This window comes from Somniosus microcephalus, chromosome 5 (genome assembly GCF_052327205.1).
Source record: "Somniosus microcephalus isolate GS21.2 chromosome 5, FLI_Smic_1.0, whole genome shotgun sequence".
NCBI lineage: Eukaryota > Metazoa > Chordata > Chondrichthyes > Squaliformes > Somniosidae > Somniosus > Somniosus microcephalus.
This window is the reverse complement of record NC_140991.1, coordinates 297,244,811-297,316,899: the sequence shown is the minus strand read 5'-3', so window position 1 is coordinate 297,316,899 and position 72,089 is coordinate 297,244,811.

Below are 72,089 nucleotides of genomic sequence, written 5' to 3'. Positions count from 1 at the left end.
CCAGAAGATGTCAGAACTCTTACACTAATTACCAATATGGGCATAGAAGCACTGAAAATGCCTTGGTGTTGTGTTTAAGATAGACAAAGACAAAGCTGATGTAAAGGTTATTCTGAGCAAGACACGACAATATTGCATTCAAAAGTCTAATGAACTCTATAAGAAAACTTTGGAAGCTCCTGAAATAGACTCCAAATACTGTGGAAAACACCATGTTAGAAAGAAAGAAACTTGTCCTACTTGGGGTCGGAAGTGTAATATTTGCAGAGAATGGTATCATTTCTCTGTCCAGTATCCAAAATCCAGAAATTGGAACAAAGGCTAAGGGCAGCTGTATAACGTAAATGAAGCAAATTGTGATCCAGAGGAAAATGAAAAGATGAAGATGAAAACTCTCATTGGCAGTTGTTGAATATACTAACACATTGACCCCGATATCTACGGGGAGGCAGGGAGGGTGCGGGGGAGGCCAAAAACGGCCGAAGAACCCGGCAAGGACAGGGACGCGGCGGTCCTGCCTAACTTAATGGCTTTAGATAGAATTACTGGGAATGGTTGAGGCATCTAGTATCTAGTAAGGAAAAGCTGGATAAATGTTTAAAGCAGAGATAAGTTATAGGGAGAGAGCAGAGTGGTGGGATTAGTTTTGTTTTGCTCTAACAAAGAACTGGTACAGACATGATGGGCCACGTGGACTCCTGAGCTGTAAACCCATGGTGCTATTTCTCTGAAATAGACAGGCTGATTATAAAGTGATGAAGGGTCCCAGACCGGAATCGTTAACTCTGTTTCTCTCTCCACGGATGTTGCCTGGTCTGCTGAGTATTTCCAGCATTTTCTGTTGTTATTTCAGATTTCCAGCATCCGCAGTATTTTGCTATTATATGATTATAAAGTGAAATAGGTCATAGCTGAGAGGCTAATTTTTGCATAGCGTGCATTCCAAATTCGGACATATAAAACAATGGATCACCATGGAATTCGAGCAAATTCCAGCACGTGCAAGAATCTGCTGCCCTAGAGCTGTCACGCACTCCAGAATGGACTGCAGTTCTGCAAAATGGTCAAATGTTAAGGGGAAGCTAGATAAACACATGAAGGAGAAAGGAATGGAAGGTTATGCTGATGGGGTGAGATGAAGAGGATGGGAGGAGGCTCGTGTGCAGCATAAACACCGGCATAGATCAGTTTGGCTGAATGGCCTGTTTCTGTGCTGTAAACGCTATGTAAAATATCACTGCGTCGACATGGGGAATAAACTCCTCTGTACTGGCTATCACACCTTGCAGGGTACTTTGCACTCTTAAAGGACTCAGTAACCAGAGAGAAGCATTGCTTTGCATACAGGCCTTGATAAACGATTTGGACTTGGGAATTGGATGTACAATATTAAAATTTGTGGTTGTCACCAAATTGGGCGGTATAATTAATACTGAGGAGGATTGCGATAAAATACAAGAAGACATTAATAAACTTGCAGGATGGGTGACGTAAGAAAATTACTAGGCACTTGGTCTAAGCGTTAAACAAAGCTTTAATCAACTGTTTTACAACATGGAGATCTAGTTGTGTCCTTCACTAGTTCCTGTAAAAGAATGTCCTGAGCAAGCTGGGCCCATGCCCAAGTATTTATACTCTCCCTGGACAGCGCCACCAGCAGGCCGCCCAGTATTATTTCATAAGTCATTTCCACATGAATGACAAGATTCATGTCAATGGGCATGCAAATGAATTTCAATATAGATAAGTGTGAGAGGGTGCGTTTTGGTGGGAGGAATAAGGAGGCCACATACCCCTTGAAAATAAGAGTCTAAATAGGGTAGAGATGCAAAGGGATTGGAGGGTACAGATGCACAAATCATTAAAAGTAGCAATGCCACAAAAAGTGCAAACAAAGCACTGGGGTTCATTTCTAGAAGAAATTCAAAAGGAGAAAAGTTATATTAAACTTGTATAGAACCTTGGTTAGACCACATTGAAAGCAATGCGCACAGTTCTGGTCTTCAGATTACAATAAGGATATAGAAGGAGAAATCCTTCCATCAGAGCCACCAGTGGCTCTCTGACCACCCTGGCCACTGTCACGTGCCTTCCTCCATGGGGCCGCCACCCCTGGGCCCAGGGACATTCAGGTTGACATCCTTTGGTTCCACGGGCACCTCATCTGCCAAGTCCAGGGTGAGGCCTTGCCTGTCAGCCGTGGCTCAGTGGGCAGCACCCTTGCCTCTGAGTCAGAAGGTTGTGGGTTCAAGTCCCACTCCGGAGACTTGAGCACAAAAATCTAGGCTGACACTCCAGTGCAGTGCTGAGGGAGTGCTGCACTGTCGGAGGTGCCATCTATCGGATGATACCTTAAACCGAGGCCCTGTCTACCATCTCAGGAGGACGTAAAAGATCCTATGGCACTATTTCAAAGAAGAGGAGGGGAGTTATCCCAGGTGTCCTGGCCAATATTTATCCCTCCATCAACATCACTAAAAAAACAGATTATCTGGTGATTATCATATAGCTGTTTATGGGAGCTTGTTGTGCACAAATTGGCTGCCGCATTTCCTACATTACAACAGTGACTACACTTCAAAAAGTACTTCATTGGCTGTAAAGCGCTTTGAGACATCCTAAGAAAAGGACTGCAGAGAATGGTACAACAGGTGTTTACTCAACGTGGTTCAAACTGCAACTGAAACAACAGATTACTACTCAGCGTTATATACAGGTGTGGTCACTGCTGGTACTACAGTATACATGAGCTGTAGAAAGTAGTTCCCCCCTTAAAGGTACATACATTACAGTTCCTCCCCTTTTAGATTAACAGTACCATAACACTCATTTAACAATTAAATATCAAACTAATTAAAATTAACACTTTTAACATGCAACATTAGCTGAAAATAGTCTATTTATAAATTCAGTCTTTGGGGAGGCTATCTGATCCTTTCTGGATAGCGCCTTTCCTGAGTGTCTTGCTCTTGGTGCGGAGGCGATTCTGGCCCCCTGTCGTCGGTTGGTTCATCAGCTTCCGATGCTACTGTTTCTGGGGTAGATGCTACCTGTACATCGGGTTCATCACGAGGTACATATGAGCGAGGCATGGGGTTGACTTGTTCCTGTGACTCTAGGATCTGGTCAGCATGGCGTCTCACAATGCTCTCCCCAACGTCCACTGTGTACATTAGTGGGCCCTGCCATGTGCATATCGTTCCTGGCTGCCATTTTTCTGTTCGGTAGTCGCGGGCCAAGACTGGTTGCCCTACATTGAAGCTCCTTGTTGGCTTCTCATGGATGTGCTGGAATTGCTTACTCGCAACATCTCTTCGTACGTTTGGTCTGAGCAAATCCAGGCGAGGTCTTAAACTTCGGTTAAAGAACATCATGGCTGGGGCCTGGTTGGTGACTGCATGTGTCGCATTCCGGTAGGCGAACAGGAAATTGTCCACCTTGTGCTGCAGCGGAATGTTGTCATTGCACATAGCCTTGTACATAGGTTTGTACGAACCTCTCAGCCAATCCATTTGTGGCTGGATGATACGGGGCGGATGTGTAATGCCTTACCCCATTCTTTTTCAAGAACCTCCGGAACTCTTCGGACACAAACTGTGGTCCGTTGTCGGAGCAAATCTGTTCTGGCAAGCCATTCCTGGCAAAAATGGTCTGTAGGACTGCAATAGTTTTCTCCGTGGTGGTGGAGGACATTTTGATGACCTCAGGCCATTTCGAGTGCGCATCCACGGCTATTAAAAACATTGAGTCCATGAATGGACCAGCAAAATCAATATGCACCCATTGCCATGGAGATGAGGGCCACTCCCATGGGTGTAGAGGGGCCTGTGGTGGTGCATTTTGGACTTTCTGGCATCCTGAGCAGCTCTTGGTCAGGTCCTTGATTTGTTTATCGATTCCCGGCCACCACACATAAGCCCTGGCTAGGCTTTTCATTTTTACCCCTCCCAGATGACCCTCATGAAGCTCATTGAGCACTCTCTCCCTTAACTTGGGTGGAATTACCACTCGGGATCCACACATCAAGGTCCCCCGGCACACTGACAGCTGTTCTCTCATCGAGAATGCTGGCAACAGTGAGTCGCCATATGCTGGCCATCCCTTCACCGTCAAATCATATACCCGAGACAGTGTCGGGTCATTTCAGGTTTCCTTTTCGATACAAGCGTTAGTTACCGGTAGGTATTCAACTATAGTCGAATGGAATATTTCGACAGGATCCACTGCTGGTGCTTCCTCCGCAGTAGGCAGTGGCAGGCGTGATAGCCCATCAGCATTTCCATGCTGTTTCGTGCCCTTATATTCAATCTCATAGTGGTGCGCCCCTAGAAAAAGTGACCATCTTTGTAGTCGTTGCGCAGTCATCACCGGAACGCCCTTCTTCGGATTAAAAATGGAGACAAGAGGCTGGTGATCAGTCAGCAAGGTGAATTTCTGCCCGTGCAGATAGTGATTGAACTTTTTCACTCCCCACACTAGGCTGAGTGCCTCCCTCTCAATCTGGGCGTAGTTACGCTCGGCTGAGGTTAGTGATCGTGACGCAAAGGCTATTGGCCTCTCTGAGCCGTCCGAGAATTTGTGCGACAGCACCGCTCCAATGCCGTAGGGTGACGCATCACGAGCCAACCGAATTGGTAACGCTGGGTTGTAATGGGCCAATACATCTTTCGATGTGATTAGTGTTTTGCTCTTCTGCAAAGCTCGTCTACATTCGTCATTCCACTTCCATGGCACCCCAGTTTGCAGTAGGGTGTTCAGTGGGTGTAGTATTGTAGACAAATTTGGCAAGAACTTATGGTAGTAGTTTACCAGCCCGAGGAACGACCTCAGTTGTGACACATTTTCCGGTGCTGGAGCCTTGACTACTGCCTCAATCTTCTCTGGGGACTTATGTAACCCCTCTTTATCGATAACGTGGCCACAATACGAGATCTGTTTTCTAAAAAACTCGCATTTGGGGCGGTTAGCTCGGAGCTCATATTCCTGCAATCTAGTGAGCACCTGCTCCAGGTTGGCAAGGTGATCACTGCCATTTTCGCCCGTGACCAGGATGTCGTCCAAATAACACTGGGTCCCTGGGATCCCTTGCAGGACTTGTTCCATTGCCCTCTGCCAAATAGCCGGAGCTGATGCTACCCCGAATACCAGCCGGTTGTATTGGTAGAGACCTTTATGGGTGTTGATTGTGAGGTATTTTTTTGATGCTTCTTCTACCTCCATTTGCAGATACGCCTGGGCCAGATCAATCTTAGTGAAGCGTTTCCCTCCAGATAGCGAGGCGAAAATATCTTCATTCCGCGGAAGTGGATATTGTACGGTGTGAAGGACCGGGTTCACTGTTACCTTAAAGTCCCCACAGATGCGAACCTTCCTTGGTTCCCCAGGCGTGCTGCTCAACGACTTTTTCATCACAGGGACGATGGGTGTAGCCCACTCGCTCCAGTCTACCTTGGAAAGTACACCTGAACGTTCCAGACTCTCCAGCTCTGCTTCGACGGCTGGCTGGATCGCATAAGGTACCGGTCTGGCCTTAAAAAATTTTGGGCTTGCGTTTTCTTCAATTTTAATCATCGCTGTCATGCCTTTTAGTGTTCCGAGTCCTTGCTGGAACACTTCTTTCGCGTCAGTTAGGATCTTTGACAGTCGCCCAGGTGTGACGTCGCCATCCTTTTTGTCAGCCACAGTCAGTGCCTGTATGGAATGCCAATCCAGTTGTATTTTCCAGATTCATTCACGTCCCAGTAATGGTGGTCCTCCATCTTGCAATACATACAGGTCTAGTTTTGGTGTTTCCTTACCGTTATATATAACGGTCACCCTTATTTTTCCTTTGGGGTAGACTTTTTGCCCCGTGTACGTCTTCAAAATAATTTTTGTGTCTCTCAAGGGTATGTGTGAGAATAGCCGCTCATAGTCCCGTCGGTTTATGACTGTTAGAGCTGATCCTGTGTCCAATTCCATCTTTACCTGGACTCCTGCTATCTTGAGAGTGACCCAAATAGTTCGGTGATCCTCCGTTGTGATCACATTATGTAGTTTCAGACAACTCAGTTCCCTGCTTTCAGAGTCATTATCACTCTTTTGTTCGTCTGAACTATTCTCCGTTACCTTATGTACCTTCTTGTACTTCCCTTTGGTCGGTTTCTTATTGCTGGTTTTCTTTCCCGACCTGCAGACTCGTGCTATGTGTCCTACTTTTCCACACTGTCTGCACACTTTGTCTTTGAACCAGCAATTATTCTGGTCATGTGTTGTTCTGCCGCAGCGATAGCACTTCTCTGTTCCATATGACATTTCGTTTGTGCCATATTCTTGCGGTCTCTGTTGTATCTCTGCAGCGCCCCGTGCTGCTGCTTCATATGATACCGCAATGCTGAAAGCCTTGTCCAGCGTAAGATCCTTTTCTGATAGAAGCCGTTTCTGGGTTCATTCACTTTGAAGCCCACACACAAACTTGTCCCTTAAAGTATCTGCTAGTCCCGTTCCAAACTGGCAGTGTTTCGATAGCTTGCGCAGTTCCGTTAAATACTCAGCATTACTTTCATCTTTATGCTGGTTCCTTTTGTGAAACTTAAATCTTTCTGCTATCAGCAGCGGTGTGGGGTTTAAGTGGTCCTGTAGGATTGGCACTATGTTTTCAAAATCCTTTTGTACTGGCTTCTCTGGGGTTACTAGGTTTCGTAGTCAGCCATACGTTTTTGCACCCATTGAATTCAACAATACCAGCGCTTTCTTGTCATCTGGCACTTCATTCGCCTTGCAGTATACTTCTATGCGTTCGACATATGTCGTCCAATCTTTGACTTCATTGTCGAATGCTGTGATACTGCCACTCTTCGGCATTTTTGGGTGTGGTTAGACTGGCTTAAAATGGCGTCTCCCGCGCTTTCCTTTCTTCCCTGCTGCGACTTAAAATGGCGTCTCCCACGCTGCTGCCAATGCCGCTCTCTGCGGTCCTCGTGGCAATGGCAGCGCCTCGCGTTTTCCTGCGCGCCTCTCTCCCCCATTGACGCTGCTCGGCCCTTGAACACCGGCTGCGCTCTGCTCTCTCTCGCCTCTCTCCCCCGTTGAAGCTGCTCGGTCCTGAACACCGGCTGTGCCCTGTGCACTCTGCCCTCTCTCTCTCCCCTGTCGACGCTGCTCGACCTTTTTCTGTGCCGCTCGGTCGGGCTCTAGCCCGTCACTGTCCGAGAAGGGTCTGCGCAGTACCTGTTGCCAGCCCGTTTCGCTGGACCACCGTGACTGGAAAGCCAAGCCTGACTCTCGACAGCCTCCCCTGCGATGCTCAAATCTCCACTGGATGACTGGGCGGTTGCCCATGGTCGACGCCCGTGCTTCTGGACTCGACCTTCTTCCACTGTTCTCCAGGAGCGAATCCCTGGGAGGTGATGCAGAGTTGCAGGTAGGTTCGAACTTGCTCGTCGCCACTGTTACGTCCGTGTAATAATAAGAAAAGGACTGCAGAGAACGGTACAACAGGTGTTTACTCAACGTGGTTCAAACTGCAACTGTAACAACAGATTACTACTCAGCGTTATATACAGGTGTGGTCACTGCCGGTACTACAGTATACATGAGCTGTAGAAAGTAGTTCCCCCCTTAAAGGTACATACATTACAAAAGGCGCGATATAATTGTAAGTCTTTCTTTCTTTAAGAATATCCAGGTCCAAGCATTTCAAATCTGACATTGCCATTGTTTGAGTTGATGAAGAAATCTCAAATCGCATTTAGGAAAATAATTTCATGTACAATGACAAATAGATTTAGGATGTGAATCATTGTCTGAAACCTATAGTTATTATCTGAAAGCTAGAAGGCCTACATCAGCATATCTCTGCCCTTAGAGGATTAGGACCATTGCTTATATTGAAAGTACGGGTTAACCACCCATTTGTTTTGCTCTATCAAGTACTGCAGATAATCAGATGGTGATCAGATCCCAGCCACACTAAGGGTGTCATAGATACAGAAATACTGATTAAAGCAAGATAGAAGAAAACAAAAAACTAAAAAAATGCTGGCAATACGTACAATGACACATGTGAAAAAGAAAAACACTTCATTAATCCACTGGGTCCCTCTCTGTTTCTCCCTTTCAGATACTTACTCACCCGCTGTGAACTTCCAACAGTTTCTATTTTGAGTCAGGTTTCTAGTAAAGAGTAACAAATTATTGCAATGATAGTTAAAATTGTTGCATAATTTCTGCAGGATTAATAAGAAAAAAAAGTCATATATGTACTGTGTGTATTGTGATGCGATCTTGCACATCTCAGGAAATCAAGGGAGTGTAATCATTGATTTTTGAAAATGTGTTTCCTGTAAGTGCTACTCCCTACTGGAAAAGCCCTCCAGGGAACACCTGCGAGATTGTAGAGGAGGTCGATGCCAGAAGCTTAGATCCAAGGATGTGGCTGCAATACCGGAAAAAAATTCAATGACCTCACCAGAGCTAAGAAGGTAACAATGCTGCTCTTTTACCCTCTGCTCACACTTCCATCACCTCCAGCCTCACTACTCACAATACCCCCCTCCCTGCTTCCCTTCACTCTCCTACACTCACTTCACTACACTTTACTACACCTCCTTTTCCTCAGACTCACCACTATTACAACCCTCACTTCCCCACAACTCACATTTTGCGCAATACATAACAACTATTAGACCATGAAAGACACATTCGCTAAACACTTCACAAGACTGTCAGGAGACACACCCTTCTTTCTTGCAGGAGAAAATCATGCACAACTCCAGACGGGAGGCCGCCAGCAGAGGAGGCCGAGCCCGCCTGCAACCCCCTATCCCCTGTTGAAGAAAGCGTGCTGGCCATCAGGGGCAGAGGGAGAGTCATGGCTGTGGCGACGGGCAACACTGGAGGAGGCGTCGCGCAGGGTTCCTTCACACCTTACGCTCGTCTTCCCTTCTTGCTTCTATCTCACCCGGCACACTCTGCATGAGAAGCTGCAGATGCTTTCAGCAGCCATTCATCTCTCTTTACTCTCCCTTCGCCCTGAAAGCTAACCCACGTCCCTCTCTTTCGTTACAGGTGCTGAAGATGTGGAGATACCTCTGCCACTTGAGGAGGCCAGCCTTCAGGAAGATACACCGCCACTCGATCTGACCATAGCAAGCACCAGCTGGCACCATGCATGCGTAAGACGCTAGGCTAGAGGACGGATCTTTACCCGGTGAGTCACTGGCCACAAGTGTGCAGGAGTTAAGGCAGGGGGATAGGGCGCCACAGGTGCCAGTTTTAGCATACTAGCTCTGGTTCAGAGTACACAGATGCTGACTTCAAGGGCCCAGGCTACTGAAGAAGGGTAATGGGCATACACCGGGAAATGTTAGGTATCTAGGCTGCCTACCTGCGAGCTTGCACACAATGTTGCAGGGCATGCAGGAGACAAGCTTTAACTTGTGCCAAGGCTTCGCACAGAGCATGGAGACCATTCTGCCCACAAGGACCAAGCAGTCAGCTCCATGAACATGACAGAGGAGCCCACCATGATGGAGCCTCTCCTGATGGCTCTGACAGCTGTCATGGAAGTTCAGACGGCTGCCGTCTTAGCTTTGGGGTCTTCCAGAGCATCACATCACTCCTGCACTCTATTCTCCCACGCACCAGAGGAGTGCTGAGGCGTAGTCACAGGAGAGTGGCCATGGCTCCATGGGAGAGGCACCTGCTGTCCTCTTTCAGGACAACAGCATGCCTGCTCTCCCGTCACCCACTTCACCAACCCCTTTGATAATACAGTACCACAGAGCCAGCTGGCCCAGACTGCCCCGGCCCACATCGACATGTTACAGTCTGCAGCCGGGCCATCAAGGCCCAGAGCTGCTCGAGATTGTGCACCATGGCCTCAATGGAATCTCAGCAACCTTCCACCTCCCAAGTTGTAGCCACTGGGGAAATACCTTGTAGGAGCAGTAGAAAAGGGAAACCAGCACAGAAGACAGGCGCTAAGGGGTTGCACAAGGGTGAATCTTAATTATTTCTGTTACCTCTTAGATACAGATGGAATTGAGTTGTTTGATAAATTTGTTTTTTGTTCTGGACTTGCTGTTTAGATTGGTAGTGAATTGAGGGCAATATCCCCGAGGCTGGACTGAAGGAAGGCAATCGGATGGTGGTAGTAAGGATGGTGGTAAGGACTGAGGGACTGTTGGTCTATTGGGGATGGGAGGGATGGTTTAGGTGAAACGCATCTCGTGAGCTGCTCTCTGAGAGCTCGAGAAGCTCAGGTCATTGGTGGCCAATGCCTCTCCTCCTCTTCCTCCTTGTCCTGCTGCACTTCTTGGTGGTAGTAAAGGTGGTAAGGGTTGATCCCTCAAGACACCAAGCTCCTGGAGCATTCAGCATACCACCAACCTAGATTTTTTAATTTTTCATTAAATATATTCAAGAAGGAGTTAGATATATTTCTTAAGGCTAAAGGGATCAAGGGATATGGAGAGAAGGCAGGGACAGGGTACTGAATTTGGATGATCAGCCATGATCTCATTGAATGGCAGAACAGGCTCGAGGGGCCGAATGGCCTACTCCTGCTCCAATCTTCTATGTTTCTATGTTTCTATTTTCACTTTCATTTTACTCATAATTCTCAAATTATTTTTCTAAATTGAGAACTTTTCCCTTACAAAAACAAAATACTGCGGATGCTGGAAATCTGAATAAGAACAGAAAATGCTGGAAACACTCAGCAGGTCAGGCAGCATCTGTGGAGAGAGAGAAACAGAGTTAAAGTTTCAGGTTGATGACCCTTCGTCAGAATTGGAAAAAGTTAGAGATGTAACAGATTTTTAAGCAAATGTAGGGGCAGGGAGAGGGAGGAGGGGAGGCAAGAACACAAGGGAAGGTCTGTGATAGGCTGGAAGGCAGGAGAGATTAAAAGACAAAAGGAATGATGGTGCAAGGCAAAAGGAGATGGTAATGGGACAAGTAAAGAAACAAAAGATGACTCTAGATGAAATGTAAATGGCAACGGCAGAATCATCAACAGCTGCCATGTGAGAGAGAGGGAAAACATGAGAAAAAAAATAGGGGCCTTAACTTTGTCCTTCTTTCTCTTAGACCCCCACCCCCATTTTGAAGGGAGCAAATTCAAAAAAATCATGTTTTAAATTGACAGAAAACCGACAATATTCCATTCATCACTGCCTGTGACTGTGGTCGGTTTCAGTTTCATTTCCCTTCCCCCAGTTCCGTTTCCTCACCATTGTATTGTATATTGGAATGTGTTGTGTGTAGGGCTCCGCCCATACCTGGCCCCTATGTAAGCAAGCTCAGTCTGGCCTCATATCCAGTACTGCAGCCCTCCGGATGGAAGATACCTCTCTCCACTACGTGTTACCTTCTAAGTTAATAAAAGCCTTGTTTTCTTTCGCTAACATCGAGTCTCGGAATTATTGAGGCACATCAATTTTATTAACTTATTTTTCAACACAATGGATCAACTCCTGAAACCCAAACGTTTGGATTTGGATCAGCATGCTCCGGACGCATCAGCACGCTTCGGACACTGGTTTATGTGTATGGAATTCTTCCTGGACAATTCCGCAGCCGTCAAAGACGCTACGGACGCTGCGAGTATGAAACTCGGAATTCTGCGGAATTGGGTAAGCCACCGGGTTTACCCCCTCATCCAAGACGCCGACACGTACCTGGCCACCTGCGACATCTTAAAGGCGCATTACCAGCAGCCTACGAATGAGCTGTATGCTAGGCATCTGCTCGCTACTCGCGCACAGCGACCTGGGGAATCGGTGGAGGAGTTCCTAGGCACCCTGAAAATGCTTGGCAAAGACTGCAAGTGCCGAGATGTAAAAGCCGCAGTGTACACTGACGAGCTTGTTCGCGATGCCTTTATCACAGGCCTCAGCTCCACTTACATCCGGCAAAGACTGCTGGAAAAAATGGGATTGGACCTGAAACAGGCTGCGGACACCGCGCGATCCCTGGATGTGGCCCAGAGAAACTCGGACGCCTACTCTTCAGCCCGCGCCGTCCACGCCGCCACGTGTGCACCAAGGGCGCCGCCATCTTGGAAGGCATCTTCCCCGCCCGGCAGCCCGACACCGTCGGGGCCCCGCTCTCCCCCCAGAAGCCCTACGACAGCCGCGACGCGTCGGGGACCCAACTGCTACTTCTGCGGGCAGCCAAAGCACACCAGAAACCTGTGCCCGGCGAAAGGCACCACCTGCTTTAAGTGCGGTAAGAAGGGGCACTTCGGGAAGGTGTGCAGAGGGAACCCCGCCGGAAAACCAACCACCGGAATACCCGCCACCACCGCGTGCGCGCCGTGGGAGCGGCCATCTTGGACGCCATCTTGCCCGACCTCGTGGGGTCCGCCATCTTATGAGCAGACAGCGTGGACGCCATCTTGTCTCGATCAGGGCCCTACAGTGGCATCGGTCACAGTGGGCCAGACCAGGCCGCACCCGCTATCCAAATCAATGGTGGACATCGAGGTAAACGGGTGCAGGGTTAAATGTTTAATTGACAGTGGAAGCACGGAGAGTTTTATCCACCCTGAACTGGCACAACAACTCTCCCTAAAGGTGGTCCCTACTCAGGGTACCATCTCTATGGCTGATAAAACCCAGACATCGACCATTCTGGGTTACTGCACGGTACAATTGTCCGTTAACGGAACTGTATATGATAATTTTAAAGTATTAATCATGAAGAATCTATGTGCGAGCGTGATCTTGGGCCTGGATTTCCAGTGCAACCACCAAAGCATCACGCTCAACTACGGTGGGTCCCAGCCGCCCCTCACAGTGTGCGGTCTGGCTACCCTGAAGGTAAAGCCGCCTTCGCTATTCGCGAACCTTACCCCTAACTGCCGGCCAATAGCGACCAAAAGCAGGAGGTACAGCTGGGAGGACAGGCGCTTTATCGCGACCGAGGTAGACAGGCTCCTGAAAGAGCGCATTATTGAACGCAGCAACAGCCCGTGGCGCACCCAAGTGGTAGTGGTAAGGGGTAGCGAGAAGAAACGGATGGTGATCGACTATAGCCAAACGATCAACAGGTACACCCAACTAGACGCCTACCCGCTACCCCGCATATCAGAAATGGTGAACCAAATCGCCCAATACCGGGTGTTCTCCACCATCGACCTTAAGTCAGCGTACCACCAGCTCCCTATCAGACCAGAGGACCGCCCGTACACCGCCTTCGAGGCGAACGGATGCCTCTACCAATTTCTCAGAGTCCCCTTTGGGGTGACGAATGGGGTCTCGGTCTTCCAGAGGGAGATGGACCGCATGGTCGATGACCACCACTTGCAGGCAACCTTCCCCTACCTCGACAACGTCACCATCTGCAGTCACAACCAGCAGGATCATGACTCGAACCTCGAGAGGTTCCTGGAAACCGCACAAAAACTCAACCTCACCTACAACGAGGACAAGTGCGTTTTCAACACCACGCGCCTCTGCATACTAGGCAGCGTGGTGGAGAATGGGGAAATCGGACCAGACCCCGACCGATTGCGCCCCCTACGGGAGCTGCCCCTGCCCAACACTCCCAAAGCCCTGAAAAGGTGCCTGGGGTTATTTTCTTATTATTCCCAATGGGTCCCCAACTACTCCGACAAAGCCCGCCCCCTCTTGAAAGCATCCTCTTTTCCGCTCTCTGCTGAGGCCCACGCCGCCTTCAAAAGCATTAAGCAGGATATTGAGCGGGCCACGCTACAGGCAGTGGACGAGAACACTCCATTTCAAGTGGAAAGTGATGCGTCTGACTTCGCCTTGGCGGCCACCCTCAACCAGGCGGGGCGGCCCGTAGCTTTCTTCTCGAGGACCCTCCAAGGGCCCGAGATCAGACACTCCTCCGTGGAAAAGGAGGCCCAAGCCATCGTGGAGGCAGTGCGCCACTGGCGCCACTACCTAGCCGGCAAACGCTTCACCCTACTTACCGACCAGCGGTCGGTAGCGTTTATGTTCAATAATAAACAGAGGGGGAAGATTAAAAATGATAAGATTCTTAGGTGGCGGATCGAGCTCTCCACCTTCGAGTATGACATCATTTACCGGCCAGGGGCCCTTAATGAATCCCCTGACGCCCTCTCACGAGGGATGTGTGCCAGCGCCACCGGGGATCGGCTACAGACCCTCCACAACGACCTCTGCCACCCAGGGGTCACGCGGCTGTTCCACTTCATAAAGTCCCGTAACTTACCCTACTCGATTGAGGAAGTTCGGTCTCTGACCAGGAACTGCCGCACTTGCGCTGAGTGCAAGCCTCGGTTCTACCGCCCAGATAGAGCCCACTTAATCAAAGCTACGCGGCCCTTTGAGCGGCTCAGCTTAGATTTCAAGGGCCCCCTCCCGTCCGTCGACCGCAATGTTTACTTCCTGAACATTGTGGACGAATACTCCCGGTTCCCATTCGCCTTCCCCTGCCCAGACATGACCAGCGCCATGGTCATTAAATGCCTCAACAGCCTGTTCTGCCTGTTCGGTATGCCGAGCTACATCCATACGGATAGGGGGGCGTCCTTCATGAGTGAAGAGCTACGCCAGTACATGCTGTCCAGGGGGATCACCACGAGCCGTACCACCAGCTACAACCCCCGGGGTAACGGCCAAGTGGAGCGAGAGAACGGGACAGTATGGAAAGCAGTCACTCTAGCTCTAAGGACCAAGGGCCTCCCTATCTCCTGCTGGCAGGAAGTCCTCTCGGATGTGCTCCATTCGATACGGTTGCTATTGTGTACTGCCACTAATGCCACGCCTCATGAACAAATGTTTGTCTTTCCCCGGAAATCCACCTCAGGCGTATCCATGCCGTCATGGCTCTCCACCCCAGGTCCGGTATTCGTGCGAAGGCATGTGAGGGGCCACAAGACGGACCCTCTCGTGGAGCCAGTGTACCTACTCCACGCCAACCCCCAATACGCATATGTCCGGCACGCCGACGGAAGGGAGGACACCGTGTCCATAAAAGACGTCGCCCCAGCCGGTAACGACAACAACCACGGCGATAGCAGCGACAACGATCGCAGCAACTCTTACCCACCCACTACTCTTTCATCACCCCCGGAAGAACATCGACCAACGGCACCCCCACCAACTACCCCTTCAACAACCCTGGCGGCACCCCCGGCAGAGACCCAGGAGGCGACCGGGGACACCCAGCCGACACCCGCGGCACCGCAACAGCCACGTCGGTCGCAGAGGACTATCAAACCCCCGAACAGACTAAATCTATAGAAGTGGTGAATGTGATGAAATATTCCATTCATCACTGCCTGTGACTGTGGTCGGTTTCAGTTTCATTTCCCTTCCCCCAGTTCCGTTTCCTCACCATTGTATTGTATATTGGAATGTGTTGTGTGTAGGGCTCCGCCCATACCTGGCCCCTATGTAAGCAAGCTCAGTCTGGCCTCATATCCAGTACTGCAGCCCTCCGGATGGAAGATACCTCTCTCCACTACGTGTTACCTTCTAAGTTAATAAAAGCCTTGTTTTCTTTCGCTAACATCGAGTCTCGGAATTATTGAGGCACATCATTCTGACCTTTAAAAAGTGGTAAATCTTGAGAGGACCTGGTTGCATCAAGCCAGAAGTTACTGAATCTCAAGCCATGAACAGGCAACGAACCTCAGGCCATAAGCAATCATCAAGCTGGGAGGAGGGAGCTGGTTAAGGACATATCGGCAAGGCCTGTGGTAATTCTCAATTTTAAAGCAGGTGCAGGAACAGAGAGACCTGGCGGGGCGGGGGGTGTACGTACACAAATCTTTAAAGGTGACAGGACAAATTGAGAAATAAAAATGCTGGAAATACTCAGCAGGTCAGGCAGCATCTGTGACAAGAGAGAAACAGAGCTAACGTTCCAGGTCGATGACCTTTCGTCAGAACTGAGCCGAGAAGGTCTATTAAAAAGGCATACGGGTTCCGTGGCTTTATAAATAGAGGCAGAGAGTACAAAATCAAGGAAGTTCTGCTAAACCTTTATAAAACACTAGTTAGGCCCCACTGGAGTATTGTGGCCAACTCTGGGCACCACACTTTAGGAAGGATGTCAAGGCCTTAGAGAGGATGCAGAGGAGATTTACTAGAATGGTACTCGGGATGCGGCCTTCTGTTATGTGGAGAGACTAGAGAAGCTGGGATAATTCTCCTTATAGCAGAGAAGGTTTGATAGAGATGTTGAAAATCATGAAGGTTTTGATAGAATAAGCAGAAACTGTTTCCAGTGGCAGAAGGGTCGGTAACCAGAGGACACAGATTGAAGGTAATTGGCAAAAGAACCAGAGATGACATGAGTCTATAGTTCACATTTTGCATTAGGTTTTTACTACTGTTATTTAGTATTAATGGTACAAATCAGTAGAATACAATATATATAGAAATTACTTTTTGGGAAAATTTTGCCTGTCCTAGTGCTCCTACAAGGTGCTCCCCCAGTGGTTACAGCATGGATGGTGGAAGGCTGCTGACTTTCAATGGAGAGGACTACAGATGGCCTTGGAGGGCGACCTCGAGCAGCTCTGGGCCTAGAAGGTCGGGCTACAGGCTCCACCATCTTGGCCTGGGCTGTAGCAGTCTGGGCTGGGCTGGCTGACAGGCAACAGCAAGGGCACCGGTGGAGTGGCAGTGATGGGAGGACAAATGCTGTCATCTAGAGAGAGGAGAGCAGGGTCGTACTCCACGGAGCCACTGCCACTCCATCGGGGCGGTGCCTCAGCAATCCTAGTAATCTGATAGCAAAATACTGCAGATGCTGGAAATCTGAAATAACAAAAGAAAATGCTGGAAAAACTCAGCAGGCCAGGCAACATCCGTGGAGAGAGAAATAGAGTCAACATTTTGGGTCAAACCCTTTGTCAAGACTGAAAAAGCACAGGAAATGAAATAGATTAAAAGGCCAGGCTGGGAGAGAACAAAAGAGAAGTGAAGAGACATTAAGAGGTATTCAAAACGAGACGAGATGGTGATCGGACTAGTGGAGGCAAAAGACGGCTCTAGATTAGGTGTGAAATGTGCTGGCAGAATGGGAGACAGCTGCCATGTGGGAGAGAAAAAAAGGGGGTGGGGGGAAACCAAAACAAAGGTGTGGATAAAAAATAAGTAAAAATGTAATGGGGGCCGAGGTTATGATCTGAAATTATTGAACTCGATATTGAGTCCGGAAGTCTGTAAAGTGCCTAATCGGAAAATGAGGTGCTGTTCCTCGAGCTTATGCTGAGCTTCCCTGTAATCCTAGTAATCTGTTGGGGGACAGATTGCTGGACTGCTGTGACACACTGGAAGCCCCGTTGAGCAGAGGTTGCCAGAGCCATGATAGCTGCAGTCTGAGCTTCCAATGGCAGCAAGATGAGATTGCATGACATCAGTCTGACCTTCCACTGCAGCACTCAGATGTTGAGTGGAAGCTGCTTGTGCTGCAATGGAAGCTGAGAGATCGGCCATCAGACTCTGCATCATGGTCGGTTCCACAGGTGTGTTGATGGAAAAGATTGCGCTCCAAGCTCTGTGCAAAGCACTGTGCCACGTTGGCGCCGGACATAAGAACATAAGAAATAGGAGCAGGAGTCGGCCATTTGGCCCCTCGAGCCTGCTCCGCCATTCAATAAGATCATGGCTGATCTGATCTTGGCCTCAGCTCCATTACCCTTGACTCCCCTGTAGTTCAAAAATCTGTCTATTTCAGCCTTGAATATATTCAATGACTCCGCCTCCACAGCCCTCTGGGGTAGAGAATTCCAAAGATTCACGACCCTCTGAGAGAAGAAATTCCTCCTCATCTCCATCTTAAATGGGCGACCCCTTATTCTGAGACTATGCCCCCTAGTTCTAGATTCCCCCACGAGGGGAAACATCCTCTCAGCATCCACCCTGTCAATCCCCCTCAGAATCTTATATGTTTCAATAAGATCACCTCTCATTCTTCTAAACTCCAATGAGTATAGGCCCAACCTGCTCAACCTTTCCTCATAAGACAATCCCTTCATCCCAGGAATCAACCTTGTGGACCTTCTCTGAACTGCCTCCAATGCAAATATATCCCTCCTTAAATAAGGAGACCAAAACTCCAGGTGTGGTCTCACCAATGCCCTGCACAGCTGTAGCAAGACTTCCCTACTTTTATACTCCATTCCCCTTGCAATAAAGGCCAACATTCCATTTGCCTTCCTAATTACTTGCTGTACCTGCATGCTAACGTTTTGTGTTTCATGTACGAGGACCCGCAGATCCCTCTGTACCGCAGCATTCTGTAGTCTCTCTCCATTTAAATAGTATTTTGCTTTTCTATTCTTCCTACCTAAGTGGATAACCTCACATTTTCCCACATTGTACTCCATCTGCCAAATTTTTGGCCGCTCACTTAACCTATCTATATCCCTATGCAGACTCTTTGGGCTGGATTTTGTCAATGGGGAGTTTTTGGAGGCGGGACTCCCACTTGTTGGGTTTTAGTCCCGCCTCCATCGACTTGTGGCCAACCCAAGCTATTTTCCCTTGATTGACCTTGTTAAGCCCGCCCAGCGGGCTCAGCAGGCCAATTAAGGGAAAGCCAGTTACAGGTGACGTCAGCGAGTGCCGTTTCATCTGTCAAGAGCTTTTGACAGATGAAATGTCATCGTTTGACAGCTCTGTGAAGCTGTCAAACACTGACAATCTGTCTTCTAAGTTGTGTCTTTACTCAAGGCTCAATTAGAAAGCCTTCCTGACCAGAAAGCAGAGGGCTGCCGCTTTTGACAGTCCAGCGGCCATTCTGCTTTCTGTGCTGGTGAGCTGAGGGACTCCCGAGACCTGAAGGGAGGAAGCCTGCAGGAAGAAGTAAAGGTAAGTAAAACTTATTAAAACACTTTACATACACCTCACACACTTACCTCTGCACACATGCACCCATCACTCACCTGCACACCGGACATTTCGGCCCCTCCGACCCCTGCAGACAGACGGCCCACCTCGCTGACCCTGGTGAGGTTTGGAGCCGTCGGGAAGCCCACACTTCAGGGCTCAAAATAGGGATTAGCCAAAAAACTGCCTGTTAACTACCGGTTAACAGGCAGTTAATTGGCATTAATCCCCTTCCTGGAGGCGGGACCCGGCGCGTGTCGGCTACCCGCCTCCTGGCAAGATGGCATGGAGGCGGGTTGGGCACCCACCCCCAAATTCTGCCATTTTCCCGGCAGTCCTGCCTCCAAACCCGCCTCCCCAGGGCTTTCCCACCTATCTTTGTATCATCAGTAAATTTGGCTACATTACACTCGGTCCCTTCATCCAAGTCATTAATATAGATTGTAAATAGTTGAGGCCCCAGCACTGATCCCTGTGGCACCTCACTAGTTACAGTTTGCCAACCTGAAAATGACCCATTTATTCCAACTCTGTTTTCTGTTAGTTAGCCAATCCTCTATCCATGCTAATATATTACCCCCCAACCCCATGAGCTCTTATCTTGTGCAGTAATCTTTTATGTGGCACCATATCGAATGTCTTTTGGAAATCCAAATACATCACATCTACTGGTTCCCCTTTATCCACCATGGACTCCTCCATGCTCCTTTCTGGCAGGCTTTCCAGTGCACCAATCATTTGGGTGTGTACACCCATCAGCCTTCTTCTGTAGCCTGGCCCATCAACATACTCATCTGAGTCCTCTACAGCAGAACTAGTGTGTGACCTCACCCTCCAGCGAGCTGGCACCCACGCTATCCTTGCCCCCTGCCCTGGCTGCAGTGCGCTTGTGCCCGGTGTCTCACCACATGCAGATCCCGCCTCTATGCTGTCCTCTAAATTACGTGCAGTGTCAGTATCTGAGCTGGTGGCTGCGACTGTGAAATCGAGTATCCTGTGTGTCTTCATCTTCACTATCTTCTTGCTCTTCCTCCACTGCCTGGACAGGTTGCAGTTCTTGGGTATCTGAAAGGAAAAAGGGACAAGAGTTGGGTTGTGGTGAGGGGAGAGGAGAAAGTAAGAAGTGCATGCTTACACCATCAGCAGCTTCTCAGTCAGAAGAGATTGTGGGTTTGAGGGAAAAGCGGGATGTGAGAAGGAGGATCAGGTATGCAGATACCTTCATCTTCAATGGCTTCAGCCCCACCGGTGGTCACGGCCTCAACAATGGCCCTTCCCATAAATGACCAGCACCGTCTCCCCCATGGGGGTTAGAACATGCAGGTGCACCTCTCCCCCTCCAGTTAGTTCCTGCTGCCTCCAGTTGTGTGTCACCTTCTCCTGCAAGAGAGAGGGAAGTGTGTCAGTGTGTGTCGTGCAATATGTTTGGGTGATGTGGCTGTCATGGTTGAATAGCTGCCAGCATGTGCAAGCTGTGAGGTGCGGGTTTGAGGCTTGCAACAGTGCTAAGAGTGTGAGGGTGAGGTGAAGCTTATGAATGTTAGGTATGAGTCCTGATTGATAGAGATAGTTAGTAGATGAGTGATGGGGCTGTGGTGAATTGAACAGTAATTGAGGCTAGTGGTGCAGTTGGTAGATGCATTCACAGACTTTGACAACTCGTGTGAGATCATTAAACTTCTTCCTGCACTGCATCTATGTTCTTGGAGCTATACTGCGGGCATTGACCTCCTCCTCTCTCTTGTCACTGCCTTCTGAGCATGTGTCTGGAGGGCTTCCGGCTCCCCTGAGGGTACAGGACATCTCTCTTTCTTTCCACCTCTTCATCCAGGACCTCCAGTGCAGCGTCCAAAAACCTGGGTGCCCGCTTGCTCCCAAGGTCAGTCATTCTTCACTCTTTCCCAGGTCAGATTCAGTTGCAGAACGACTCCCAGCAACTGCTCCAGCCACAATGCACCTCCCCTTTAAGAAGTGCAGGCTAGCTTTAAGTAGTGCAGGCTAGCTTTAGCCAATCACGCTATTGGGCCCCCTGCTGATGCAGGCAGAATAGCATGGGGACTGCATTGCTGCACGCAGCAATCATGACAATGAGCAGGCTGCACGAAGTTGGCACGCTGCCTGCATTACACTGAACGGGCGCAGGTTAATCATGCATCGTGTTCCCTGCGCACGTTTTCGGGGGCTAACGAATTTAACCCAATAAGTCTTTCTGATTTTCATGTTCTGACTTGTCGCTCCAGTCTTGGTCTTGTGGTTTTTCAAGTTACAAATTTACGATTTGCAGCTTGACTACAGGAGAGACAGTGCACTTCCTTTTCTAAGAATGTCTGGTATTGTTAAATCATTTAGTTACTAATGCCTGTCATGTAGTCAGTTCTCACTTTTAAGGCTAACAGCAACTTCCAGTCGGACTTTTTTTTTCTATTTTTAATAGCCTATTGGTTTTTAACTGATGTTTCAAAATTTGTAAATGAAATGGAGAAAATTGCTTGTCAAATAGACTTAAATTAAACCAAAATAATATGTAAAAGAAAGGAAGACGTAGAGTTCTATAGCGCCTTTCACAACCACTGGACGTCCCAAAGCGCCTTACAGCCAATGAAGTACAGGAAACTTTCTGGTATCCGGCACTGACGGGACCGAGCTGGTGCCGTACCATCAAAACTGCCGTAGAAACCAGCGCTAATGTTAAAACAAACGGAGCTTTTGAGCTCCGTGTGAATCAACAAACCCCGTTGCTTAGCAACAGCTTCAAAACAGTTGGCCGCAGCTTAAAAGCATCTCTGTAGCTAAGCAACAGCTTCAGCTAGACCTTGCAGAGCCTGACTGGAAAAAAAAAGCAATGAGAAGTAAAAAAACTTATTGGAAACGGCTCCTGAATTTTGCCGGTAGATAGAGCTTTCCGGACATTTAACCTCTGGTTAAACGAAAATTTCCTGTACTTTTTTTTTGAAGTGGAGTCACTGTTGTAATGTGGGAAACACGACAGCTAATTTGCGCACAGCAAGCTCCCACAAACAGCAATATGACAATGGCCAGATAATCTGTTTTGGTGAGGATGAAGGAATAAATATTGGCCAATGTTGTATGAACGCATTCAAGCATAGAACCAGGCAGACAGGCTTACTGTGATCTTTACTTTATTTGTAAAATGGCTGACTGCTGCTTTCCTGGGTAATTCCCATAATGCAATGCACATTACATTACCGTATTAACTGGTGTCAAACTCGCACATTACATTACCGTATTAACTGGTGTCAAACTTGCACATTACATTACCGTATTGACTGGTGTCAAACTCGCAATCAATACACGACATCCCCCTTTTCCTTGGAAACAAACTTGCAGTTTACAAACAGTTGCTTACAATAACACTGCATAACTTATTTGGTTTATAAACTTTTTACAAACTTGTGTCTTACCACACAACTAAATAACATCACCCATGCAGTTCTCGCACAGTTTATGTTGTGACATAATCAGACAGTCTTTGGGGTTTTCTTTTAACCCTTTGGAGTCTGACTGTATTGGGTATGTCTGACATGTTGGTGTCAGTGGGTATTGCCTGTGTCACAGTGGTATGTGTGTCAGGGTCTAATATACTGTCCTCAGTCCCTTGTGTTTCCTCCTGCTCATGGAATGTCTCCTTTGGTCCATTGGTTCTGTATTTCTTCACATACGTAGTGTTTCTCGAGTAGCATGCACCTTCTGGAGATTCCACTACTACTTGACTCCCTGTTTTACTCAAAACTTTGTGGGATGTGGCATTAAAAGGAGTGGTGAACTTGTCCACTTTGTCCTGCCGTACCAGCACCGTGTCGCCAACTTCCACCTCTGAGTATTGTGTTCTCCGCTGTTCATCTGCATACAGTTTGGACTTGCCTTTTTGTTCTGCGTCCCGGTCACGTACTTCCATGTCTACGCGCGACTCTGTGATGTCTGGCAGCTTTCCTCTCATTTTCCATTTAAAGAGCAGCTCTGCCGGGCTCTTTCCTGTCGTGGCATGGTCAATGCTCCTGTACACAGTCACATATTTTCTAAGTTCACGTTTCCAATCTAGTCCTTCTGACTGAGCAATTCTGATTCTCTTCATCAGCGATGCATTCTGGCGCTTGACTTCTCCGTTAGCCTGAGCCCATTTTGCTGTCGTTTTCAGGTGTTTGATCCCGTTGTTTTCACAGTATTCTTTGAATAATTCAGATCTGAATTGGGGACCATTATCAGATTTGCAGGTGATTGGCAAACCATGACGGCTGAAGATTGACTCTAAACTATCAATAACCTTCTCTGTTGTTGTGGAGGTCATGATGTCGTATTCATAGTAGCGACTATAATAATCAACTACCACAAGAATGGAGTGGTTGGATGGCAAGGGTCCCAGTAAGTCTATAGCTACATCCTGCCAGGGCCCCTCCGGTAATGGTGTTGGTCTCAACGGTTCAGGTGGGTCGGGTCTGGCTACTATCTGACAGCCGTGGCACACTTTACAGTGTTTTTCAGCTGCCTTGTCCATGCCAGGCCACCAAACCTTGGTTCTGAGATGTTGCTTAGTTCCAACTATTCCCAAGTGTCCTTCATGTGCTAACACCAGGTCTCGTGCGTGTAACACTGTGGGTAGCACGATGCGTGCTCCCCGAAGAACTAGGTACCCCACTATGCACAGCTTGTTTGCAATTGCTGCATAAGCTTTACAGTTCTCAAAATGTCCGTTTGTGATTGCCTTCCGTACCTCAATCAGCTCTGGGTTGGTTGCAGAGGCTTCCTCCACCTCTCTAGTAGTGAGTGCTTTTGGTGTCGCACTCACAGCTACAAATCTCACGTATTCATCTGAGCCATGAGACTGTCTCTCCTGTTTTGCTGTCTCCCCCAGCAATCGTGACAGTGGGTCTGCAATGTTTTGCTTGCCTGGAATGTGCATCACCTTAAAATCGTACGGCTGTAATCTGAGTACCCATCTCTCTATACGGGCACAGGGTTTACAGTGTGGGCCGTATATCACTTGTAATGGCTTATGGTCAGTTACCAAGTTAAATTTTCGGCCATACACATATGGATGCAGCCTCTCACAAGCCCATACAAGAGCTAAGGCCTCTCTCTCTGTTTGAGAGTATTTCCTCTCACAGTCTGTTAAACTACGACTTACATAACATATTGGCACCTCTTGTCCCTGTTGGTCCTGAACTAGTACTGCACCTAAACCTACAGGAAACATAGAAACATAGAAGATAGGAGCAGGAGTAGGCCATTCGGCCCTTCGAGCCTGCTCCGCCATTCAATGAGATCATGGCTGATCATCCAAATTCAGTACCCTGTCCCTGCCTTCTCCCCATATCCCTTGATCCCTTTCGCCTTAAGAAATATATCCAACTCTTTTTTGTGCCGGCTCTGGCCAACTCTTCCTTGAGTGCACTGAATGACTGTCTCTGTTGTGATCCAAATTTAAATGGTGTGTCTTTTCTCGTCAGGCGTCACAGTGGCTCTGATAGCGTTGCAAACTGCGGGATGAATCTGCTACTGTACCCAACGAGTCCCAAGAAACTCCTCACCTCTGTAGCATTCTCTGGTTCCTAAGCTTCTGCCACCGCTCGCACTCTCTCTGCTGTTGGTCCGATGCCCTTTTCAGACAACAGGATTCCCATGAAAATCAATCGGTCCATGTTGAATTGACACTTCTCTGAGTTTAGTGTCAGTCCACTTTCCATTAGTCTGGTCATGACAGCGTGCAGGCATCTGTCGTGCGTTTCCTGGTTGTGTGCATGCACGATAATGTCGTCTGAGATGTTTTCAACACCCTCTATTCCAGCTAAGGCATTAGCTATCTCGTGCTGATATTGCTCACTAGCTGAAGATACACTGAATATCAGCCTCTTGTACCTGTATACTCCGTTATGTACTGCAAACGTTGCGATTTCTCGTGACTCAGGGGTCAGTTCTAGCTGGTGATAACCCCATTTCAGGTCTAGCTTACTAAACACCGTCGAGCCGTTCATACCTTGGAGTATCTCATCAACGGTGGGGATTGGATATCGTTCCCTCACTATTGCCTGGTTTGCTCATCTCATGTCTAGGCATAACCTTACATCCTTATCCGCTTTTGGTACAATAACCACAGGATTTACCCATGGGGTGGGACCAGTTACAGGTTCGATAATGTCCATGTCCCTCAATTGTTTTATTTTGGCCTCTACTGCCCCCCTTAAGTTGAATGGTATACGCCTGAGTGGCTGGGCCACAGGCTTCACTTGTGGGTCGATATACAAACTGATCTGTTTTATGTTCAGCCTTCCTACTCCCTGGAACACCTTTGGATACCGCTGTTCTAGTAGCTGTCTTACATCTACCACAGCTGAGACATCTGCGCCTATTTTTAAAACTCCCAGTTTCATGGCTGTCTCCCTTCCTAACAACGGTTCTCCATGGCCTTTAACCACAATGAACTCCGCCTGCTCAGTTCTCTTACCTATTGTAATCCCACATGTGAATACACCTTTAACTGACAGTGGTCGGCTAGAAGCATAAGAGAATAACTTTCTCTCTGTCTTAGGGACATGTGACTGACACTTAATGTGTTCTGACTTTAATCCTTCCCATGTATTCTCATCTATCACATTATTAGTTGCACCCGAATCAATTAACATTCTCAGGTTTACTCCCCCCACACAAAAGGTAAGTCTCTCTGTCCCGTTATTTCCAGTAACAGCCAATGTAAAGTCATTTTGTTCCTCTACATTGTTCACACTGTGTTTCTTTGTACCCTTTGTGCAGCATACTTTGCAGAAATGATCCTTTCCCTTACACTTATGACACGTTTGTCCACATGCTGGGCATTTCGGATCTCTGCCCATGTGGTCCGTGTGTCCACATCTGTAACATTTCCTTTCATTCCTATCGCCATTTCCCTTTGGTTTCTCTGTCGAGCTTTTCACATAATACTCTCTTTTCTGTGTAACACGACGAACAGTATCTGTCTTCGCCTTCTCTGTACATGACATGGCTGACATCTGCTCCTCGACGTTTTCACATCATGAGGCCAATTGTAACGTGTGGGCGAGCGTTAGATCATGCCCTTCCTCTAGCAATTTCCTCCGCACATAGGCTGACGTGCACCTACTCAGGATAGCGTCTCTTATTTGATTATCCGCATCCCCCCCAAAAGCACAGTCTTTAGCAGCCTGCCGCAAGCGAGTAGCAAATTGTTGCACAGTCTCACCTGCCTTGTGGGACAACTTATGAAAAGTCTGTCTAGCAAATGCTGCGTTGACCTGGGGCACGAAGTAGTGATTCAAAGCACTAACCGCCGCCGTGTAGTCTGCTGGCTCTCCTGTGTCCGGTAGAGTCGAAAAGATATCCTGGACATCTGGTCCTGCTAAGTGTAGAAGTAGAGCTCTTCTCCTCTGCTTCGTGGCAGCTGTAGAGGTATCGTCGATAATGAGTCCTTTGCCGTCGGCATAAAGCTCAAAAGACGTTAACCACCTCGTCCATCTTGGACCCAACGTGGCTGGCTCGGCGAAACATGCAAAATTTTGAATCCTAGCTAACTAAAACTTGGGCAACTACCTATTTAAAAATGATTCCGTTCGTTATCCTCGTCGCCAATGTTGTATGTGCGCATTCAAGCATAGAACCAGGCAGACAGGCTTATAACTGTGATCTTTACTTTATTTGTAAAATGGCTGACTGCTGCTTTCCCGGGTAATTCCCATAATGCAATGCACATTACATTACCGTATTAACTGGTGTCAAACTCGCACATTACATTACCGTATTAACTGGTGTCAAACTCGCACATTACATTACCGTATTAACTGGTGTCAAACTCGCACATTACATTACCGTATTGACTGGTGTCAAACTCGCACATTACATTACCGTATTAACTGGTGTCAAACTCGCACATTACATTACCGTATTAACTGGTGTCAAACTCGCACATTACATTACCATATTAACTGGTGTCAAACTTGCACATTACATTACCGTATTGACTGGTGTCAAACTCGCAATCAATACACGACAGCCAGGACACCGGGGATAACTCTTCTTCAAAATACTGCCACGGGATCTTTTATATCCACCCGAGAGGGCAGACAGGGCCTCGGTTAAACGTCTCATCCGAAAGACGGCACCTCCGACAGTGCAGTGCTCCCTCAGCACTGCGCTGGAGCGTCAGCCTAGAGTTTTGTGCTCAGTTCTCTCGCGTGGGAGTTGAACTCACAACGTTCTGACTCAGAGGCGAGTGTGCTACCCGCTGAGCCACAGCTGACACTTATTTATTTATACTTACACAAGCCGATCTTGTGTTGTGTTGCTCACTATTTTGGTGCATTTGCAATTTCACAATGACAGGAATATTTAGGGGGCTGAATTGGGCCTCCGGTAGTGTCCGAGTAGCAATAATACACGGACTGCAGGAGAACAATAATAACAGGTATTTACTGAACAGAGGGTAACTTAAGACTGAAGTACAGAAGCCTGCTATGGCTTTATATACAGGTGTGGTCACTGCCGGTACTGCAGTATAAAATCAGTTCTTCTCTTAAAGGTACATACACAACAATTCCTCCCCTTTTAGATAAACAGTACATAACATTCATTTAACAACTAAATAATAACTAATTACAATTACAATTTTCTCTGTACTATATACATCAACTGAAATAATCATTTATAAGTTCAGTCTTTGAGGAGGCTTCCTGATCCTGACTGGATAGCGCCTTTCTCGAGTATCCTGTTCTTGTGGCAGAGTCAATTCTGGCTCATTGTCATTGGTTGGTTCGTCAGCTTCCAATACCACTGCTTCTGAGGTAGACGCAATCTGTACTTCGGGTTTATTACCAGGTGCACATGCTCGTGGTATGGTTTTGGCTTGTTCCTGTGACTCTAGAATCTGGTCAGCATGGGGTCTCACGATGCTCTCTCCAACGTCCACTGTGTACATTAGTGGTCCCTGCTGTGTGCATATCGTTCCTGGCTGCCATTTTTCTGTTCGGTAGTCGCGGGCCAAGACTGGTTGCCCTATCTTGAAGCTCCTGGTTGGCTTCTCATTGATGTGCTGGAATTGCTTATCCTCAACATCTCGTCTTATGTTTGGTTTGAGCAAATCCAGGCAACATCTTAGCCTTTGGTTGAAGAACATTATGGCTGGAGCTTGGTTGGTGACTGCATGTGTCGCATTCCGGTAAGCAAACAAGAAATTATCCACCTTGTGTTGTAGTGGTATGTCGTCGTTATACATTGCCTTTATTGCCTTTTTAAAGGTCTGAACAAACCTCTCAGCCAATCCATTTGTGGCTGGATGATATGGGGCAGATGTGTAATGTTTCACCCCATTATTCCTCAGAAACCTCCGGAAATCCTCGGACACAAACTGTGGCCCATTGTCGGAGCAATTCTGTTCTGGCAAGCCATTCCTGGTGAAGATGGTCCGTAGGACTGCAATAGTTTTCTCCGTGGTGGTGGAGGACATTTTGATGACCTCTGGCCATTTCGAATGGGCATCCACGGCGATTAGAAACATTGAGTCCATAAATGGACCAGCAAAATCAATGTGTACCCATTGCCATGGAGATGAGGGCCACTCCCATGGATGTAGCGGGGCCTGTGGTGGAGCGTTTTGGACCTTCTGGCATCCTGTGCATCTCTTGGTCATATCCTCGATTTCTTTATCAATTCCCGGCCACCACACAAACGCCCTGGCTAGGCTCTTCATTTTTACCCCTCCCAGATGACCCTCATGAAGCTCATTGAGCACTCTATTTCTCAACTTGGGTGGAATTACCACTCGGGATCCACACATCAAGGTCCCCGGCACACTGACAGCAGTTCTCTCCTTGGCGAGAATGCTGGCAACAGTGAGTCGCCATGTGCTGGCCATCCCTTCACCGTCAAATCATAGACCCGAGAGAGTGTTGGGTCATTTCAGGTTTCCTTCTCTATACTTGAGTTTGTAACAGGTAGACATTCGACTATGGTCGCATGGAATATCTCAACAGGGTCCACTGCAGGTGCTTCCTCTACCGTAGGCAACGGTAGGCGCGACAGCCCATCAGCATTTCCATGCTGTTTCGTACCCTTGTACTCTATGTCGTACTGATGTGCCTCTAGAAAAAGTGACCATCTTTGCAGCCGTTGCGCCGTCATCACCGGAACGCCCTTCTTTGGGTTAAAAATGGAGACAAGGGGCTGATGATCAGTCAGTGGGGTGAATTTCTGCCCGTGCAGATAGTGATTGAACTTCTTCACCCCCCACACCAGGCTGAGGGCCTCCCTGTCAATCTGGGCGTAGTTACGCTCGGCTGAGGTTAACGAGCGCGACGCAAAGGCTATTGGCCTCTCTGAACCGTCAAGGAATTTGTGTGACAGCACCGCTCCGATGCCGTAGGGAGATGCATCACATGCCAACTGAATCGGTAGTGTTGGATTGTAGTGGGCCAATACTTCTTTTGAAGTGATTAGGCATTTACATTTCTGAAAGGCACGCTTACACTCATCACTCCATTTCCATGTTACTCCAGTTTGCAGCAGGGCGTTCAGTGGGTGCAGAATTGTAGATAAATTCGGCAAGAACTTATGGTAGTAGTTCACCAACCCGAGAAACGACCTCAGTTGCGAAACATTTTCCGGTGCTGGAGCCTTGACTACAGCCTCAATCTTGTCTGGCGACTTATGCAACCCTTCCTCATCAATCATGTGGGCACAATACGAGATTTGTCTCCTGAAGAACTCGCATTTGGGGCGGTTGGCTCGTAGCCCATATTCCTGTAATCTAGTGAGCATCTGCTCCAGGTTGGCAAGGTGTTCACTGTCATTTTCGCCCGTAACCAGGATGTCGTCCAAATAACACTGGGTCCCCGGGATCCCTTGCAGGACTTGTTCCATCGCCCTCTGCCAAATAGCCGGGGCTGATGCTACCCTGAATACCAGTCGATTGTACTGGTAAAGGCCTTTGTGAGTGTTTATCATGAGGTATTTCCTAGATGCTTCTTCCACCTCCATTTGTAGATACGCTTGGGCCAGGTCAATCTTCGTAAAGCGTTTCCCTCCAGATAGTGAGGCGAAAATATCTTCTATCCGTGGAAGTGGATATTGCACTGTGTGCAGGACTGGGTTCACAGTTACCTTGAAGACCCCACAGATGCGAACCTTCTTCAGCTCCCCAGGCGTGCTGCTCAATGATTTCTTCATTACAGGAACGATGGGTGTGGCCCACTCGCTCCAGTCCACCTTGGACAGCACACCCGAACGCTCCAGACTCTCCAGCTCTGCTTCAACGGCTGGGCGGATCGCGTACGGTACCGGTCTGGCCTTAAAAATTTTTGGGTTTGCGTTATCTTTGATTTTTATCGTTGCCGTTACTCCTTTTAGAGTCCCAAGTCCTTGTTGGAACACCTCTTTTGCGTCAGTTAGAATTTTTGACAGTCGTCCAGGTGTGACGTCATCATCCTTTTTGTCAGTCACATTTAACGCCTGAATGGAATGCCAATCCAATTGTATTTTTTGGATCCATTCACGTCCCAATAATGGTGGTCCTCCATCTTGTAGTATATATAGATACAGTTTCTGTGTTTCCTTGCCATTGTATTTAACTGGCACCCATATTTTTCCTCTGGGGTAGACTTTTTGCCCCGTGTATGTCTTCAATACAATGGACGTGTCCTTCAAGGGTATGTGTGAGAATAGCCGCTCATAGTCTTGTCGATTCATGACAGTTAGGGCTGATCCTGTGTCCAATTCCATCTTTACTGGGGACCCTGCTATCATGAGGGTGACCCAAATGGTTCAGTGATCCTCCTTTGCGATCACGTTGTGTAACTTTAGACAACTTAGTCTCCTGCTCCCGGAGTCATTATCACTCTCCTGATCTTCCGAACTACTGTCTGTCAATTTCTTTACTTTCTTGTACTTTTCCTTAGTAGTTCTTGTAGTGTTGGTTTTCTTTCCCGACCTGCAGACTCTTGCTATGTGTCCCATTTTCCCACATTGCCTGCATACTTTGTCTTTAAACCAGCAGTCCTTCTGATCATGGGTTGTTCTGCCGCAGCGATAGCACTTTTCTGCTCCATACGCCAGTTCGTTAGCGCTGTATTCTTGTGGTTTCTGTTGTATTTCCGCAGCTCCCCATGCTGCTGCTTTGTAGGATACTGCCACGCTGAAAGCCTGTTCTAGCATCAGGTCCTTTTCCGAAAGTAGTCGTTTCTGGGTTCCTTCACTCTGGAGCCCGCAGACAAACTTATCCCGTAAGGTGTCTGCCAGTCCTGCTCCGAACTGGCAGTGTTTCGATAACTTGCGTAGTTCCGTAAGATAGTCAGCATTGCTCTCATCTTTGTGCTGGTTTCTTTTATGGAACTTGAATCTTTCTGCTATCAGCAGCGGTGTAGGGTTTAGATGTTCCTGTAAGATATTAACAATCTCTTCAAAACTTTTCTCCATTGGTGTAGCTGGGGTAATTAAATTCCGCAATAGGCCGTACTTTCTTGCGCCCATCAAATTTAATAATACCGACGCCTTCTTTCCATCGGCCACCTCATTTGCCTTGCAGTACACTTCAATTCTTTCCACATACGTGGTCCAGTCTTCTACCTCGTTGTCGAAAGCAGTGATACTGCCACTCTTTGGCATCTTGGGTGATTTAAAATGGTGCCTCCCGCGCTTTTTCTTCTTCCCCAATGGATTAAAATGGTGCCTCCCGCGCTTTTCCTTCTTCCCCAATGGAATAAAATGGTGCCTCCCGCGCTTTTCCTTCTTCCCCTTGCTGCCACGCTGCTCCTAGCGTTCTACAGGGTAATGGCGGCGACCCGCGGCTTCGGCGCGTCTCACTTTTCCTTCCCCTCGTTTTATTTTCTCTACGCTGCCCAGTTCTTGAGCACCGACCGCGCCCTGTGCGCTCCACCCTCTCTCTCTCTCTTTCCTCCCGACGACGCTGCACGGCCCCTTTGCAGAGCCGCTCGATCGAGCTTGAGCCCGCCGCAGTCCGGAAGGGTCAGCGTACTACCTGCTACCAGCACGATTTGCTGGGACACCTTGACTGGGGAGCCAAGCCCAGCTCTCCACAGCCTCCCCTGCAATTCTCCGAACTCCGATGGATCCTTGGGCGGTTGCCCGCGGTCGACGCCCGTTGCTCTGACTTCGACCTCCAAGAAGCTTCTTCTCAGGGAAAGATCCCCGTGAGGTGATGCAGTATTGCAGGTGAGTTCGAACCTGTTTGTCGCCAGTGTAGTGTCCGAGTATCAATAATACACGGACTGCAGGAGAACAATAATAACAGGTATTTACTGAACAGAGGGTAACTTAAGACTGAAGTACAGAAGTCTGCTATGGCTTTATATACAGGTGTGGTCACTGCCGGTACTGCAGTATAAAATCAGTTCTTCTCTTAAAGGTACATACACAACACCTCCTAAAGCCCCAAAAGAGCGGGCACGAAGCACACGAACACATTCGACTGGAAGTGCGCCACCCACCATATTGGGTAAGGACAAACAAGAGGCATCCGTAAGGAGTTAGGTCCTTTGGATTCAATCTGGAGAAGTGTGAGCTAATGCATTTGGGGAGGGCTAACAAGGCAAGGGAATACACTATAAATGGTAGGACACTGAGAAGTGCAGAAGATCAGAGGGACCTTGGAGTGCATGTCCACAGATCCCTGAAGGTAGCAGGACAGGTAGATAAAGTGGTTAAGCAGGCATACGGGATACTTGCCTTTATTAGCCGAGGCATAGAATACAAGGGCAGGGAGGTTATGCTTGCACTGCTTAAACCACTAGTTAGGCTGCAGCTAGAATACTGCGTGCAGTTCTGGTCACCACAACACAGGAAGGATGTGATTGCACTAGAGATGGTGCAGAGGAGATTTACGAGGATGTTGCCTGGGCTGGGGAAGGTTAGCTATGAGGAAAGATTGGGTAGGTTGGGGTTGTTTTCTTTGGAACAGAGGAGGCTGAGGGGAGACTTAATTGAGGTGTATAAAATTATGAGGGGCCTAGATAGAGTGGATAGGAAGGACCTATTTCCCTTAGCAGAAGTGTCAATAACCAGGGGGCATAGATTTAAAGTAATTGGTTGGAGGTTTAGTGGGGATTTGAGGAGAAATTTTCTCACCCAGAGGGTGGTGGGGGTCTGGAACTCACTGGCTGAAAGGGTGGTAGAGGCAGAGACCCTCATAACATTTAAAAAATACTTGGATATATATACTTGAAGTGCCGTAACCTACAAGGCTACGGACCAAGAGCTGTAAAGTGGGATTAGGGTGGATAGCTCTTTGTCGGTTTTTGCATATGCAAATAAGAGGCCAAATGCCTGCTTCAGGTCCTCGCTGCAACATTGGTTTTTGGATAGCACTGGCTGCCTCTGGGAAAACCAATCCTAAACATTACCTACATAAAAAAAAGGTTTTCACTGCTCCTGGCCCCGAAATTCTCGACCTCCAGGCTAGGATCCCCAACCCCCCCGCTTCTGGCGAGAGACTCCTGAAATCGGCGATTTCTATCCTGAGCGCTGCCTCTAGCAGCCCGGGAGATCGGAGCTTTAAATTACACTACCTCCCAACCAATTACCAAGTCATGTCACAAAGGGTGAGAGATGACATCCTCAGCTAATGAGCCAGAGGACTTCATCTCTCAGCGCTAAAACCAATAAGTTAGTTGAAATAAAGGAGGGCTCCAGTATTAAGAAATAGTTATAGATAGGGAGAATGGATTTTGTTTCACTTCCACGACAATGTCGTTTATAAGCCCATGTCCCAAACTCCTCCATCACCATCCCTGGGTATGTCCTGTCCCACCAGCAGGACAGACGCACCAGGGGTGGCGGCTGTAAAGTCTGTGGGTTGTTTAGTTAATTAATACACAGACTCCAAGAGTAACTTAAAACAGGACTTTACTATTCGAAGGTCAGGGCGAATCTGCCCAATAAATCCTGACACAACACTTATATACTGGTGTGGTCACCGTCGGTATTACAGTATACAGAAGCCAAACAAAGTAGTGCCACACCTAAAATAGTTCTCTTAAAGGTGAACGGTTACATACAATAGCTCTCTTAAAGGTAGACAGGTACATACACTACAATCCTCCCTTTTTAGCTTACAACATACTTATTCCCCATTAAACATAACATATAATCAACTTCATGTAAAACAATTCACAGATATAGTCTCTGCGGGAAACAGTTCACAGATTCAGTCTCTGCGGGAACAGTTCACAGATTCAGTCTCTGGTCTTGACTCGGTCCGAACAACATCTCTGTGGTGTAGCCGGTTCACATTTCTAGCGTGACTCATCCAATAGTCTTTCCCTTGGCTTAACAGCTTGAACTTCCGTCCTGCTGAACCAGCAGTGCTGACTTTTACAAACAGCTGGACTGCCTTGGTAATTTTTCCTACTTTCCAACTGATTTGGCCCCCTTCGTAGGGCCCATGTGCATGATCTGATAGAAGTGATAATGATTTAGATGGTTATCGTCTTCTGCTTCGTCTTTTTCTTTTCTGCTTCTTGGAGACTCTCGGGGCTCCCTTATCCGCTGCCAGCTGTAGCGCCACCATCTCCCTATGTTCCTTAGACTTTAAGTGCTTCATCCTGATTTCTGCACTTTGGAAGTTTTCATCACAAGCTGGGCAGACCAAGTCATCGTAATATTCCGTGTCACTCAACAGGTCATGGTAATATTCGGTGTCGTCCTGAGCTAGTCTAGCGAGAGGGCCTGCTACTTCTTCCTTACCCAACTGGACGTTAGCCGACTGTTGTTCCCTCCCTAGACATCTTTCCTGAAGAGACTTCTTCATGCGTTCATATTCATCCCGCTCTTCCTGGGTTTCCTGCCAATCCTTCACTAATGACCTCATTTGTGATTCCAATACTTCCCCTTCCATCGGGGATTGATTGATCGGGCTATTCAATCCTTCTACTGGAGCAGCTGTTTCAACATTCTGTAGTTCACATTGACGTGATTCAGCGTACTTTCGGCAGCCCCGTAAAATCTGTGTTGCAACCTCAACTATTCCCCAAACTTTTGAGAGCTCCGAACCCCTTCCCTTTGAAGATTGAAGCTCGTGTTCAAATGGTTCCCATTGCAGAGTCTTGTCTCTCAGCATATGAAGGAGTTGGCTGACCGTTAACTCTTCCACAGGGACCCTGTGGATCAGAGTCTTCTCCATTTCATCCACCTTTTCCTCCAATGCTTCCACCTTTTTTTCCTCTTGTACTTTGGCTTTAAGCGCTCGGAGAAGTTGCGCCTTGATGCTCTCTAGCTCATGTTCAGGGGCCATTCTTACAGTCTCTGTGTTTCTTACAGTTGCCTTTTCTTTCACTGAAAGAATTCCCAGTTGAATCTGTTCTTCAAGTTGTTGAACCTCGGTCATTGCCGCTTCATATTTGTCTTGGGTTTCCTTCAATATTTTTATGAGTTCTTGGACATCTTGACTTTCATGTTCTGCCATGTCTTTCACCTCTAATTTCTCATCTATGGATGGAACTTCTACCGATGAGTCTGTCTTGGCCTTGAGCTCATCAAGAATTTCCTGCAGCCTTTGGACTTCTTGCTCATGTTCAACCTTTAGTTGCTCATAAGCTTCCACTGAAACTAGCTTTTCGGAGGTTGCCGAGTTAACCCCCTCCAGGATGGTAGCCTGGGCCTGTTCATACTGTTCCTTCAACTTCTCAAACTCTGCTTGTAAGGAGTCGTAGAGAAGAACTGGAATAAAATCCTGGCTTCCTGAAGATTCCTCTTCATTTGCTTCTTTCTGCAAATATTCTAACTCCTGAACATCATAAGGGAGATGTGATCGGTGATTGGTCACGATGGCTCTATGGTCGCTCTCTGCTTGAGCTAGCTGCTTCTGTTGTCTTTCCAGATTCTCCCATTCGGTGTCATAGAACTTTTTCATTGTTTTCATCTCTTGTACGAGACGGTAACTCAATTGTTCTAATTGTTGTCGTAATTTGAAATAAAGTTGAGTCCGAGCTCGGTGTTCTTCCGTCATGGATATGTCCTTAAACGGAACAGACTCAGAATTCTCTGTCAAACTATGTTGTCGTTGTTCGGTGGAGATCTGTTCTGAAACTTTGTTCTTCTCTGGAGCATAAGCCTTTCTGCATGCCTTCATTTTTCCAACCTTAGTCGGCAAGTCCATTTTAGCCTTGTCTTTCACATTTGGGTTGGTCTTATCGTCATCCGATTCAGAATCTGAGCTGATTGTCTGCACCGAGTCCTCACTCGTTATGGCTTTTAGATAGGGCCATTCCATGTCTATTTTCTTGATCCACTCCCGTCCTAGAAGTGGTGGTCCTCCCTCAGGTAGTACGTATAAGTTCATTCTTGGGTGTTCTTTACCCCTATCTCTCACCTTGACTCTTATCTTTCCCATGGGGTATACTTTATGCCCCGTGTATGTCTGCAATACGAACTTGGTATCTCTTAAAGGTATATGTGAGAATAGCTGGTGGTAATCCCTTCGATTTATGACTGATAGAGCTGATCCAGTGTCCAACTCCATTTTCACTTGGACTCCAGCTATTTTTAGCATGACCCAGATAGTTTGTAGGTCAGCTTCCTTACTCACATTGTGAATTCTCAGACTACCCAGCTCCTGGCCGTTTGGGTCTGAGTCCGAATTCTGTTCGTCTGAACTCTTCTCAGCCACCTTGTGTACCTTGTTGTACTTTTCCTGTGATGGCTTCCTTTGGTTGTTGGTCTTCTTCCCTGACCGGCATACCTTAGCTATGTGACCCAGTTTGCCACATTTCCTACATTCCTGGTTCTTAAACCAGCATTGGTTCTGGTCGTGTGTTGTCTTCCCACAACGATAACATTTTGTTGTTGTCGAGGTAATTTGATCCACACTGAGTGCCGCTGTCTTTAGCTGCATTTCCGCAGTTCCCTTCGCTGCGGCTTCGTGCGATGCTGCAATAAGGACAGCCCTGTCAAGTGTAAGGTCGTACTCTTCGAGTAGTCGCTTTTGCGTTCCTTCCTTTGCCAATCCGCACACGAACTTGTCTCGCAATGCCTCTGTCAGACTCCCTCCAAACTGGCAGTATTTCGCTAGTCTATGCAGTTCGACCAAGTATTCTGCGTTGCTTTCGTCTTTCCGTTGCGTTCTCGCATAGAATTTGAATCGTTCCGCCAACATCAACGGTGTGGGGTTCAAGTGATCCTTCAGAACAGTCACAATATCATCGAAAGTCTGATCCGCCGGTTTAGCTGGTGCTAGTAGATGCTTCAAGAGCCCGTATGTCTTCGCGCCCATCGAGTTTAGCAAGGTTATAGCTTTGTCATCTTCTTCTATTTTATTGGCCTCACAATAGATCTCAATGCGTTCCACATACGTGGCCCAGTCTTCTACCTCGGAATTAAAATCGTTGATGTTACCACGCTTAGGCATCTTCCTCTCTTCCTGATAACACCACGAATTATTTCTTTAAATTTTCTTTTATTTTTTTTTTCCAAGATGGCGGTTCCCGCAAAAATGGCGGTTTCCCGCGCTTATCTTCTCTCCCCGCCCACTTCAATGGCAGTTTCCCGCTTCTGTCTTCTTCCCCGCCTAATGGCGGCTTCCCGCGTTTCTTCCCTGGCGGGAGGGGTACACTTTCCCCACGGGCGACGGCCGCTGGCTTTCAGGTTCACAGCCTGCGCGTCGGCTTCAGTGCTTTCCCTTTTCTCGGCAGGGCAACCGGCGCTGGGTACACCCCGTTGACGGCGAACAGTTTCAGCCGCTGGGCTGGCTCTCGCTCAGTTTCCCTTGCTCGGGCTCTGTCTCTCTCCCGCTCGCTCGGCTCTACCGGCGCTGGGTACACCCCATTGACGGAGAACAGTTTCAGCCGCTGGACTGGCTCTCGCTCAGTCTCCCTTGGTCGGCTCTGCCTCTCCCGCTCGCTCGGCTCCCAATCGCGCCTCCCAGCCCTCTCGCAGTCCGGTGCTTCCCTCCCCGGCTGCGGCTGAGTTTATCTCTTCCTGCGCCTACGTTCCCGGTCGCAGCGCTTCGTGGCTTCGGTCGCTGCCCGGCCTTTTTCGCCGGTCGCGGTCTAGCTGTCTCACGACGCCGTTGCGTCCCCCAGCCTGTCTGTACCGCGGCTTCCTTGCTCCACGCTGCCCCAGTCTCAGCGCCTCTGGACCCGACTTCTGTCCGGCTCCTTTCCCCCTCGACCGTGGTCGAGTGCACCGCCCTTATCCTCTGGTTATTCTTTTTACTTTCCCTTACTCACAGTCACCGTGGCCGGCTTGCTTCTCGTGCTGATCGGCTCACTCCTCACCGTGGCAGAAGGGACAGTCAGTGCCTGTTGCTGATGGAAGTCTTTGTCTCTGAATTCTTCCTCCTTTCCAGCTCTGCAGACTCGAGTTTCCTCCCAGCAGAATGACGAGGGCGGTTGCCTCTTCTCGACGCTCGTTAACTGCTTCGGAAGTATTGTTGCCGCAGGGTACGATCGGACTCGTCGCCACTGTAAAGTCTGTGGGTTGTTTAGTTAATTAATACACAGACTCCAAGAGTAACTTAAAACAGGACTTTACTATTTGAAGGTCAGGGCGAATCTGCCCAATAAATCCTGACACAACACTTATATACTGGTGTGGTCACCGTCGGTATTACAGTATACAGAAGCCAAACAAAGTAGTGCCACACCTAAAATAGTTCTCTTAAAGGTGAACGGTTACATACAATAGTTCTCTTAAAGGTAGACGGGTACATACACTACAGCGGCACAGTGGTATACAGTCGGGAGGGAGTGGCCCTGGAAGTCCTCAACATTTGCAACCAATTTTAGCCAGAAGTGGCGAGTGGATGATCCATATCGGCCTACTCCTGAGGTCCCCACCATCACAGAAGCCAGTCTTCAGCGAATTGGATTCACTCCACGTGATATCAAGAAATGGCTGAGCACACTGGATACTGCAAAGGCTGTTTCCCCCGACAACATCCCGGCTATCGTGCTGAAGACTTGTGCTCCAGAACTAGTCGCACCTCTAGCCAAGCTGTTCCAGTACAGCTACAACACTGGCATCTATCTGACAATGTGGAAAACTGCCCAGGTATGTCCTGTCCACAAAAAGCAGGACAAATCCAATCTGGCCAATTACCGCCCCATCAGTCTACTCTCAAAGTGATGGAAGGTGTCATCGACAGTGCTATCAAGCAGCACTTACTCACCAATAACCTGCTCACTGATGCCCTGTTTGGGTTTGGCTCCAGGCCTCATTACAGCCTTGGTCCAAACATGGACAAAGGAGCTGAATTCCAGAGGTGAGGTGAGAGCGACTGCTCTTGACATCAAGGCAGCATTTGGCCGAGTGTGGCATCAAAGAGCCCTAGTAAAACTGAAGTCAATGGGAATTGGGGGGGGAAATTCTCCACTGGCTGGAGTCATACCTAGCACAAAGGCTGATGGTGTGGTGGTTGAAGGTCAATCATCACAGCCCCAGGACATCGCTGCAGGAGTTCCTCAGGGCAGTGTACTAGGCCCAACCATCTTCAGCTGCTTCATCAATGACCTTCCCTTTAACATATGGTCAGAAATGGGGATGTTCGCTGATGACTGCACAGTGTTCAACGCCATTCACAACTCCTCAGATAATGAAGCAGTCAATGTCCGCATGGACGACGTTCAGGCTTGGGCTGATAAGCAGCAGGTAATATTCACGCCACACAAGTGCCAAGCAATGACTATCTCCAACAAGTGAGAGTCTAACCACCTCCCCTTGACATTCAAAGGCATTACCATCGCTGAATCCCCCACCATCAATATCCTGGGGGTCACCATTGACAAGAAACTTAACTGGACCAGCCACATAAATACTGTGGCAACAAGAGCAGGTCAGAGGCTGGGTATTCTGTGGCGGGTGTCTCACCTCCTGACTCCCCAAAGTCTTTCCACCATCTACAAGGTACAAGTAAGGAGTGTGATGGAATACTCTCCACTTGCCTGGATGAGTGCAGCTCCAACAACACTCAAGAAGCTCGACACCATCCAGGACAAAGCAGCCCGCTTGATTGGCACCCCATCCACCGCCTTAAACATTCACTCCCTCCACCACCGGCGCACTGTGGCTGCAGTGTGTACCATCTACAAGATGCACTGCAGGAACTTGCCAAGGCTTCTTCGACAGCACCTCCCAAACCCGCGACCTCTTCCACCTAGAAGGACAAGGGCAGCAGGCGCATGGGAACACCACCACCTCCAAGTTCCTCTCCACGTCACACACCATCCTGACTTAGAAGTATATCGGCCGTTCCTTCATCGTCACTGGGTCAAAATCCTGGAACTCCCTCCCAAACAGCACTGTGGGAGAACCTTCACCACAAGGACTGCAGAGGTTCAAGAAGGCGGCTCACCACCACCTTCTCAAGGGCAACTAGGGATGGGCAATAAATGCTGGCCTTGCCAGCGACGCCCACATCCCATAAAAAAACGAATTAAAAAAAAAATAATGAATACAGCTTGAGCACATGGACTTGTAAGTTTCTTTCTGTGTATGTTTTCAACTTTTGGGAGTTTGATAATGGCCGGAAAATGCAGACATCCGTCTTATGAAGACAGCGAGGGACTTTGCGAGGATGTGGGGGAAAACAGGCAGGTGTGAAGTGACTTTATTTTGGTGCATCAACCTTTATTTCTTTCCTTCCTGCGCACCGTCCAAGTGATGTGGCTCTGCAGGTGTTTCCTCCCCCTCACCATCATCGTCTTCAGATTCCATCAGCAGGAAGCCTTTCTTCATGACAATGTTATGAATCATGCAGCGTGCTGCAGTGTTCCTGGAAACTATGGCTGGGCTAGTGTAGCCCAGGGTGCCATCTGTGTTATCCAGGCAGTGGCACCTAAAAAAAACCCACAGAATACCTATAACCTGTTCTATGACACTTTGTGTGGTTGCATGGACCTCATTATATCTGATCTCCCCATCTGTCTGTGGAAGACACACTGGAATCGACAGCCACGAGTGGAGGGGATAGCCCTGGTCACCAATTATCCAGCCTGATACACGGTCGATTGTTACATGATGAATGAGTCATGGCAGCTCCCTAGGGATGTGGCATTGACAAGAAGCCCTTCCTGTCCAAAAAATAACAGGGGTTATCGTGAGCTTTGAGTAGCTCACGAGTTCGGTCATTTGCTCGCTGCGCTTGTGGGAAGCCAACCAGGCTATACAACTGGATAGCTATCTCTCTCTCTCTCGCTCTGCTCCGCTGGTTCCATTGGGAAGGAAAGTAATTGTGCAGCCCTCCTGAAGAGAGCGTCAGTGACCTCAATGATGCTGTGGTGAGCTGCTGGTTAACGTGGGACAGGCCACTTGATGTTGCCTGGAAGGCAGGGGTGACCAGGACTGGTCCGGACAATGCTGTTCTCCAGGTGGAAATAAGCTGCAGATCTTTGGCCAGCAGTTAACACATTTCCTCAAGGAAGCACAACCTTCTGAGGTACTGATGTTCTGAGAAGTCTAAGTAAGACCTTTTAAACCCTGGTGACGGAATGTCCATGTTTGGGGAAGAGAGGCCTTCTATGACGTCTGTCTCTAACAGCCTCTGATCCGGCCTCTTGCACGTCCTCATCCATTACAACACAACAAAAAAAGATATTCCCACAGGGAAATCTATGCCTGCAATGCTAAGCAGAGCTGACTGAATTTGCAGCAAACTCCCAAAGTACTTTAAACAATGCTATGCAGGCAGAGAAATATCAACAAAAAGCGAAATACAGTATTGCGGATGCTGGAAATCTGAAATGAAAACAGAAAATGCTGGAAACTCTCTGCCGGTCAGGCAGCGTCTGTGGAGAGAGGAAGGTAGTGTCAACGTTTCAACGTTATGACCCTTTCCCGAGGAGTCATAGACATTAATCTTACCTCTGCACAGATGCTGCCTGACCTGCTGAAAGAAACATCAACCTGCAGTATGAACTCTTCCAATATGACCTCTTTGCAGCCTCTACCACTACTTTATTGTGGTGTTAATTATGTGGGTTAAATTTGGGGCTGAAATGGAGGAGAATGGGTCAGAGGGCCTGGCCATGTCTCCTTGACTCCATGCACATGTGGTGGTAAGCATGTCTGGCAGCTCTTAAAGGGGACTAGAAACCTTTTAGGAGGAGAATGCAAGTGCAGCTTTTTTGGGTCTGATATAAAAAACCTTTTTACTGATCCAAATCTGCTCAAATCAGGCATCAATTCAGAGGTGAATTCCCTCCTGTTCAAGGAACATGAGGAGGCCATTCAGCGTCTCCAGCCTGTTCCACCGTTCAATGAGATCATGGCTGACCTGTGTCTTAACTCCATTTACCCGCCTTGGTTCCATATCCCTTAATACCCTTCACTAACAAAAACCTATCAATCTCAGTTTTGAAATCTTCAGTTGACCTCACCTCAACAACTTGTTGGGGCAAAAGGTCCAGATTTCTACTACCCTTTGTGAGAAAAAATGCTTTCTGACATCACTCCCTGAATGGTTTAGCTCTAATTTTAAGGTTCTGGACTCCCCCCACCAGAGGAAATATTTTCTCTCTATCAACCATATCAAATCCTTTATTTTTTTAAAATTTGTTCATGGGATGTGGGCGTCGCTGGCAAACCCAGCATTTATTGCCCATCCCTAGTTGCCCTTGAGAAGGTGGTGGTGAGCCGCCTTCTTAAACTGCTGCAGTCCGTGTGGTGAAGGTACTCCCACAGTGCTGTTAGGGAGGGAGTTCCAGGATTTTGACTCAGCGACGATGAAGGAACGGTGATATTCTTCCAAGTCAGGATGGTGTGTGACTTGGAGGGGAACTTGGAGGTGGTGGTGGTCCCATGCGCCAGCTGCCCTTGTCCTTCTAGGTGGTAGAGGTCATGGGTTTGGGAGGTGCTGCTGAAGATGCCTTGGTGAGTTGCTGCAGTGCATCTTGTAGATGGTACACACTGCAGCCACGGTGCGCCGGTGGTGGAGGGAGTGAATGTTTAAGATGGTGGATGGGGTGTCAATCAAACGGGCTGCTTTGTCCTGGATGGTGTCGAGCTTCTTGAGTGTTGTTGGAGCTGCACTCATCCAGGCAAGTGGAGAGTATTCCATCACACTCCTTACTTGTGCCTTGTAGATGGTGGAAAGGCTTTGGGGAGTCAGGTGGTGAGACATGTGCCGCAGAATACCCAGCCTCTGACCTGCTCTTGTTGCCACAGTATTTATGTGGCTGGTCTGGTTACGTTTCTGGTCAATGGTGACCCCCAGGATGTTGATGGTGGGGGATTCTGCGATGGTAATGCCGTTGAATGTCAAGGGACGGTGGTTAGACTCTCGCTTGTTGGAGATAGTCATTGCCTGGCACTTCTGTGGCAAGAATGTTACCTGCCACTTATCAGCTCAAGCCTGAACATCATCCAGGTCTTGCTGCATTCAGGCATGGACTGCTTCATTATCTGAGGAGTTGCGAATGGCACTAAACACTGTGCAGTCATCAGCGAACATCTCCACTTCTGACATTGTGATGGAGGGAAGGTCATTGATGAAGCAGCTGAAGATGGGTGGGCCTAGGGCACTGCCCTGGGGAACTCCTGCAGCGATGCCCTGGGGTTGTGATGATTGACCTCCAACCACCACAACCATCTTCCTTTTTACTAGATATGACTCCAGCCAGTGGAGAGTTTTTCCCCTGATTCTCATTGACTTCAGTTTTACTAGGGCTCCTTGATGCCACGCTCGGTCAAATGCTGCCTTGATGTCAAGGGCAGTCACTCTCACCTCACCTCTGGAATTCAGCTCCTTTGTCCATGTTTGGACCAAGGCTGTAATGAAGTCAGGAGCTGAGTGGTCTTGGCGGAACCCAAACTTGGCATCAGTGAGCAGGTTATTGGTGAGTAAGTGCTGCTTGATAGCACTGTCGATGACACCTTCCATCACTTTGCTGATGATTCGGAATAGACTGATGGGGCGGTAATGGGTCGGATTGGATTTGTCCTGCTTTTTGTGGACAGGATATACTTGGGCAGTTTTCCACATTGTTGGATAGATGCCAGTCTTGTAGCTGTACTGGAACAGCTTGGCTGGGGGTGCGGCTAGTTCTCGAGAACAAGTCTTCAGCACGACAGCCGGAATGTTGTCGGGGCCCATAGCCTTTGCTGTATCCAGTGTGCTCAGCTGTTTCTTGATATCACGTGGAGTGAATCGAATTGGCTGAAGACTGGCTTCTGTGGTGGTGGGGACCTCAGGAGGAGGTCGATATGGATCATCCACTCGGCTGAAGATGGTTGCAAACGCTTCAGCTTTGTCTTTTGCACTCATGTGCTGGGCTCCACCATCATTGAGGATGGGGATGTTCATGGAGCCTCCTCCTCCCGTTAGTTGTTTAGTGGTCCACCACCATTCACGACTGGATGTGGCAGTACTGCAGAGCTTTGTTCTGATCTGTTGATTGTGGGATCGTTTTGCTCTTTGCTTCCGCATGTAGTCCTGTGTTACAGCTTCCCCAGGTTGGCACTTTTAGGTACGCCTGGTGCTGCTCCTGGCATGCACTTCTACACTCTTTATTGAACTAGGGCTGGTCCCCTGGCTTAATGGTAATGGTAGAGTGAAGGATATGCTGGGCCATGAGGTTACAGATTGTGGTGAAATACAATTCTGCTGCTGCTGATGGCCCACATGGATGCCCAGTTTTGAGCTGCTAGATCTGTTCTGAATCTATCCCATTTAGCACGGTGGTAGTGCCACACAACACGATGGAGGGTGTCCTCAGTGTGAAGACGGGACTATGTCTCCACAATGACTGTGCGGTGGTCACTGCAACCAATACTGTCATGGACAGGTGCATCTGCGACAGGTAGATTGGTGAGGATGAGGTCAAGTAGGTTTTTCCCTTGTGTTGGTTCTCTCACCACCTGTCGCAGGCCCAGACTGGCAGCTATGTCCTTCAGGACTTGGCCAGCTCGGTCAGTAGTGCTGCTACCTGTTGTGTCCGTCAGTAGTAAGACACAGACTGCAGGAGAACGGTACAACAGGTGTTTACTCAACATGGCTCACTCTGGAACTGCCTGTACAGATTACTACTCACTGCTATATACAGGTGTGGTCACTGCCGGTACTACAGTATACATGAGCTGTAAAAAGTAGTTCCCCCCTTAAAGGTATATACATTACAATTCCTCCCCTTTTAGATTAACAGTACCATAACACTCATTTAACAATTAAATATCAAACTAATTACAATTAACACTTTTAACATACAACGTTAGCTGAAAATAGTCCATTTATATATTCAGTCTTTGGGGAGGCTTCCTGATCCTTTCTGGATAGCGCCTTTCCCGAGTGTCTTGCTCTTGGTGCGGAGGCGATTCTGGCACCCTGTCGTCGGTTGGGTCATCAGCTTCCGATGCTACTGTTTCTGGGGTAGATGCGACCTGTACGTCGGGTTCCTCACCAGGTACGTATGGGCGAGGCATGGGGTTGACTTGTTCCTGTGACTCTAGGATCTGGTCAGCATGGCGTCTCACGATGTTCTCCCCAACGTCCACTGTGTACATTAGTGGGTCCTGCCGTGTGCATATCGTTCCTGGCTGCCATTTTTCTGTTTGGTAGTCGTGGGCCAAGACTGGTTGCCCTACATTGAAGCTCCTTGTTGGCTTCTCATGGATGTGCTGGAATTGCTTACTCTCAACATCTCTTCGTACGTTTGGTCTGAGCAAATCCAGGCGAGATCTTAACCTTCGGTTAAAGAACATCATGGCCGGGGCCTGGTTGGTGACTGCATGTGTCGCATTCCGGTAGGCGAACAGGAAATTGTCCACCTTATGCTGCAGCGGAATGTTGTCATTGTACATAGCTTTTATTGCCTTCTTAAAGGTTTGTACGAACCTCTCAGCCAATCCATTTGTGGCTGGATGATACGGGGCGGATGTGTAATGCCTTACCCCATTCTTCTGCATAAACCTCCGGAACTCTTCGGACACAAATTGTGGTCCGTTATCGGAGCAAATCTGTTCTGGCAAGCTGTTCCTGGCAAAAATGGTCCGCAGGACTGCAATAGTTTTCTCCGTGGTGGTGGAGGATATTTTGATGATCTCAGGCCATTTCGAGTGCGCATCCACGGCTATTAAAAACATTGAGTCCATGAATGGACCAGGAAAATCAATATGCACCTGTTGCCATGGAGATGAGGGCCACTCCCATGGGTGTAGAGGGGCATGTGGTGGTGCATTTTGGACTTTCTGGAATCCTGAGCAGCTCTTGGTCAGGTCCTCGATTTGTTTATCGATTCCCGGCCACCACACATAAGCCCTGGCAAGGCTTTTCATTTTTACCCCTCCCAGATGACCCTCATGAAGCTCATTGAGCACTCTATCCCTTAACTTGGGTGGAATTACCACTCGGGATCCACACATCAAGGTCCCCCGGCACACTGACAGCTGTTCTCTTCTTGTCGAGAATGCTGGCAACAGTGAGCCGCCATGTGCTGGCCATCCCTTCGCTGTCAAATCATATACCCAAGACAGTGTTGGGTCATTTCGGGTCTCCTTTTCTATACGAGCGTTAGTTACCGGTCGGTACTCAACTATAGTCGAATGAAATATTGCGACAGGATCCACTGCTGGTGCTTCCTCCGCAGTAGGCAGCGGCAGGCGTGATAGCCCATCAGCATTTCCATGCTGTTTCGTGCCCTTATATTCAATCTCATAGTAGTGTGCCCCTAGAAAGAGTGACCATCTTTGTAGTCGTTGCGCAGTCATCACCGGAACGCCCTTCTTCGGATTAAAAATGGAGACAAGAGGCTGGTGATCAGTCAGCAAGGTGAATTTCTGCCTGTGCAGATAGTGATTGAACTTTTTCACTCCCCACACCAGGCTGAGGGCCTCCCTGTCAATCTGGGCGTAGTTACACTCGGCTGAGGTTAGTGATCGTGACGCAAAGGCTATTGACCTCTCTGAGCCGTCCGAGAATTTGTGCGACAGCACCGCTCCAATGCCGTAGGGTGACGCATCACACGCCAACCGAATTGGTAGTGCTGGGTTGAAATGGGCCAATACCTCTTTCGATGTGATTAGTGTTTTGCTCTTCTGGAAAGCTCGTTTACATTCGTCACTCCACTTCCATGGCACTCCAGTTTGCAGTAGGGTGTTCAGTGGGTGTAATATTGTAGACAAATTTGGCAAGAACTTATGGTAGTAGTATACCAGCCCAAGGAATGACCTCAGTTGTGACACGTTTTCCGGTGCTGGAGCCTTGACTACTGCCTCAATCTTTTCTGGGGACTTATGTAACCCCTCTTTATCGATAACGTGGCCACAATATGAGATCTGTTTTTTAAAAAACTCGCATTTGGGGTGGTTAGCTCGGAGCCCATATTCCTTCAATCTAGTGAGCACCTGCTCCAGGTTGGCGAGGTGATCACTGTCATTTTCGCCCGTGACCAGGATGTCGTCCAAATAACACTGGCTCCCTGGGATCCCTTGCAGGACTTGTTCCATTGCCCTTTGCCAAATAGCCGGAACTGATGCTACCCTGAATACCAGCCGGTTGTATTGGTAGAGACCTTTATGGGTGTTGATTGTGAGGTATTTTTTTGATGCTTCTTCTACCTCCATTTGCAGATACACCTGGGCCAGATCAATCTTAGTGAAGCGTTTCCCTCCAGATAGCGAGGCGAAAATATCTTCAATCCGCGGAAGTGGATATTGCACGGTGTGAAGGACTGGGTTCACTGTTACCTTAAAGTCCCCACAGATGCGAACCTGCCTTGGTTCCCCAGGCGTGCTGCTCAACGACTTTTTCATCACAGGGACAATGGGTGTAGACCACTCACTCCAGTCTACCTTGGACAGTACTCCTGAACGTTCCAAACTCTCCAGCTCTGCTTCGACGGCTGGGCGGATCGCATAAGGTACCGGTCTGGCCTTAAAAAATTTTGGGCTTGCGTTTTCTTCGATTTTAATTGTTGCTGTCATGCCTTTTAGTGTTCCGAGTCCTTGCTGGAACACTTCTTGCGCGTCGGTTAGGATCTTTGACAGTCGCCCAGGTGTGATGTCGTCATCCTTTTTGGTAGCCACAGTCAGTGCTTGTATGGAATGCCAATCCAGCTGTATTTTCCGGATCCATTCACGTCCCAGTAATGGTGGTCCTCCATCTTGTAATACATACAGGTCTAGTTTTGGTGTTTCCTTACCGTTATATATAACGGTCACCCTTATTTTTCCTTTGGGGTAGACTTTTTGCCCCGTGTACGTCTTCAAAATAATTTTCGTGTCTCTCAAGGGTATGTGTGAGAATAGCCGCTCGTAGTCCCGTCGGTTTATGACTGTTAGGGCTGATCCTGTGTCCAATTCCATTTTTACCTGGACTCCTGCTATCTTGAGAGTGACCCAAATGGTTCGGTGATCCTCCGTTTTGATCACATTATGTAGTTTCAGACAACTCAGCGCCCTGTTTTCGGAGTCGGTATCACTCTTTTGTTCGTCTGAACTATTCTCCGTCACCTTATGTACCTTCTTGTACTTTTCTTTTGGAGATTTCTTATTGCTGGTTTTCTTTCCTGACCTGCAGACTCGTGCTATGTGTCCTACTTTTCCACACTGTCTGCACACTTTGTCTTTGAACCAGCAATCATTGTGGTCATGTGTTGTTCTGCCGCAGCGATAGCCCTTCTCTGTTCTGTATGACATTTCGTTTGTGCCATATTCTTGCGGTCTCTGTTGTATCTCTGCAGCGCCCCGTGCTGCTGCTTCATATGATACCGCAATGCTGAAAGCCTTGTCCAGCGTAAGGTCCTTTTCAGATAAAAGTCGTTTCTGGGTTCCTTCACTTTGAAGCCCACACACAAACTTGTGTCTTAAGGTATCTGCCAGTCCCGTTCCAAACTGGCAGTGTTTCGATAGTTTGCGCAGTTCTGTTAAATATTCAGCATTGCTTTCATCCTTATGCTGGTTCCGTTTGTGAAACTTGAATCTTTCAGCTATCAGCAGCGGTGTGGGGTTTAAATGTTCCTGTAGTATCGTCACTATGTCTCCAAAACTCTTTTCCACTGGCTTCGCTGGGGTTACTAGATTTTGTAATAAGCCATACGTCTTTGCACCCATTAAATTTAACAATACCAGCGCTTTCTTGTCATCTGACACCTCATTTGCCTTGCAGTATACCTCTATTCGTTTGACATATGTAGTCCAATCTTCGACTTCATTGTCAAATGCGGTGATACTGCCGCTCTTCGGCATTTTGGGTGTGGTTTACAGTGGCTTAAAATGGCGTCTCCCGCGCTTCCCTTCCTCCCCCACTGCTGCCAACGCCGCTCTCGGCGGTCCTCGTGGCAATGGCGGTGCCCTGTAGCTTTCGCGCGCATCTCCTGCGCTGCTGCCAACGCCGCTCTTGGCGGTCCTAGTGGCAATGGCGGCGCCTCGCCGGTTTCTGCGCGTCTCTCTCCCTCTGCTCGACGCTGCTCGGCCCCTGAACACCGGCTGCGCCCTGTGCGCTCTGCCCTCTCTCTCTCTCTCTCCTGTCGACGCTGCTCGGCCCTCTGCTGTGCCACTCGGTTGGGCTCTAGCCCGCCGCTGTCCGGGAAGGGTCTGCGCACTACCTGTTGCCAGCCCGTTTCGCTGGACCACCGCGACTGGAAAGGCAAGCCTAGCTCTCAACAGCCTCCCCCGCAATTCTCGAGTCTCTGCTGGATGACTGGGCGGTTGCCCGTGGTCGACGCCCGTGTCTCTGGCCTTAACCTCCAATCTACTGGTCTCCAGGAATGAATCCCTGGGAGGTGATGCAGAGTTGCAGGTAGGCTCGAATTTGCCTCGTCGCCAATGTTGTGTCCGTCAGTAGTAAGACACAGACTGCAGGAGAACGGTGCAACAGGTGCTTACTCAACGTGGCTCACTCTGGAACTGCCTGTACAGATTAATACTCAGTGCTATATACAGGTGTGGTCACTGCCGGTACTACAGTATACATGAGCTGTAAAAAGTAGTTCCCCCCTTAAAGGTATATACATTACACTACCGAGCCACTCTTGGTGATGGATATTGAACTCTCCCACCCAGAGTATATTCTGTGCCCTTGCTACTCTCAGTGCTTCTTCCAAGAGGTGTTCAACATGGAGGAGCACTGATTCATCAGCTGAGGGAGGGCGGTAGGTGGTAATCATCAGGAGGTTTCCTTGCCCATGCTTGACCTGAAGCATTAGACTTCATGGGGTCCGGAGTCAATGTTGAGGACTCCCAGGGCCACTCCTTCCCAACTGTATACCACTGTGCTGCCACCCCTGGTGGATATGTTCTGCCGGTGGGACAGGACATACCCAGGGATGGTGATGGAGGAGTTCGGGACATTGGCTGGAAGGTATGATTCTGTGAGTATGACTATGTCAGGCTGTTGCTTGACTAGTCTGTGGGACAGCTCTCCCAATTTTGTCACAAGTCCCCAGATGTTGGTGAGGAGGACTTTGCAGGGTCGACTGGGCTGGGTGTGCCGATGTCGTGTCCGTAGCTGGTGCGGAGGTCGATGCCGGGTGGCCTGTCCGGTTTTATTCCTATTGGCCCAGAAATTCAGGTCGGGGGCTTCCCGCGGGTGCATGCCCCCGACCTGCACTTACCTTGCGCGCCGGCCATTGAGCTGTGGGCCCGCGTGGAATTCCGATCCGGGGCCTGGTCCAGCTGCCGGCACGCAGTGCTTGCGTATCCCAGGGGCGCAGTTAGTTCAATGCGTCCCCTGGGATCACGTGGGCCATGGAGAGCCAATCGGAGCAGGGAACGCTCCATTCATAAGATTGACAGGAAAAGCTGTCAAAACTTATAAATACTACGGCCCTAAAACAGCACTAAATCTTCAAATAAATTTTAAAAAAACATCACATTTTTAAAATAAACTATAAATTACATGAAATAACTATTTTAAACAATAATTTAAATTTTTGAAAAAATAATTTTATTTTCTAACGGGGCTAAAAATAAACTTACCTTGCTTTAAAGTATTTAAAAATAATAAACCTGTGGAAAAAATGTTTTAATTTTAACTAATTCACCACTTATCTTGTAAAAAGCAGGCCTTACGCCTGCTTTTTACATGTCTAACTTCTGGAGACTTACCCTCCCGGGAAAACCTGTAAAAAAAAACGAAGTTCAATGCGCACGCGCTGCCTCTCCGGCGCACGTGTTCGACCTCTGAACCCCTTCGTTCAGGGGAACGGAAGTGCTGGTTTCCCGCGCATGCATGCACGAAACCAGCACTTCCATTGGGCCCACAGGTGAGTACCCCATGCGTACTCACCCGTGGAGACCCGAATTTCTGGGCCATTGTTTTTCGTAGCCGTTTTAATCATCTTAAATACCTCAATTAGATCATCGCTTAATCTTCTATACTGAATGGAATACAATCCTAGCCTATGCAACCTGACCTCATAATTTAACCATTTTAGCCCCAGTATCATTCTGGTGAATCTGCGCTGCACCCCCTCCAAGACCAATATATCCTTCCTGAGGTGCGGTGCCCAGAACTGGACGCAGTGCTCCCAATGGGGTCTAACCACAGCTTTATACAACTGTAGCATAACTTTCACCCTTTGTATTCCAGCCCCCTTGGGGTAAGGGATAATATTCCATTAACAGTTTTAATTCCTTTTTGTACCTGCCCACTAGCTTTGGGTGATTTATGTACATTGACCCTGAATCTCTCCGATCCACCACAGTTCGTAGCCTCCCACCATTTAGAAAATACTCAGACTAACACAAAAGCAAAATACTGCGGATGCTGAAAATCTGAAATAAAAACAGAAAATGCCGGAAATACTCAGCAGGTCAGGCAGTATCTGTGGAGAGAGGAACTTTCTTGCTCCACAAATGCTGCCTGACCTACTGAGTATTTCCAGCATTTTCTGTTGGAAAATACTCTGATCTGTCTCTCTTAGGTCCAAAGTGGACGACCTCACACTTTCCACACTGAACTCCATCTGCCACGGTTTTGCCCACTCACTTAATCTATCGATGTCCCTTTGCAACTTTCTGCTGCCATTTACACTATTTACTGTGCCATCTAACTTAGTGTCACCAGCAAACTTGGATATACGGCGCCCTATTCCTTTATATAAGTCATTTGTAAACATAGTGAAAAGCTGAGGCCCCAGTATAGTTCCCCAGGGGACACCACTAGTCACATCCTGTCAATTTGAGTACATACCCATTATCCCTACTCTCTGTCTCCTACCTCCGAACCAATTCCCATGTCATTAGGTTGCCTCCAATTTCATGCGTTTTCATTTTTGCCAACAGTCGTTTGTGTGAAACCTTATCAAATGCCTTCTGGAAGTCCATATAAATAACATCCGTAGACACTCCCTCATCTACCAGGTTAGTGTCCTTCTCAAAAAATTCAACTAGGTTAGTTAGACATGCCTTACACTTTCCAAATCCATGCTGTCTGTCTCTTTCTGATCAGTTCATATTTGTCCAAAATGCTCAGTCACTCTGTCCCTCATAAACGATTCTAGTAACTTCCCCACTACAGATGTTGGACGAATAGGTCAAAAATTTCCCAGTTTATCTCTTCTACCTTTCTTAAATAGTGGAGTGGCATTGGCAAATTTCCAATCCAAGGGGACAATCCCTGAATCAAGAGAGTTTTGGAAGACCATGACTAGAGCATCTATAATTTCCTCACCTACTTCTTTTAATACCCTGGGGTGGAAACCATCAGGCCCTGGAGATTTGTCCATCTTCAGTCTCATTATCGTCTCCATTACCACTTTATTACTCATATTAAATTTAGTAAATTCCCTTGATTTATTTTTAGTTTTCCTCCTATCTTTGGTACTTTATTCTGTTGCTCTATTGTGAAGACGGATACAAAGCAATTATTCAGCAAGTCTGCCATTTCTTTTTTTTTAATATCACCTGTGTCTGTCTTTAAGAGGCCCACAGTACCCTTAGCCACCCTTTTTCTCTTGACATACTAGTAAAAACTTCTAGCGTTATCCTAGATATCCCTAGCAGGTTTTTTCTCTTATTCACTTTTTGCAACTCTTGCTACTTTCTTGGTATCCCTTTGCTGTGCTTTATATCTCCCCCAGTCCGCAGGGTCTCCACTATTCTTTGGATTTGTGTAAGCTTTTTTTTTGTTTTATACTATTGCTCGCCTCTTTTATTGACCCAAGGTTGTTTAATTACACACGTAGAGCTTTTGCCCTAAAGGGGTATGTACAGGTCTTGTATTGAACCAAATACAGGAAACTCTTTTTTATCCGGCACCAACGGGACCGGCGTGGTGCCGGTTTATCAAAAAGTCCGGATTACAGAGAGGTATAGTAAAAGGTACGAGAGCTCCATACACAGCAACAAATCCAGGCTTCCCTGTTGCTTAGCAACAGGTGCAGGAACCCCGGCCACAAGATCCAAGCGTCCCTGTTGCTTAGCAACAGGTGTAGGAACCCCGGCCACAAGATCCAAGCGTCCCTGTTGCTTAGCAACAGGTGCAGGAACCCCGGCCACAGATCCAGGTACGGCCACTAATATGAAGTAAAACTTACCTGAACTTACTCCTGAATTTTGCCGGTTAACAGAGATTTCCGGTTATTTAGGTGCCAATAAATCGAGAGTTTCCTGTACTTCTCTTGAACACCTCATACTGTTCATCTGTAGCTTTACCCGTTAACAGTTTCGCCCAGTCTACTGTGGCCAATTTCTGTCTCATCTCTTCAAAGTCAGCTGCGCCTAAATTTAAAATCTTGGTTTGTGACTCTCCCTCTCAAATCTAATACTGTATTGCATTCAATCATGTTATGGTCACTGTTAGCTAGATTTTCCCTTACCGTTAGATTGTTGACTAATTCTGTCTCATTAGTCATCACTAAACCTCGTCTGGCCTGCCCTCGTATTGGTTCAAGAACATATTGTTCCAGAAAACTGCCTCGAATACACTCAAGCAATTCACCGCCTTTGTGACTCGAGCTGCTCGGCTTCTCCCAGCCTGTGTGAAAATTAAAACCTCCCATTCTGCTTTTCTAACAAGATTCTCTGATCTCCATATTTGTGCACCCTGCTACTTTATCACTGCTATCAGGAGGTCTGTAGACAACTCCCACCATCTTCTTCTATTCCTCAATTCTACCCAAAGAGTTTCTATTGCCTGCTCACCCTTACTGATGTCCCCTCTTTCTAATGCTGTGATAGTGTATTTGATCAATATTGATACTCCTTCTCCGTTTCCAATTTCCCTGTCCTTTCTAAAGACCTTTATAACCTGGAATATTTATCTCCCAGTCATGAATAACTTGCAGCCAGGTCTCAGTGATGACCATTACGTCAGAAACTTTAAGCTGAATTTGAACTTCTAATTTGCTTGTTTTATTCCTTATGCTATGCCCATTAGTGTATAGATCTCTTATTTAGGCAGCAGACCCCACCCTGTCCTTTTGCCCTGATGGTGTTTTTCTCACACCTTTTAACTTATCACACTTCTTGTTTTAATCTTGTATTTACATCAGTTATGTTGTTATTATTTCCTGTATTTCTCCTGAACCTGAGGTATTTATATTATCTTTAACACTATTTATGATCTGGACTTTGCTCTCTTCCCTTTTTATTATCTTCTATTTCACTTTTATTATTGGCACAAAATTTGCGATTGGAGAGTTCCCATAAAAATCAACAAATGTACCTGGTGGCCCGGGAGATACGGAGACTTGTGATCCTGGGCCGCTCCGGGTCCGCCTAGGCAGAAGTCCACGCATTCCAGGGGTGCAGGCGGTTCACGAGCACCCCTGGGATCACGTGGGCCAGCCCAACCAATAAAAGAAGGGAATCCCCAATCATACTTATGGGAGTTCCATACGTACGGAATCCCCGTAAGTATGAATGGGGATCACTTAAAAAATACACCAACACATGAAATAATTTTTTTTTTAATGACATATTTAAAATGAATTAAAATGCCATTTAATTAAATATATTAAACAAAAATTTAATATTTTGAAATTTTTTTTTGATGTTTTAACAGCTAAAAATAAACTTAGCTTCTGACGAAAGGTCTTCGACCCGAAACGTTAACTCTGTTCCTCTCTCCACGGATGTTGCCTGGCCTGCTGAGTTTTTCCAGCATTTTCAGTTGTTATTTCAGATTTCCAGCATCCGCAGTATTTTGCTATCGAATAAACTTAGCTTATTGGACAGTGTTTTTAAAAGTATAAATGAGTGATAAAATTTTATTTTTCTATTTTTTTAAACTCTTATGCTGATAAAAGCGATCCTTACGCCTGCTTTTACCGGGCGTAAGAATTTCACAGGCATTCAGTGGGCGGAAGTTGGGCAAATAGCGCAACTCTTCACCCGCAGATGCCCGTCTCCCGGGGGTGCGGAGGATTTGTCAAGAGAATTCTTGACCGATCGCAAGTTCCGGGTTTTCGCGCATGTGCTTCGCATACCTGAACGCGGAACTTGCGCGGCCCCTCCGGGCGCATACCCACCTCGTACGCACTCATGGGGGTCGCAAATTTGGCCCATCATTACTGCCTAAGCCCCTCTTTATTGGTTTCAAGTCCTTTCTACAGCCTTATTTATCCTTTCCACTAGGACCTTGGTCCCAGCCCAGTTCAGCCTGTCCCGGCAGTATAGCTCTTTACTGTCCAAATACTGGTGCCAGTGTCCTATGAAATGGAACTCCCCTTTCCCACACCAAACCTTCAGCCACGTATTTACTTTCCTGATCTGTTTGTCCCTGTGATAATTAATACGTGGCTCGGGTAATAATCCCGAGATTACTAACCTCAAGGTCCAGCTTTTTAATTTAGCTCCTAGTTCTGTAGGGGGTGGTGGTGGGGTTGGCGCGTACGCCCAGTCAGTTATGCCTCTGACTGTTTGCGAGCGGTTCGAATCGCTCCCACGCCCCTGGGTTCTAGACATCGGACTTAGGTACAGGTGGCGATACAGAAAAGGCTCGAGTAGACAGGTGGTTTGGATGTAAGCAAGACCAAGATTTTATTAAACAGAAAAATAACACAGTCTTACGAGAAGTTACCAGTATAAAATTACAGGCAAATACAAATAACTATACTTATACAGGGAATGGGGAACACACGGCACATCGAGGGAAAACAACTATCTTAACAATCCCCTTTTCCTTATCCCACCCCCTATACCTAACTAGATTAAGTTATGAGGGGCCAGAATTCATGCTCACCAATCAAAGATCTGCTGAATTCAAAACAGCGGTGGGGTTTGGGGTTCGCTCTTTGTGCTCTCTGGAGCCTGCCGTCGTCACGTGGACTTGGGGTGCTGCAAGGGCGTCGCCCAGGTACAAGTACCCCAAAGTTAAAGTCTCTACTTGGGTACTTTACCTCGCAGGGATGATGGTTCCTCTTCCTCGGTCAGCAGTTGAAGTTTGCGTGAAGATAGCCGCAGGTCGGCTGGATTGAAGGCTCGATTATTCGAAGCTTTTCTTCAATCGTCTTCCCAATTCGTCTTCCCAATTCGTCTCGCCCAATTCGTCTCGCCTCCTCACCTCGTCGCGTCCTGCCTCGCCTGGCCTGGTTTGTCTGTGTCCGCCCGGTGCAATGCCGGGCGTTCCTGATGGAATGGGGAAAGGCACGGGCAGAGGCCGGGGGGTAAGCGCGGGACGGGGGAAGAGCAGCAACCACGAGGGCGAGGAGCAGGACCGAGAGCCAGAGCCAGAGAGAAGAGAGAGATTGCTACCCGGGGCCTTCAGTTATACTCCTTCGGATGGCCCTTATCTGCGCGCCAAATCAAGTTAGTTCTTTGTCCCAATCTTGGCGGGCTATTTTAAATAATGGTAGCAATCTAAACTAACTGTTTTTAGATGGCCAGTAATCACATCTACTGGCCTGATAATTGACTTGTTTTGTTATTAATACATCTTAATGGGCCTGTCCAGCCTCGATGGCTTCCCTAAGCTGTTCCCAATTATTTATGCAAACTGCTTGATGGCCTTAAGTATAGGCCTAACTGGGTTTTGATCTGTCTCCGATTTGGCCTAATACATATTCAAAGTCCTGCCGGGTTTTCAAAATGCAAAGTCTCTCTTCACAGAAACTGCAGCTTTGGTTTCGATTTCTCCACAAGCTGCCTGTGCCGCAGAGTCCAAGTTAAAAAAAAAATCTCACAGGCCTTCTGCCACGAGGCACGGACGCTATCTTGGGTACCCTCTTTTTTAAAATGTCCACGCAGAGTCCCTTTTATTAATAACTAGCTGGGGGTGCCCGGCGTTGCCAGGGCAATTTTGGGCCGCGCGGTTTACGGCCGGGCACTGCTGCTCCCCCACTCTGTGTCACTCTTTCCCTCCCTGACCCTCTCTCTCTCCCTGCCCCTCTCTCTGTCCCCTCTCTCTCCCTCCCTCTCCCCTTCTCCTCTCCCTGCCTCCCTCCCTCCCTCCCTCTCTCTCCCTCCCCCTGTCTCTCCCTGCTTCCCTCTCTGTCCCTCCCTCCCCATTCCCTCCCTAGCGCCTCGGGCCCGGTGCCGCTGTGATAATTTGGCACCCGGGGAAGGGCTTTGAAAATTGAGACAGGCCGCGGTGGCCGTGCGGGGCCTAGCGCTTCAGGCCCGGCCGGGCTTTTGGGCCAAGACGGACCCCAGCTGAGCTCCCGGCCACGGGTCACGCGGTTTACGGCCGGCCGCTGCCGCTCCCCCGCCCGCTCTGTGTCTCGGGCCGAGCGGTTGTGAGGCCTGGCCCGAGTGACCCCAACTCACCTCCCACTCCCGGAGCTGCAATGTGGGGGTTTGTTTGGCTGGTGCTGTGGCTGTGGGGATGAAAAAAATGGCGGCGAAGTTTCGGGAGGCTGGAGGATTAGGTCCCGCCTGTGACGCACCGATTGGTCAACCATCAGGTCACTGAACTGTAGGATTGGTCAACCATCACGTCACTCAATGCTAATGAGCGGTAGGATTGGTCAACCGCTAATGAGCGGATTTTTGAGGATTTTTGAACGTTTTTTGTTTACTGTCCGAACAATTTTTGTCTGACCAAAAAGTAAATACACCTATGACACTTCCATAATCATAAGCTTTCTTTTGATATAACATATGTGTAGGTACACTCTATAACTTTTGAGTGTATAGAGGACAGACAGACAGATGAACCGCTATATAGATAGAAGAGATAGATAACCTTTGGGGAAATGTAGAAATTTTGCGAATCTTACAGTTCCTGATGCTCCCTTAGCAGGACCTGCTTCCTCTTCTTTCCTATGTCGTTGGACTAGGACAACTGGTTCTTCACCCTCCCTTTCTGTATTCCTTTCCAGCCGAAATCCCTTACCCTGGCACCAGGTAGGCAACATGCCCTTCAGAACTCTCGGTCACGACAGCAGAAGATTTTTTAAATTTTATTTTTTTATTTATTCATTCTCATGATGTGGGCATCTCTGGCAAGGCCAGCATTTATTGCCCATCCCTAGTTGTCCTTGAGAAGGTGGTGGTGAGCCTCCTTCTTGAACCGCTGCAGTCCGTGTGGTGAAGGTACTCCCACAGTGCTGTTAGGGAGGGAGTTCCAGAATTTTGACCCAGCGACAATGAAGGATCGGCGATATATTTCTAAGTCAGGATGGTGTGTGACTTGGAGGGGAACTTGGAGGTGATGGTGTTCCCATGCGCCTGCTGCCCTTGTCCTTCTAGGTGGTAGCAGTGGCGGATTTAAGAGGTGCTGTCAAAGAAGCCTTGGCGAGTTGCTGCTGTGCATCTTGTAGATGGTACACACTGTATCCATGGTGGAGGGAGTGAATGTTTAAGGTGGTGGATGGGATGCCGATCAAGCGGACTGCTTTGTCCTGGATGGTGTTGAGCTTCTTGAGTGCTGTTGCAGCTGCACCCATCCAGGCAGATGGAGAGTATTCCATCACACTCCTGACTTGTGCCTTGTAGATGGTGGAAAGGCTTTGGGAAGTCAGGAGGTGAGTCAGTCACCGCAGAATACACAGCCCTAGTAGCCACAGTATTTATGTGGCTGATCCAGTTAAGTTTCTGGTCAATGGTGACCCCCCAGGATGTTGATGGTGGGGGATTTGATGTTGGTAATGCCATTGAATGTCAAAGGGAGGTGGTTAGACTCTCCCTTGTTGGAGATGGTCATTGCCTGGCACTTGTGCGGCACAAATGTTACTTGCCACTTATCAGCCCAAGCCTGAATGTCGTCCAGGTCTTGCTGCATGCAGGCATGGACTGCTTCATTATCTGAGGAATTGCGACTGGAACTGAACACTGTGCAATCATCAGCAAACATCCCCACTTCTGACTTTATAATGGAGGGATGAAGCAGCTGAAGATATTTGGGCCTAGGATATTGCCCTGAGGAACTCCTGCAGCAATGCCCTGGGGCAGAGATGATTGGCCTCTAACAACCACAACCATCTTCCTTTGTGCTAGGTATGACTGCAGCCAGTGGAGTGTTTTCCCCCTGATCCCCATTGACTTCAGTTTTACTAAGGCTCCTTGGTGCCACACTCGGTCAAATGCTGCCTTGATGTCAAGAGCAGTCACTCTCACCTCACTTCTGGAATTCAGCTCTTTTGTCCATGCTTGGACCAAGGCTGTAATGAGGTCTGGATCCAAGTGGTCCTGATACAACCCAAACTGAGCATCAGTGAGCAGGATATTGGTGAATAAGTGCTCACCAGTGAGCAGGATGCTGACTATCCCCCTAATTATTAAATCCCCTTTAACTCTCTATTCTGCTCCTCCCTTCCTTGGACTGCCTTCTGCTTCAGGTGCCATGGTCAGCATTCTAGCTGTCCTTCCTACAGTCTTTGTCCTTATCCTCACAGGTGGCAAGTACATTGTACTTGTTGGGCAGGATCAGATTTTGCAGTTCCTCCTTCCGAGGGTAAGGAGAAACCTAGTGGAGGCAGGGAGGGTGTAAAACGGTGCATCCAGGGCCGATTTCATGGACCAAGGTCTCACGGCCAAATTATGCCTGAAAGACGTCCAACTTGATACTGGATCGGTCCATTTTCAGATGTCCATGGTGGCCGCTTAAAATCGGCCTTAGGCCCCTCACAAGTGTAAATGAGGGGCCTAATGTCTACTTTATCCCCACCTCTGGAAATCGTCCCAGCTCAAGCTCTGCCAAGGATTCTCCAGTGGGCGGTAAGTTTTTAAAATAAATTAAAAAGTGTTCCCTCGCTCCCGCGGCTCAATATTAATCTTCTTAACATGGGTGAACCAACCTGTGGAGGCTCGATAGGCGCTGGCAGCTCGCCTAATTAATATTAATGAAGCCCGAGGCCTAATTTTGAGCCCGCCTCGGCCGTCCTGCTTGGGGAGTGCGCGCAATCCACGCACGCTCCGCCCAAAAGCGGCTCGAAAGGAATTCGCATCCCCAATAGCTCACTTCACTTTCTCTTACTCTGTAGGTTGCTCCGAATTTCTTTTTATCAGCAAAACGCAGATAAAAAGCTGGTTGCTGCCAATGATGAGTAAATTCTTTTCATGCATTGCATCAACGTTACTTTATTAAGAGTGCACCGTCAGTGGTAAAAAGGTGTAAAACGCTACTCCAGATGTGGTCTAACCAGGGTTTTGTATAGCTGTAGCAAAACTTCCTCCCCTTTATGTTCTAGCCCTCTAGATATACAGGCTAACGCTCCATCAGCATTTTTGATTATTTTTTGTACCCGACTACTACATTTTAGTGATGTGTATATATGGACCCCTAAATTTCTTTGGACCGCCACTGTTCCTAGCTTTTCACCATTTAAAAAATACTCAGATCCATCCTTTTATGGTCCAAAATGGATGACTTCACACTTACCTGCATTGAAATCCATCTGCCACAGTTTTGCCCACTCACTTAATCTCGCAATGTCTCTTTGTACACTACTTAATATGCCACCAAGCTTTGTGTCATCGGCAAACTTGGAGATATGGCTCTGCACAAAATGCAAAATGGTTGGCAACTATGCTGGGGGAAGGTAGACTGAGGGGAGGACATGATACAGACCTTTAAGACAATGAAAAGTGTGGATAAGGTTGGAGTAAACACGCTATTTAACTGGGACAATGAGTACAAGATTGGAAGACACAAGTACAAAATTTACAAGTCTTGAGCAAGCTTAGAGATTAGGAAAAAATCTTCTGCACAGGTTTGTGGAGCAACATCAGAGAGGATGAATGGTTTCGGGATCATACTGTCCAGAATATGGTCACCCAAGATGCAGTGCTAGTCTGTTCAGGAGACTGGGATATTGTAGAAAGGAGAGGTTGATGAACATCTGCAGAGGTACATAGGATTGCATAGGATATACGGCACAGAAACAGGCCATTCGGCCCAACCAGTCCATGCCAGCGTTTATGCTCCACTCGAGCCTCCTCCCATCTTTTCTCATCTAACTCTAGCAGCATAACCCTCTATTCCCTTCTCCCTCATATGCTTATCTAGCCTCCCCTTAAATGCATCCATACTATTCGCTTCAACCACTCCCTGTGGTCGCGAGTTCCACATTCTCACCACTCTCTGGGTAAAGAAGTTTCTTCTGAATTCCCCATTTGATTTCTTGGTGACTATCTTATATTGATAGCCTCTAGTTATGCTCTTCCCCACAAGTGGAAACACTTTGGGGTCGATTTTCCTAAAGCTGTCGGGAAGGAGGCGGGACTACAACTTTCGGGTTTTAGACCCGCCTACATCGATGTTCGGCCAATCCACACGATTTTCCCTTGATTGACCTTGTTAAGCCCGCCCAGCGTGCTCAGCAGGCCAATTAAGGGCCACCCGGCAACAGGTGACGTCACAGACTGAAATTTCATCTGTCAAGAGGTCTTGGCAGATGAAATATCAGTGTTTCACAGCTGTTTGAAGCTGTCAAACACTGACAGTCTGACTTCTAACCTGAGTCCTTCTACACAGACTCAGTTAGAAGTCTCACCGGCAGTGAAAGCTGAAGGCTGTCACTTTTGACAGATCGCAGCCATTTTGCTTTCAGTGCCGGCTGAATGATGGACTCCCGAAACTTACAGGAAGAAAGGCTGTTAAGGTAAGTACAGGTAATTTAAACTTCTTTACACACTTTAGACACACCAAACACACTTACCTTTGCACTCATGCACCCATCACTTACCTGAACACCGACATCGCGACCCCTCCAAGTCCTTCAACCCGACGGCCCGCCTGCTCTAACTTGGCGTGGTTTGGAGCTGTCGGGAATCCCACACAACACCCCTCAAAATAGTGATTAGGCTAAAAACTGCCTGTTAACTACCCAGTGCGGGGCGGGTACCTGCCTCCCCTGAAACTTACATGGAGGCAGGTTTTGGGCGGGATGGTGTCGGGACCCCCAAAATCGGGATTTTCCACCCCCACACGCCTGAAACCCCGCCTGACGGCTCCAGGAAAATCTACCCCTTTCTCTCTGTGTCGACGCTATCACAACCTTTCATAATTTTAATGACCTCTATTAGGGCACCCCTCAGCCTTCTCTTTTCAAGAGAAAAGAGACCCAGCCTGTTCATCCTTTCTTGATAGGTATAACCTCGCATTTCTGGTATTATCCTTGCAAATCTTTTTTGCAACCTCTCCAGTGCCTCTACATCCTTTTTATAATATGGAGAAAATAATAGGACTTAAGACAGTCAAATCGGCAGGTAGTTTCCACCCCAGGGTATTAAGAGAAATAGGTAAGGAAATTGCAGATGCATTAGTCAAAAATGTCTAACGCTTTCTAGATTCAGGAATTGTGCTTTTGGATTGGAGAATAGCAAATGCCATTCCATTATTTAAGATGGAGGATGGGAGGGAGAAACCAGGTAACTACAGACCTGTCAGTTTAACATCAATATATGGGGAAGTTACTGGAATCTATTATCAGAGAAGATTGACTGAGCACTTGGACAAGTATCAGCTGATCAAAGAGAGTCAGCATGGTTTTGTGAAGGATAGGTAATGTCTGACTAATCTAGTTGCATTTTCTGAGGAGGTCACTAACATGGTGGTAGGGGAGTGTCGACGGATGTTGTCTTTATGGACTCCCAGTTGGCATTTGATAATGTTCCACAGAAGAGATTATCAGCAACAATAAGAGTGCATGGAACTGGAGGTAACCTTGTGACATGGGTTGGCAATGGTTGGGATGTAGGAGACAGACAGCAGGGATAGAGGGAATGCTCTCTGATTGGTGGGGTGTGACAAGTGGTGATCTGTACTGGAGCCTCAGCTTTTCACCATATATATACATATCAATGGAGGAATAGAGAGTTGCATATCCAAGTTTGCAGATGAAACCAAGTTGGGAAGCACAGTAAGTTGTGTGGACAGGAGCAGCAAGTGGCAAAGGAACATAGACAGATTAAGTGAGTGGGCAAAACTGTAGCAGATGGAGTTCAATGTGGGGAAGTGTGCGATCATCCACTTTGCATCTCAGAAAGACAAATAAGAATATTTTCTTAATGGTGATAGATCCATCACAACAATCCATCAGCCTCATGGTCACGTGTACTGATACCAGGTTTTTATTTCCATATTTTTTAAACTCAATTCAAATTCTCACACTGCCATGGATGGGATTTGTATTCATGTTCACTGGATGATTAAGGTCCAAGCCTTTGGATTGCTAGTCCAGTAACATAACCACTGCACTACTTTACCAGTATGGTATGCCGATGAGAGGACCCAGGAAATCCTTGTGTAAATACCTCTCCAGCAGACACAAATCTTTTCCATTGGCATAACATTAAACATTCTCCCCATGATGATGGATTTCCATCTGTGTCAGACACCTGGGTGACCAAAAATATTAGTAAGTTGTACATGTTTGACTGGAGGAAGGTGTTCCCCAGGGGTTGGTTCTAGGACCACTGCTTTTCTTGATATATATTAATGACTTGGACGTGGATGTACAGGGCACAATTTCAAAATTTACAGATGACACAAAACTTGGAAGTATAGTGAATAGTGAGGAGTAGAGTGATAGATTTCAGGAAGACATAGACAGGCTGCTGAAATGGGCAGATGAAATTTAACGCAGAAAAGTGTGAAGTGATAAATTTTGGTAGAAAGAATGAGGAGAGGACATATAAACTAAAGGGTACAATCCTGAAGATGGTGCACAAACAGAGAGACCTGGGGTCTGTGTGCACAAATCGTTGAAGGTGGCAGGGCAGGTTGAGACAGCAGTTAAAAAGGCTTACGGGATCCTGGGCTTCATAAATAGAGGTATAGAGTACAAAAGTGTGGAAGTTATGATGAGCCTTTATAAAACACTGGTTCGGCCACAACTGGAGTATTGTGTCCAATTCTGGGCACCACACTTTAGGAAGGATGTGAAGGCCTTAGAGAGGGTGCAGAAAAGATTTACAAGAATGATTCCAGGGATGAGGGACTTCAGTTACGTTGATAGACTGGAGAAGCTGGGGTTGTTCTTGGAGCAGAGAAGGTTGAGAGGAGATTTGATAGAAGTGTTCAAAATCATGAGGGGTCTAGACAGAGTAGATAGAGGGAAACTGTTCCGATTGGCAGGAGGGTCGGGAACCAGAGGACACAGATTTAAGGTGATTGGCAAAAGAACCAAAGGTGACATGAGGAAAGACTTTTTTACGCAGCAAGTGGTTAGGATCTGGAATGCACTGCCTGAAAGGGTGGTGGAGGCAGACTCAATCACAGCTTTCCAAAGGGAGTTGGTTAAGTATCTGAAGGAAAGAAATTTGCAAACTACGGGGAAAGGGCGGGGGAGTGGGACTAGCTGAAGTGCTCTTGCAGAGAGCTGGCACGGGTTCGACGGGCTGAATGGCCTCCTTCTGTGCTGTAACCATTCTATGATAGTTTGTAATGGCCAAGGTTTTGCAGTCAGCCTCACCGTTATTCTTACTGCAAAATCCGGACCAATGTTTTTCATAGATGGTTAGTAATACCGCTTGCAATTGGGTGTGAATAAATAGTGATAGTGTTGCCATATGAATTTAGAAAACCTATCATGACTATTGCATCAGCATTTTCATTTATTTAGTTTATAAATCCCTGCAACTATTTTAAATTACAGGATTGCACTATTGACTTTCAGTATGAGGTTACACAATTACAGTATAGTAACAACATTAAATTGACTATTAAATTACAGTAAGTTACAGAGTTAAGTTAAAGTTCTAGATTATAGAATTTAGTGAAACTATTAAATTACAATAATAAGTTACAGAATTAAATTATTCTATTAAATTACACAATTACACAAAATAAAAATGTCAAAATATCAAACCATCTGCTCTGGGTATGATCTGAAAAATTAAATTTCACATGACCATTGCTCACCATCTCTCTCCAGAAATGGCTAAACCCATCTCTGCTGCAAACTGTGCTTTTATGTTGACTGTTGGGTATGTCTGTCGCGTAAGCCAATGGTTGCATTGCACATTCAGTGTAACTGCTTGTTTTGAATGGTTTGGTTTTTGTATAGATAAGTACAGGTCACAGGGTAAGTACATGTGAGTGAGACTGCAGAGCTTATTTAGGTCATCTGTTGTGTCCGTCAGTAGTAAGACACAGACTGCAGGAGAACGGTACAACAGGTGTTTACTCAACGTGGCTCACTCTGGAACTGAAGTGTACAGATTACTACTCAGTGCTATATACAGGTGTGGTCACTGCCGGTACTGCAGTATACATGAGCTGTAAAAAGTAGTTCCCCCCTTAAAGGTATATACATTACAATTCCTCCCCTTTTAGATTAACAGTACCATAACACTCATTTAACAATTAAATATCAACTAATTACAATCAACACTTTTAACATACAACATTAGCTGAAAATAGTCCATTTATATATTCAGTCTTTGGGGAGGCTTCCTGATCCTTTCTGGATAGCGCCTTTCCCGAGTGTCTCGCTCTTGGTGCGGAGGCGATTCTGGCACCCTGTCGTCGGTTGGGTCATCAGCTTCCGATGCTACTGTTTCTGGGGTAGATGCGACCTGTACATCGCGTTCCTCACCAGGTACGTATGGGCGAGGCACGGGGTTGACTTGTTCCTGTGACTCTAGGATCTGGTCAGCATGGCGTCTCACGATGTTCTCCCCAACGTCCACTGTGTACATTAGTGGGCCCTGCCATGTGCATATCGTTCCTGGCTGCCATTTTTCTGTTCGGTAGTCGTGGGCCAAGACTGGTTGCCATATATTGAAGCTCCTTGTTGGCTTCTCATGGATGTGCTGGAATTGCTTACTCTCAACATCTCTTCGTACGTTTGGTCTGAGCAAATCCAGGCGAGATCTTAACCTTCGGTTAAAGAACATCATGGCCGGGGCCTGGTTGGTGACTGCATGTGTCGCATTCCGGTAGGCGAACAGGAAATTGTCCACCTTATGCTGCAGCGGAATGTTGTCATTGTACATAGCCTTTATTGCCTTCTTAAAGGTTTGTACGAACCTCTCAGCCAGTCCATTTGTGGCTGGATGATACGGGGCGGATGTGTAATGCCTTATCCCATTCTTCTTCATAAACCTCCTGAACTCTTCGGACACAAATTGTGGTCCGTTATCAGAGCAAATCTGTTCTGGCAAGCCGTTCCTGGCAAAAGTGGTCCGTAGGACTGCAATAGTTTTCTCCGTGGTGGTGGAGGACATTTTGATGACCTCAGGCCATTTCGAGTGCGCATCCACGGCTATTAAAAACATGGAGTCCATGAATGGACCAGCAAAATCAATATGCACCCGTTGCCATGGAGATGAGGGCCACTCCCATGGGTGTAGAGGGGCATGTCGTGGTGCATTTTGGACCTTCTGGCATCCTGAGCAGCTCTTTGTCAGGTCCTCGATTTGCTGATCGATCCCCGGCCACCACACACAAGCCCTAGCAAGGCTTTTCATTTTCACCCCTCCCAGATGACCTTCGTGAAGCTCATTGAGCACTCTCTCCCTTAACTTGGGTGGAATTACCACTCGGGATCCACACATCAAGGTCCCCCGGCACACTGACAGCTGTTCTCTTCTTGTCGAGAATGCTGGCAACAGTGAGTCGCCATGTGCTGGCCATCCCTTCACCGTCAAATCATATACCCGAGACAGTGTCGGGTCATTTTGGGTCTCCTTTTCTGTACGAGCGTTAGTTACCGGTAGGTATTCAACTATAGTCGAATGAAATATTTCGACAGGAGCCACTGCTGGTGCTTCCTCCGCAGTAGGCAGTGGCAGGTGTGATAGCCCATCAGCATTTCCATGCTGTTTCGTGCCCTTATATTCAATCTCATAGTGGTGCGCCCCTAGAAAGAGTGACCATCTTTGTAGTCGTTGCGCAGTCATCACCGGAACGCCCTTCTTCGGATTAAAAATGGAGACAAGAGGCTGGTGGTCAGTCAGCAAGGTGAATTTCTGCCCGTGCAGATAGTGATTGAACTTTTTCACTCCCCACACTAGGCTAAGGGCCTCCCTGTCAATCTGGGCATAGTTACGCTCGGCTGAGGTTAGTGATCGTGACGCAAAGGCTATTGGCCTCTCCGAGCCATCCGAGAATTTGTGCGACAGCACTGCTCCAATGCCGTAAGGTGACGCATCACACGCCAACCGAATTGGTAGTGCTGGGTTGAAATGGGCCAATACCTCTTTCGATGTGATTAGTGTTTTGCTCTTCTGGAAAGCTCGTTTACATTCGTCACTCCACTTCCATGGCACTCCAGTTTGCAGTAGGGTGTTCTGTGGGTGTAGTATTGTAGACAAATTTGGCAAGAACTTATGGTAGTAGTTTACCAGCCCGAGGAACGACCTCAGTTGTGACACGTTTGCCGGTGCTGGAGCCTTGACTACTGTCTCAATCTTTTCTGGGGACTTATGTAACCCCTCTTTATCGATAACGTGGCCACAATACGAGATCTGTTTTTTTAAAAACTCGCATTTGGGGCGGTTAGCTCGGAGCCCATATTCCTGCAATCTAGTGAGCACCTGCTCCAGGTTGGCAAGGTGATCACTGTCATTTTCGCCCGTGACCAGGATGTCGTCCAAATAACACTGGGTCCCTGGGATCCCTTGCAGGACTTGTTCCATTGCCCTTTGCCAAATAGCCGGAGCTGATGCTACCCCGAATACCAGCCGGTTGTATTGGTAGAGACATTTATGGGTGTTGATTGTGAGGTATTTTTTTGATGCTTCTTCTACCTCCATTTGCAGATACGCCTGGGCCAGATCAATCTTAGTGAAACGTTTCCCTCCAGATAGCGAGGCGAAAATATCTTTAATCTGCGGAAGTGGATATTGCACGGTGTGAAGGACTGGGTTCACTGTTACCTTAAAGTCCCCACAGATGCGAACCTTCCTTGGTTCCCCAGGCGTGCTGCTCAACGACTTTTTCATCACAGGGACGATGGGTGTAGCCCACTCGCTCCACTCTACCTTGGACAGTACTCCTGAAAGTTCCAAACACTCCAGCTCTGCTTCGACGGCTGGGCGGATCGCATAAGGTGCCGGTCTGGCCTTAAAAAATTTTGGGCTTGCGTTTTCTTCGATTTTAATTGTTGCTGTCATGCCTTTTAGTGTTCCGAGTCCTTGCTGGAACACTTCTTGCGCGTCGGTTAGGATCTTTGACAGTCGCCCAGGTGTGATGTCGTCATCCTTTTTGGCAGCCACAGTCAGTGCTTGTATGGAATGCCAATCCAGCTGTATTTTCCGGATCCATTCACGTCCCAGTAATGGTGGTCCTCCATCTTGCAATACATGCAGTTCTAGTTTTGGTGTTTCCTTACCGTTATATATAACGGTCACCCTTATTTTTCCTTTGGGGTAGACTTTTTGCCCCGTGTACGTCTTCAAAATGATTTTCGTGTCTCTCAAGGGTATGTGTGAGAATAGCCGCTCGTAGTCCCGTCGGTTTATGACTGTTAGGGCTGATCCTGTGTCCAATTCCATTTTTACCTGGACTCCTGCTATCTTGAGAGTGACCCAAATGGTTCGGTGATCCTCCGTTTTGATCACATTATGTAGTTTCAGACAACTCAGCTCCCTGTTTTCGGAGTCGGTATCACTCTTTTGTTCGTCTGAACTATTCTCCGTCACCTTATGTACCTTCTTGTATGTTTCTTTTGGAGATTTCTTATTGCTGGTTTTCTTTCCTGACCTGCAGACTCGTGCTATGTGTCCTACTTTTCCACACTGTCTGCACATTTTGTCTTTGAACCAGCAATCATTGTGGTCGTGTGTTGTTCAGCCGCAGCGATAGCACTTCTCTGTTCTGTCTGACATTTCGTTTGTGCCATATTCTTGCGGTCTCTGTTGTATCTCTGCAGCGCCCCGTGCTGCTGCTTCATATGATAGCGCAATGCTGAAAGCCTTGTCCAGCGTAAGGTCCTTTTCAGATAAAAGCCATTTCTGGGTTCCTTCACTTTGAAGCCCACACACAAACTTGTCCCTTAAGGTATCTGCCAGTCCCGTTCCAAACTGGCAGTGTTTCAATAGTTTGCGCAGTTCTGTTAAATATTCAGCATTGCTTTCATCCTTATGCTGGTTCCGTTTGTGAAACTTGAATCTTTCTCCTATCAGCAGCGGTGTGGGGTTTAAATGTTCCTGTAGTATCGTCACTATGTCTCCAAAACTCTTTTCCACTGGCTTCACTGGGGTTACTAGATTTCATAATAAGCCATACGTCTTTGCACCCATTAAATTTAACAATACCAGCGCTTTCTTGTCATCTGACACCTCATTTATTTGCAGTATACCTCTATTCGTTCGACATATGTAGTCCAATCTTCGACTTCATTGTCAAATGCGGTGATACTGCCACTCTTCGGCATTTTGGGTGTGGCTTAAAATAGCGTCTCCCGTGCTTCCCTTCCTCCCCCGCTGCTGCCAACGCCGCTCTTGGCGGTCCTCGTGGCAATGGCAGCGCCCTGTAGGTTTCGCGCGCTTCTCCTGCGCTGCTGCCAACGCCACTCTCGGCGGTCCTCGTGGCAATGGCGGCGCCTCGCGGGTTCCTGCGCGCCTCTCTCCCTCTCCTCGACGCTGCTCGGCCCCTGAACACCGGCTGCGCCCTGTGCGCTCTGCCCTCTCTCTCTCTCTCCCGTCGACGCTGCTCGGCCCTTTGCTGTGCCGCTCGGTCGGGCTCTAGCCCGCCGCTGTCCAGGAAAGGTCTGCGACTACCTGTTGCCAGCCCGTTTCACTGGACCACCGCGACTGGAAAGCCAAGCCTGGCTCTCAACAGCCTCCCCCCCAATTCTCGAGTCTCTGCTGGATGACTGGGCGGTTGCCTGTGGTCGACGCCCATGTCTCTGGCCTTGACCGCCAATCTACTGGTCTCCAGGAAGGAATCCCTGGGAGGTGATGCAGAGTTGCAGGTAGGATCGAATTTGTCTCGTCGCCAATGTTGTGTCCGTCAGTAGTAAGACACAGACTGCAGGAGAACGGTACAACAGGTGTTTACTCAACGTGGCTCACTCTGGAACTGAAGTGTACAGATTACTACTCAGTGCTATATACAGGTGTGGTCACTGCCGGTACTACAGTATACATGAGCTGTAAAAAGTAGTTCCCCCCTTAAAGGTATATACATTACATCATCCATAGAAATCTATGAGCCACACCGTTTCACAGCATCAAGCGGCCTTCACTAATTCATTGTTAGCATCCTCTACCCATTCCAGGTATTAACCACTCTGTGTGGAGGTGCTTCCTGACATCAGTTCTCATCTTGCTGTTTACCAATTTGTACCCACATCCCTCATCCTGATTTAACTGGAAATAGCACCCAGGATTAACCCTTTATATTCCACTTAGTCCTATGAGGGCCCTTCCTCATTTATCTCCCTTTAAGATTGAGGAGGTCCTAGGAGGTGATTTTAGCTTTTCCTGCCAGGCGGAAACCGGGTGACCGGGAAGTTAAAATCGCTCAGGTAACTTACCCGCCCTGGAGCCATCGGGAGCTGACCGATCGCAATTTTAACCTGCTCAAATGAGCAGGCAGCAAAGACACCCGCCCAAAGCCTATGGGGTCCTTTGTACATATGTATGTCGGATTTTGATGATGTCATCAGGACTCAATTGCAACTTTAACTCCAGGCCTGAACGGGGAGTGACAGTGAGTTTCCCACCAGAGCAACTTGGCAGGGAAGTAGATCGGAGCCAGAAGAGGCCCAAAAAAAGGTAAGTTTTACATTTTTTTTAAACTTCACTTGTGGGAGTCAGGATGAGCAGAAAGCTTAGGCCTTCCCTGCCATGGACTCACCACCTTCCCATCTCCCCCAGGGTGTGGCAGCAGATCCTGCCTCTTATCTGGACTTGGCAGGCAGCCTCCGGGCCATGTGAATACGCCGCTTCCTTGTGACTCAGTTCTTTTATACTAGAAACCAGCATCATGGCCCTTCTCTGAACTTGGATGTTTCTCTGTGCCTCAATGACCAGAACTAAATGCACTATTCAAGGTGCGTCCTGACCGAAGTTGACAATATAGCTCAGAATTCTGTGTTTTCTGTTCTGTGATGACGAGACATGGAAAATGTTGAGCCTCCTGTCACTCCTACATCTCTCTCAGTTGCTCCTGAGTTAGTTTACGTTAAGTATTTTCCTAATTATTTCTTCCAACGTGTATGACCTTGCACTTATTTGGAATGAATTCTCTAATGAGTGTCAGCTGTGGCTCAGTGGGTAGCACCCTCGCCTCTGAGTCAGAAGGTTGTGGGTTCAAGTCCCACTTCAGGGGATTGAGCACATAAAGCTAAATTGACACTCCCAGTGCTGTGCTGAGGGAGGGATGTGCTGTCTTTCAGATGAGATGTTAATCCGAGGCCCTGTCTGCTCTCTCAAGTGGACGTAAAAGATCCCATGGCACTACTTCGAAGAAGAGCAGGGGAGTTATCCCCGGTGTCCTGGCCAATGTTTATCCCTCAACTAACATCACTAAAAACAGATTATCTGGTCATTATCACATTGCTGTTTGTGGGAGCTTTCTGTGCACAAACTGGCTGCTGCGTTTCCTACATCACAACAGTGACCACACTTCAAAAAGTACTTAATTGGCTGTAAAGCGCTTTGAGACATCCGGTGGTCATGAAAGGTGCTATATAAATATAAGTCTTTCTTTCTTTTTTTTCTTTAATTTTGTCTGTGACCTTCTGTAATTTCTTGGCTCCTTTGTCATACTCAAATGACTCCCTTCGGGTTAGCGTCATTAGCAAATTTGACCAAGTAACCTTGCCCCTGAATTTCTTCAATGTCAGTTACAGTAGAGTTATACCATATGTATTGATTTCTTTGCGGGTTCAATGACGAGACATTTATGAAAGAGAATGACTTTTTATCTAAAGTATGTTCAACTCAGTTAACAGCATTTACAGGAGACATCATGTTAGAAATCCATCTAAAGCAAAGCTGAAACTAAACTAAACTGCTTGTCTCTCACATGACCTCTGCTGGTCAGGCACAAGCAATCAATCAGGCAAACATGCTGGTAAGACATGATAATCA